A 72,089-nucleotide genomic window follows, 5' to 3' on the forward strand; every position below is an offset into this window, starting at 1 on the left:
CCAGCACTGGACTTTTTCTAGCGGGGGGCTGATGCCACAGCCAGGGGAGCCCTTTCACCGGGCCCCCCAGCCGCAGCATCAGCCCTGACCGCTAGTCAGCCCAGGCCGGGGATCCCTGGAGAGCTGGGGACCCCCCCCAATAAAGGGGTCACCCTCTCCAGGGCACCCCAGGCCCAGGCTGATAGCCCGGGGCTATCCCCGCCACCCCTGGTGGCGGTGGGTGGCGGGTTGATTGTGTGGTGTGGTGTAAATAAAGAATATCAAACATTGTCTTTACAAGTAGAACTGCAAGTCCCAGCAAGCCTGCCCCGCATGCTGGTACTTGGAGAACCACAAGTACCAGCATGCAGGGCATTAAGGGCCCACTAGTACCTGTAGTTCACCTGTAAAAAAATGTTTAAAAAAAACACAGGACACACACACCGTGACAGTATAAGTTTATTAAACATACATACACACACACACACACATGTACACATACTCACCTATGTAACCCTGTAGCATCGGTCCACTTGTCCGGTAAAGTATCCATAGGGGACCTGTGAAAAAAAACATACTCACCATCTCCTATGCGAGGTTCTGTCCTCTTCGTTCCAAAGTAGGCATCCCCGGACTTGGCAAAAAAAAAAAACGAAAACGCGATCCACGAACTTAGTACCGTTCTATAGAACAGTACTTCCCGAATGAGAGCTTAGCGGCGGGGTATCACCATGGAAACCCCGCTGCTAAGCGTTCATTGGCTGAGAGAGGTCATCTCCCGTCTCTCAGCCAATGAACGGCTCCCTCCATTGTAGTCAATGGTGGGAACCGCAGGGTAAACTTTAGTAACCTTGCGGCTCCCAGCATTGACTACAATGGAGGGAGCCGTTCATTGGCTGAGAGACGGGAGATGACCTCTCTCAGCCAATGAACGCTTAGCAGCGGGGTTTCCATGGTGATACCCCGCCGCTAAGCTCTCATTCGGGTACTAAGTTCGTGGATCGCGTTTTCGTTTTTTTTTTTTGCCAAGTCCGGGGATGCCTACTTTGGAACGAAGAGGACAGAACCTCGCATAGGAGATGGTGAGTATGTTTTTTTTCACAGGTCCCCTATGGATACTTTACCGGACAAGTGGACCGATGCTACAGGGTTACATAGGTGAGTATGTGTACATGTGTGTGTGTGTGTGTATGTATGTTTAATAAACTTATACTGTCACGGTGTGTGTGTCCTGTGTTTTTTTAAACATTTTTTTACAGGTGAACTACAGGTACTAGTGGGCCCTTAATGCCCTGCATGCTGGTACTTGTGGTTCTCCAAGTACCAGCATGCGGGGCAGGCTAGCTGGGACTTGCAGTTCTACTTGTAAAGACAATGTTTGATATTCTTTATTTACACCACACCACACAATCAACCCGCCACCCACCGCCACCAGGGGTGGCGGGGATAGCCCCGGGCTATCAGCCTGGGCCTGGGGTGCCCTGGAGAGGGTGACCCCTTTATTGGGGGGGTCCCCAGCTCTCCAGGGATCCCCGGCCTGGGCTGACTAGCGGTCAGGGTTGATGCTGCGGCTGGGGGGCCCGGTGAAAGGGCTCCCCTGGCTGTGGCATCAGCCCCCCGCTAGAAAAAGTCCAGTGCTGGTTCTGGAACATACAGGGGAACCCTACTCATTTTTTGTCCCCTATATTTCCAGAACCAGGACCGGATCAGAGCCCAGAGCTGGTTGCGCAGAATACAGGGGACCCCTACGTCGTTTGTCCCCCGTATTTTGGCAACCAGCGCTGGTTCTGACTAGCCCGGTGCTGGTTGTGCTTAAGTACAGGGGACCCCTACGTCGTTTGTCCCCTGTATTTAAGCACACCCAGCACTGGGTTACTAATGCCCGGGGCTGGTTGCTCTTTTTTGGGGGGGTGCACGCCATTTTTTTCTTTTTTTACACAGGTTTTTTTTTTTTTTTTTACCACAGCAGCACAGACGGGTCTCACGGACCTGTCATTGCTCTGTGCCAATCACACAGATGCATGTAGCACGGATCTCCCGGGTTCGTGCTACATGCAAATGGGCACCATAACGCTGATTGGCTTCCTGTCTGCCACTGCAGTGCCACTCCTAGATGGGCCACGTGTTTGTGCCGCCCCCTTGTGTCGCTTAGCATAGTCATCCAGCTTCCTCGGTACAACCTTTTGGCCTAAAAACAATATTGTGAGGTGTGAGGTGTTCAGAATAGAGTGGAAATGAGTGGAAATTAATGTTATTGGGGTTATTAATAGCGTAGGAACAAAAACAGGCCCATTTATGTGATTTTAGCGTTTTTTTTTTATTTTTTAAGAAAAAATCCAGATCCAAAACACAAAACCCAGAACCCAAAACACGGAAGGGTGGTTTTGGCAAAACCAATCCAGATCCAAAACACGAAGAAAGATCCAGATCCAAAACCAAAACACAAAACACGAAAAGTGTCCGGTGCACACCCCTACTGTATACATATAAATTTATAATATAGAATTTCAGAGGTAGTTTGCATATCAATGGCCACTTATACGGGCCTGCCCACCAGCGTCAAGGTCACCTCATTGAGCAGGTCCCTAACACTCTGGGGTTCACATCTGGGACGCAGAGCACCCCAAAAGTCAGCTCAGCCAAAGACATCCCCAGGGCATCACTCAAAAAAAAGGTGACAGTGAAGTCTTTGGTTGAGCTGACTTTTGGGGTGCTCTGCGTCCCAGATGTGAACCCCAGAGTGTTAGGGACCTGCTCAATGAGGTGACCTTGACGCTGGTGGGCAGGCCCGTATCAGTGGCCATTGATATGCAAACTACCTCTGAAATTCTATATTATAAATTTATATGTATACAGTAATGATCGCATAGTGCATCTGCAACTCTGTTTTTTGTATATGCCACTTTGAAATCTCATCATGATAGCACCTTTCATTACTATTAGGGTGTGCAGTCTAGAGCTCCTCTTTATCCCTGGTAAAGTAGTCTGGATAGTTGATCTGTTTCTGACATGGTCGCTCTTCTGTCAGATTGTGAGCCTGTCCTTTGGATCATCACCTCATATTGAACTGTGTAGCGTACCTTTATCTTTGTCCTGTCTCTGAATATACACTCACTGCCTAATTTTTGGTCCTGCTTGTATTAATTATTGGCTTATGGGGTGTACATGGGGACTGGGACTTGTGGGTGTCCCACTGTCATGTTCTTTACCTCACCCATTTAGATGCCATGCCTTAGGTGAAACAATGCCAATTCAAACAGTGACTTCACAGAAGTTCAACCTCAACCAAAGTGGGTCAGAATGGTGCAATGAAGGTGAATCCACTCCATCCAGCTAGCTTGGCCAGTTTATACTGTGTATCAGGCGCACACCTAAGGGGGATGCCGGTTGCCAAGAACATCCCTGTCACAACACTGTTTCATTCATACTGTACACCATTTTTTTGTTTGTGACAAATCTGGCTGCTGACTGGGTCCCTGCAATGCCATGTGCCTGTCCAACAGTCAAAAATGCTCGTAATGGAGGCGGGTTAATTATTCTTGAGCTCCCTGTGTAGCAAAAGAGCAGAATTTGCAGCAAATCCTCAGTAAAATGATGGGGAAAAAGGGAAGTGTAGATGCTGCTTTTGCTTTTGGTAATATCATTAAGAAATACAGTAGGATAGGGACAACAGCAGAAGATGACTTGTGCATGGGTGTTCAGGGGTTAGAGGGAGATGACTGGGATTGTGCCCTGAACAAGCCACTTCCTTATACAATGCCTCCCTTACATCTGCTCTTTACTCTGTTGCTCCGGCAATGACTACTCACCCTTCGCTGATCCACACCTCATCTCTGGGATTTCACATGTACCAGATAACTGCAAAAGTGTCCACATACCGCCCAAGTGACAGTGGAGGAAATCACGCCCTGAGGCAGACTTCCTCCATTTCAAAAGTATGCTCTCTTCCTATAATGCCTCCATTTCCCTCTCTAGGCAGTCGTTGTGGCCAGAGACACGTCCACATGGCCAAGATGGCGGCTGTGGCACTGCAGCACCATTTTCATATTAATTATTGGCACTAGGCGCCATGTACTGTAAATGTTTATGTAATAATGTGTTTTAACATGTTTTATTTATAACCATCCTGCCTTTAAGCTGACTGCATCTGTGTCCTGTAATCACCAGAATAGCGTAAAACACTCTTCCGTTCTCCGGCTGTTCTGGATTGAGCCCAGTGTCTCCAAGCTAAAGCCCTCTGCCTGCTACCCTGCAGAGACTGGTCCATGGTGAGGGACCAGTGGGAATTAGCCAGCACTTTCAAGGAAGTGTTGCAGCAGCGTGCCCACGGTAGTGTCTAGATGCCCTTCACCGAGCGGGCTCTGACGTCATCAGTTACTATCCACGTGGGCATAGAGAGGGCATAGCGAGCCCGCGAAAGGACAATTTGCTATTATTGGTGACCAGGTGCTCCAGAGAAGACAAGATAACAGCACAGTGAGGACATGGAACCGCACTTCCGCCCTCACTCTACGTCACGTCTGGGTCCTTAGGGACGTAGTGGGTGGAGTCAGAAACAGGCGGTTACTGGCGGTTATATTCCAAGATCAAGTAGGATCTAAAACAAACTGATCGCCTTTTCACATGTATAAGGGCAGTATTAAGTGGCGCTGATATAGCAATACAGAAAGCCGGAGATACCAGGGAGATACAGTATCTCCTGCTTTCTGAACGCCAGCTCTCTCATCAGGAAATGGTACTTAACAGGCTTTGTGGATCTTGCCTGAGTGGGCTAGCACTCATTGACTGCAATGGGGCAGCCCTGCCAGAGAGGGACAGTACAAAGGTGATCAGAAAAGGTTAACAGGGAAATTTCAGTAAAAATGTTGCAAAAATAAAGTCACCTTATTATATATATTTATTAACTTTCTCAGAGACTTTACTAATATTTTGCTGCAGTGTCTATTTACAGTATATAACTTCCCATTGTAAACGTATTCATGTCACAATAAGAAATAATGCAGTATAATAAAGTAATTGTATCAGAAAATCTATACCTATCTATATAAAGTCCTGTCTGTGAGCGCCCACTACTGGAGACTTGGAGGCAGTGCAGCCCTGCAGGACCAGCAGAGGGATGCACTCACTATTCCAGAATACTCTGCATGCAGATTGCTGGTACATTCCTCCCTGATGACTAAGGATCTCTCTATATAAACATCATCAGCACCTCGGGACTTGCTGCATAGACCTCTGTCTGCTGGAAGCTCGGCCTCTACACATTACACAGCCAGTCATCTCCCAGGTAAGAGCCTCCTTATAGTAATATCTGTATGAACCTCCAGATGAACAACCTGCTTTAATTCCATAGGGACCCAAATACAGCCAGGTTTCTGTCACTGTATAGTTATATAGTAATACAGGGCCATCTACCCAGCATTTAACAGTACAAGATAATGATTAGAGGAGACAGGTATTGGGCAGGGAAAGATTGGGGGAATTCGGTGGCCGAATAACAGATAATGATATAAAATATATATTTTTTAATTATTAAATTAAGGGCAGATGTACTAAGCTCTGGAAAGTGATACGTTGGAGAGTGATAAACTACCGGCCAATCAGCTCCTAACTGTCATTTTTCAAACACCGCCTGTGACATGACAGTTAGGAGCTGATTGGCTGGTAGTTTATCACTCTCCAATTTATCACTTCCATAAATTAGTACATCTCCCCCTCTTGTCATATATAAATCCCAACTGACCTGCCCCTGCCCAAGACCTAATTATTGTTTTTTTTAATATATATTATTCTGCAGAAAAACATATTTAGCTTTGGTAAACAGTATTTACTGTGGTAACTTACCTACCGCACGACATCATGTGAATCTACAGCTCAATACTGTACACGTCAATAAAGTAAACATATAAAACATGCGTATCTATAACACGTATAATTATATATCATCACTGTATCATCTTATTGTTATAGCCTTGGGTCTGTAAAATTACAGGATGCAATACTGTAACTAATAACCATTTACTGAGCAGTATCCGGCTATTGCCAGAGGAGCAGTTTTTAAAAGAAGAGGTAATTAAAAAGCCTATAACTATTGCTTAGCGGGACTTGAATTTTAACCATTTGCTCCCGGGAAAGAAATGTAAAAATAGTGGAAATGATCCAGTTAATAATAACCTAATTGCCCCAGATACAGAGAAAGGTCTATTGTAATCTCTGTGATTATACAGTTTGTTATACTTCAGCTAAACTGTAGGATCAGCGGAGATCATGGTGGTTAATTTGCAGATAAGAAACAAGTGCACTGTGATGAGAGGAAGTTGAACTTAAACACTTCTGATGTTGGGGGGACATTAATAATTACTAAAGACTATAATGACATATATAAGTGTCTGCTCTGACCTCCTGTGTGACCCAGCACGATTTATGTCCTGCGTACATGCAATGTTATATTAATGACTACAGTGTGATAATGTTCTGCTCCAGTTTTCCCACTCAGTATAGTGGTCTGGATTCATTAACTGGTGTTATGTATTATCCATCCATTATACAGTATTACTAGTCTTAAGATATTGAAAACTAAATAAGAGGCTCCAGGAACATGATGTGGAAATGGATAATGTTAGAAGACTTTTCTTTTGGAACAATTTCAAGTCTTTTGATATCATTTGTTGCAGCAACTGTTTGAATAAACTCGTGTTTATGTAATAGTGGTGAGAAGAGCAGGTACAGGAACAGAGGCGCGCGTGCCTGCTACGTAGCACCGTACACTGGGCCTGATTCAGACCCGGACGCTAAGAAGCGTACGCTCGTAGCTGCCGATGGTCTGCATTGTGCGCACGCGAATGCATCGCAGTGCGCATGCGCGAGCCAGTCACTGCGATCGGGAATCATGCGCTCATAGCACCAAGACTGAGCGCTGCTTTGAGTGACAGATAGCACCGTTTGTGGGTGGTAACAGGGGAAGGTGCTTGTGAACGGGGGGAGTGGTGCTGTGAACGCAGGCGTGTCTAGGCGTCAAAACTGAGTGTTATGGGTGCGCATAATTAGTGTACACGTCACTTGGTTGTATTTCCGCCTGCAGTGATCGCAGTGCTTGCGGTTAGGTAGGGGCTACCTCAAGAGCTGCGTGCAGCTCCGATGGCTCTCAATGTTACCGATTAATCATACACTTACTGGAGATAATGGGTCTCATTCAGACCCGGTCGCAAGCGGTGAGTGCTCGCAACCGGGTCGATGTGAAGACCCTGCGCACGCGCAGCGGCCGCACTGCACGTGCGCAAGTCCCGGAGCGAGAGAGAAATTCTCTCGCTCCGGAGCTCACTACAAAAGGGGCGGCTGTCGATGGTGATCGACAGCTTGCCCCGTTTTATAGGCGGGGCGGGGGGGTGGCTACACAAACGGAGGCGTTCCTGACGGAACGCCTGCCGTTTTGTGTGCGGCCGCACTGACATCAGCAGTGATGTCAGTGGGGAGTATCTTGCTCGATCAAAGCAGGAAGCTCCCTGGGGCTTGCGGTTGCCGAGACCCAACCTTAGGGTCTCGTCGCAAGCCCCGAAGGTCACGATGGTCTTGATCATCGCGACCATCAACCTGGTCGGTCGCTAAAGCTGTGGGCTGTAACCCACAGCTTAGCTAGCGACCAGGAGGCCGCACTTAAAAAATCAAGCGGCCGCCCAAATTCAGAGAGAGCGATCGCTTCTTGCGACCGCCCCTGAATGAGGGCCAATGTGTGTTACGAAAGGAAATTCGCTCACTGCCATCGCTCTATAAGACATAGAGGGCGTCCTTACGCCACACTGTGAGATCGCAGAATTTGCATTCCCGGCCCCTTTTGGACGTGAGCGATTGTGGCTTAGCGTCCGAGTCTGAATCAGGCCCACTGTACTGTATGTGTGAGGCTTAAATGGAGCGATTCATGGCACCATGTCCCCCACACTTCCCACATGGTCATATTCCTCCTCCGGAAACTCCTGAGCGACCTTGGAAAAGCTGCGGCAAGTATGGCCTAGACATCTCCTATCACGTCCACCTTCCAGCCCATGGAACTACCCCACAAAATTCTATACTCTAACGCTGTCATCTATTGTCCACCAGCGAATGCCGTCAAAGTTAAACTTATTCACACTTTTTAGTACTAACCCCTTTATCCGTTTTTTGCACGCAGGTTCAATAGTGGGCGGACTCATGCACCTAATCCACGCTCAGCAATGGCCGCCACCCCATTCTGCTAAACTCCTCCCACCAGACTGCAAATAATTGTGCCTGAAAATCTATGGCCCTGATTCAGACCCACTCGCAAGCGGCTGTCCGCTCGCAAGTGGGTCGATGGTCTGCACTGAGCATGCGCACGACAGAGGGAGCTCCGTCGTGCGCATGCGCCTGACGCGACGAGCGAAGGAAAGTCCTTCGCTCGTTGTGTCTGATCAAAGGGGGCGTGCTGTCGATGTTGATTGACAGCACGCCCCCTTTGGTGGCGTGCCGGGGGCGTTCCCAAGGGAACGCCTCCCTGACGGGGGCGTTCCCAAGGGAACGCCTCCCGTCAGAAGCCGGCCCACTGACATCACTAGTGATGTCAGTGGGAGTGATTTTGGCTCTGATAGAGCCAAAATCACTCCGGGCCTTGCGGTTGAAAACCTCAACCGCAGGCTCCGGCTCGCAGTTTCGATGGTCGAGATGGTCACGACCATCGCGGCCATCAAACTGCACGCTCGTATAGGCTGTGGGTGGTGACCCACAGCTATACGAGCGTCCAGGAGGACGCTCCATTTTTATGGAGGGCGGCCCTCATTCAGAGCGTGCGCTCTGCTCAGAGCGTACGGCTCTGAATGAGGGCCTATGCTCCTGCCATAAAACCACATACTATCCTTTAAGACTTTAGCAGAACAGTTTCCACGGCTGCTTTCCCGTAAATAACTTTAGCATAAAACATCTTTCAGACACAGGGATCTCACTTGTTTCACTGGACAGTGCTACAAAATATTGATGGTGTTACTAATATACATTTGAGTGTCATTAAATTAAGAAACGCCTCTTGTAATATTATAACATCCCATTTGTAAAATTAGAATATAATAATAATAATTAATGTTAATGATAATAATAATAGCAGTAATATAACTCTCTGTGTCACAGATCCAGCAAATATTTATCAGAGCGTTGACTGTCCTAGTAATAATTGAAGCTATGAGACAAGGTCGGCGTTGGCCTCAGGGAGAACAGATGAGGGCGGAATCAGGTCCCAGTTGGGGGGTTTATTATCTCAGTGGGAAGATTTCGCAATGGAGAATCTAAACGCTGTGGAAACAATTAAGAGCCCCCTCCTCATCCATGCATAATAACGTTGCTGCCAACCATTTACTTATTCTAAGCGATGGAGCTCCTTGTCTGCTAATGACTGAGTGTTACTAGACTTTTCCACTGGTTATTACAGTAAGGTTATTGCATAAGTTCTCTGCTTCTGGGAAGCTCTTACATAACATTTGTTTTCACAAACTGACATTTATTCAGCCGGGTGGGAGCGTAACTGTTATACAGGGTGGGAGCATATCTGTTATACAGGGTGGCAGTGTAACTGTTATACAGGGTGGGAGCGTTACTGTTATACAGGGTGGGATCGTAACTGTTATACAGGGTGGGAGTGTAACTGTTATACAGGGTGTGAGTGTAACTGCTATACAGGGTGTGAGTGTAACTGTTATATAGGGTGTGAGTGTAACTGTTATACAGGGTGTGAGTGTAACTGCTATACAGGGTGTGAGTGTAACTGTTATATAGGGTGTGAGTGTAACTGTTATACAGGGTGTGAGTGTAACTGTTATACAGGGTGTAAGTGTAACTGCTATACAGGGTGTGAGTGTAACTGTTATACAGGGTGTGAGTGTAACTGCTATACAGGGTGTGAGTGTAACTGATAAACAGGGTGTGAGTGTAACTGTTATACAGGGTGGGAGTGTAACTGATATACAGGGTGTGAGTGTAACTGTTATACAGGGTGTGAGTATAACTGTTATACAGGGTGTGAGTATAACTGTTATACAAGGTGTGAGTGTAACTGCTATACAGGGTGGGAGTGTAACTGATATACAGGGTGGGAGTGTAACTGATATACAGGGTGTGAGTGTAACTGTTATATAGTGTGTGAGTGTAACTGTTATACAGTGTGTGAGTGTAACTGCTATACAGGGTGGGAGTGTAACTGATATACAGGGTGTGAGTGTAACTGTTATACAGGGTGTAAGTGTAACTGCTATACAGGGTGTGAGTGTAACTGTTATACAGGGTGGGAGTATAACTGCTATACAGGGTGTGAGTGAAACTGATATACAGGGTGTGAGTGTAACTGTTATACAGGGTGTAAGTGTAACTGCTATACAGGGTGTGAGTGTAACTGTTATACAGGGTGGGAGTGTAACTACTATACAGGGTGGGAGTGTAACTGTTATACAGGGTGTAAGTGTAACTGCTATACAGGGTGTGAGTGTAACTGTTATACAGGGTGGGAGTGTAACTGCTATACAGGGTGGGAGTGTAACTGATATACAGGGTGGGAGTGTAACTGCTATACAGGGTGTGAGTGTAACTGTTATACAGGGTGGGAGTGTAACTGATATACAGGGTGTGAGTGTAACTGTTATACAGGGTGTGAGTGTAACTGATATACAGGGTGTGAGTGTAACTGTTATATAGTGTGTGAGTGTAACTGTTATACAGGGTGTGAGTGTAACTGCTATACAGGGTGTGAGTGTAACTGATATACAGGGTGGGAGTGTAACTGATATACAGGGTGTGAGTGTAACTGTTATACAGGGTGTGAGTGTAACTGTTATACAGGGTGTAAGTGTAACTGATATACAGGGTGTGAGTGTAACTGTTATACAGGGTGTGAGTGTAACTGTTATACAGGGTGGGAGTGTAACTGCTATACAGGGTGTGAGTGTAACTGTTATACAGTGTGTGAGTGTAACTGTTATACAGGGTGGGAGTGTAACTGTTATACAGGGTGTGAGTGTAACTGTTATACAGGGTGTGAGTGTAACTGTTATACAGGGTGTGAGTGTAACTGTTATATAGTGTGTGAGTGTAACTGCTATACAGGGTGTGAGTGTAACTGTTATATAGTGTGTGAGTGTAACTGCTATACAGGGTGTGAGTGTAACTGTTATACAGGGTGTGAGTGTAACTGTTATACAGGGTGTGAGTGTAACTGTTATATAGTGTGTGAGTGTAACTGCTATACAGGGTGTGAGTGTAACTGTTATACAGGGTGTAAGTGTAACTGCTATACAGGGTGTGAGTGTAACTGTTATACAGGGTGTGAGTGTAACTGTTATACAGGGTGTGAGTGTAACTGTTATATAGTGTGTGAGTGTAACTGCTATACAGGGTGTGAGTGTAACTGTTATATAGTGTGTGAGTGTAACTGTTATATAGGGTGTGAGTGTAACTGTTATACAGGGTGTGAGTGTAACTGTTATACAGGGTGTGAGTGTAACTGTTATACAGGGTGTGAGTGTAACTGTTATATAGTGTGTGAGTGTAACTGCTATACAGGGTGTGAGTGTAACTGTTATATAGTGTGTGAGGGTAACTGCTATACAGGGTGTGAGTGTAACTGCTATACAGGGTGTGAGTGTAACTGTTATATAGTGTGTGAGTGTAACTGCTATACAGGGTGTGAGTGTAACTGTTATATAGTGTGTGAGTGTAACTGTTATATAGTGTGTGAGTGTAACTGCTATACAGGGTGTGAGTGTAACTGTTATACAGGGTGTGAGTGTAACTGTTATATAGTGTGTGAGTGTAACTGCTATACAGGGTGTGAGTGTAACTGATATACAGGGTGGGAGTGTAACTGATATACAGGGTGTGAGTGTAACTGTTATACAGGGTGTGAGTGTAACTGTTATATAGTGTGTGAGTGTAACTGCTATACAGGGTGTGAGTGTAACTGTTATATAGTGTGTGAGTGTAACTGCTATACAGGGTGTGAGTGTAACTGTTATATAGTGTGTGAGTGTAACTGTTATATAGTGTGTGAGTGTAACTGCTATACAGGGTGTGAGTGTAACTGTTATACAGGGTGTGAGTGTAACTGTTATATAGTGTGTGAGTGTAACTGCTATACAGGGTGTGAGTGTAACTGATATACAGGGTGGGAGTGTAACTGATATACAGGGTGTGAGTGTAACTGTTATACAGGGTGTGAGTGTAACTGTTATATAGTGTGTGAGTGTAACTGCTATACAGGGTGTGAGTGTAAGTGTTATACAGGGTGTGAGTGTAGCTGGTATACAGGGTGTGAGTGTAACTGCTATACAGGGTGTGAGTGTAACTGTTATATAGTGTGTGAGTGTAACTGCTATACAGGGTGTGAGTGTAACTGTTATATAGTGTGTGAGTGTAACTGATATACAGGGTGTGAGTGTAACTGTTATACAGGGTGGGAGTGTAACTGCTATACAGGGTGGGAGTGTAACTGCTATACAGGGTGTGAGTGTAGCTGGTATACAGGGTGTGAGTGTAAGTGTTATACAGTACAAAACATTAAACCAGACTAGAAAAACAAGCATTTCCATTTCCAGTGGGTTATGTCTTTCTCTTGCTGTCATTTCAAAGCCTGTGTTAAGTAAATATTGATATTGTGAATGAGCAGCAGGAGGTACAGTCTCGTCTGCGTATCCAGGGATTAGTTCTCCTTCACTTGCTCTATATAATGATCACAATTGTAAGTCCGGATATTTTGAGAGATGCATCAAGACATGGAGGGGCCTATTTATCCAGCAGTGACAAGCGTGGAGAAGTGACCAGTGGAGACGTTGCCCATAGCAACCAATCACCTTTGTAGAATTTATCACGTACAGTTTATAAAATAATAGGTAGGAGTTGATTTTTTTGCTATGGGCAACGTCTCCACACTTTCCACTGCTTGATAAATAGACCCCCGAGAGATATAAAGTGGGGAAGTTGCCAATCCGCTTACAACTGTCACTTCAAAGACTGTGTTAGAAAAATGACAGCTAGATGCTGATTGGTTGCTTTGTGCAACTTCTCCACGATATCACTCTCCAAGGCTTGATGCATCTCCCCCTCATTGTTATGGATTCAAATCGAAATTGAACATAAGTCGGCTGCTGTTACACCCAGATTTCATGCATGATGCTAGATATGGGTATTCACCAGTGTGAACGTCCTAGTCCCATCCAGTTGCATGATGCTTGATATGGGTATTCACCAGTGTGAACGTCCTAGTCCCATCCAGTTGCATGATGCTAGATATGGGTATTCACCAGTGTGAACGTCCTAGTCCCATCCAGTTGCATGATGCTAGATATGGGTATTCACCAGTGTGAACGTCCTAGTCTCATCCAGTTGCATGATGCTTGATATGGGTACTCACCAGTGTGAACGTCCTAGTCCCATCCAGCTGCATGATGCTAGACATGAGTACTCACCAGTGTGAACGTCCTAGTCCCATCCAGCTGCATGATGCTAGATATGGGTACTCACCAGTGTGAACGTCCTAGTCCCATCCAGCTGCATGATGCTAGATATGGGTACTCACCAGTGTGAATGTCCTAGTCCCATCCAGCTGCATGATGCTTGATATGGGTATTCACCAGTGTGAACGTCCTAGTCCCATCCAGATGCATGATGCTTGATATGGGTATTCACCAGTGTGAACGTCCTAGTCCCATCCAGCTGCATGATGCTTGATATGGGTACTCACCAGTGTGAATGTCCTAGTCCCATCCAGCTGCATGATGCTTGATATGGGTACTCACCAGTGTGAATGTCCTAGTCCCATCCAGTTGCATGATGCTTGATATGGGTATTCACCAGTGTGAACGTCCTAGTCCCATCCAGCTGCATGATGCTTGATATGGGTACTCACCAGTGTGAATGTCCTAGTCCCATCCAGCTGCATGATGCTTGATATGGGTACTCACCAGTGTGAATGTCCTAGTCCCATCCAGTTGCATGATGCTAGATATGGGTACTCACCAGTGTGAACGTCCTAGTCCCATCCAGCTGCTTGATATGGGTATTCACCAGTGTGAACGTCCTAGTCCCATCCAGCTGCATGATGCTTGATATGGGTACTCACCAGTGTGAATGTCCTAGTCCCATCCAGTTGCATGATGCTTGATATGGGTATTCACCAGTGTGAACGTCCTAGTCCCATCCAGTTGCATGATGCTTGATATGGGTACTCACCAGTGTGAACGTCCTAGTCCCATCCAGTTGCATGATGCTAGATATGGGTACTCACCAGTGTGAACGTCCTAGTCCCATCCAGCTGCATGATGCTTGATATGGGTACTCACCAGTGTGAATGTCCTAGTCCCATCCAGCTGCATGATGCTTGATATGGGTATTCACCAGTGTGAACGTCCTAGTCCCATCCAGCTGCATGATGCTTGATATGGGTATTCACCAGTGTGAACGTCCTAGTCCCATCCAGCTGCATGATGCTTGATATGGGTACTCACCAGTGTGAATGTCCTAGTCCCATCCAGTTGCATGATGCTAGATATGGGTATTCACCAGTGTGAACGTCCTAGTCCCATCCAGCTGCATGATGCTTGATATGGGTATTCACCAGAGTGAACGTCCTAGTCCCATCCAGCTGCATGATGCTTGATATGGGTACTCACCAGTGTGAATGTCCTAGTCCCATCCAGTTGCATGATGCTTGATATGGGTATTCACCAGTGTGAACGTCCTAGTCCCATCCAGTTGCATGATGCTTGATATGGGTATTCACCAGTGTGAACGTCCTAGTCCTTTCCAGCTGCATGATGCTAGATATGGGTATTCACCAGTGTGAACGTCCTAGTCCCATCCAGTTGCATGATGCTAGATATGGGTACTCACCAGTGTGAACGTCCTAGTCCCATCCAGCTGCATGATGCTTGTTATGGGTATTCACCGGTGTGAACGTCCTAGTCCCATCCAGTTGCATGATGCTTGATATGGGTACTCACCAGTGTGAACGTCCTAGTCCCATCCAGTTGCATGATGCTTGATATGGGTACTCACCAGTGTGAACGTCCTAGTCCTTTCCAGCTGCATGATGCTTGATATGGGTATTCACCAGTGTGAACGTCCTAGTCCCATCCAGTTGCATGATGCTTGATATGGGTATTCACCAGTGTGAACGTCCTAGTCCCATCCAGTTGCATGATGCTTGATATGGGTATTCACCAGTGTGAACGTCCTAGTCCCATCCAGTTGCATGATGCTTGATATGGGTATTCACCAGTGTGAACGTCCTAGTCAGAGGCTGGCTGGCAACTTTTAGCCTGGGGGGCAAATGCATGCAGGTGGCCCTGGCAGAGGAGTAGCGTGTAGCCTGGGTGCCCAGAGCACGTGCGTGCTTAGGCGCCCCCCCCCCTCAAGTGTTCCAGGGAGGAGGCTGGTCCATATGGAATTGATGTAAAGTAAAAATAAAGATATGGGGCAGCCCCCTGTAGTGGTGCCCATATGCAGTGCTCCCTGTGCCCCAGGAGAGGACCCCCTTATACTAGTCCCATCCAGTTATGTTCCTTCATCTGGAAATGCACTGAGATGCGTACGGCTGTGAATTGCCGGTAGAAGTGCGCGCTCAGCTGCGGAGCACGTGCAGAGCTGAATATTGCAAGATTCACTCACAAGAGAGACTTGCATGCTATTCTGCATTAGTCCCTATAAGAGCAGATTACCACTCTTTAGGGGAGATTGCTCCAAGCTTGGAGAGAGATAAATTACCAACCAATCAGCTTCTAGCTGTCATTTTATAAACCGTGTTGGAAAAATGACAGGAGCTGGTTGGTTGGTACTTTATCTCTCTTCACGGTTTAATAAATCTCACCCTAAATTGTAAAGATGCCAGAAGGAAATCTGTGACTATATAAAGACAATGTATTGTGCTGTAATATCAGTATGTAACGATTGTTAAATATACTAAAGCTGGTGTGACCACATTGTGGAAGCAAACACCTGATCTTATTACATTTCTGATTGAACCCATGCTTATATCTAGTGTAGGACTGACCGTGGGAAGAAGACTGTATCACGCGTCGGTCACCTTGACATATTGTATATCACAATACGTGAAACTTATATTCCCTGTTTTTAATATAGAGTACTATAGAGATGTGCGATTCCGTTCTCCAGAAATCCGAATCCAACCGAATTTTGTAAATCTGGACAGATCCGGGTAGTGGTTCTGATCTCCTGAGGGTATCCGGATAGATCCAAGTCGCCGTTCTGATCTTCCTGAGGTTCTGAATTTGGATGTTAAATCCGAATTTGGGGTTTCGGATTGCAAAAATTACATGATTTTAGCTGTTTTTAAAAACTTAAAAAAACAAAAACCCAGATCCAAATCCAAAACCATACACAAACCATACAAACCATACACAAACCATACACAAACCATACACAAACCATACACAAAACCAAAACACAGGGGTGAGCGCACATCTCTAGAGTACTATTTGTAGCATACAGAAAACATATTTGAGGATTCTTAGTGAGTTATTAAACTAATATTCTGCAAATGAAGAAAACACACGGTAGAGGACTCAGTAAAGGTGCGTATCCACTAGGCAATTAAAATGAGCGATTGTACGATAATTACATCATTATCGTTCAATTGCTCACTACTCGTTTACAAATCGCTGGTCGTTTTCGAAATCAATCATCGCCTGAACATGCAGGTCAATCTGCCGATAACGATAGTTTGTGCATGTTCAGGGATGAGGGAGGGTACCAACATATTGCTCAGTGTAGGCACCTACAGGATGAGGAACGACTACGATTACAATGTTGTAATCTTACTGTTGTTCCTCTATCGCCTAGTGGATACGCACCTTAAGATCTTCATAGTGCAGCTATGCTACTAACTGCTACTTACTGTAATCTGTCATATTGCTCTTCTCAGCGCCAACGTGCCGAGTACAAGATGAAGACGAGTCCTGTCGCCCTCCTGCCGGTGCTTCTTCTTTTCGGCTTCAGTGAGGCTCTACTTTCTCCAGAAAGCCTGAAACGTGAGTCTATAGTATATGAGCCTCAGTCACCAAAATATCTCGCTATTTACTATTTACTACCAAAATTGTGGTCACTAAACAAATTTGCATTGATGCTGAGAGAAAGTAATAAAATTTTAAGAACAGGTCCATAATTATATGATAATAATATAGCACACAACTGTCCATCTGTCGGGTGATGCAGGTCCTGTGAGAACAAAACAGGGGCGTAATTAGGTATTTGAAGGCCCCATAGCAAAAGTTTTTATGGACCCATATGTACCACCCAATGGAGCACAATGTATATAACACATGTAACTCTGATAAGGAAGATGCCCCCCCTCAGCTCTGGGCCCCATGGCAACTGCACCCCTTGCAGCTATGGCAGGCTTGCCTACCCTCCCGATTTGGCCGGGAGCCTCCTGATTTTCGGGTGCTGCTCCCGGCCCCCCGGAAAGGCAGGCAAGCCTCCCGGAAGTCTCCGACCCTCCCCACCTCCCCCCTGAAAAAAACCGAAATACCCGCAGCGGGGGCCCGGTGACGCAATTCGCGCAGAATCGTGTCCCCGCCCCCTGCTTTACAATGCCGAAAATCACGGCATTGTGAAGAGGGGGCGGAGTCATGATGACGCGATCGCGCGGCCCCACCCCGGCTCCGCCCCCAGTGTGACACAAAATGGCCGCCCCACCCCCAATGGCCAGCCCCGCCCCCCGCTATTAGCCGACAATCAGCTCCCTCCCGGAAGGCTGGAGCTGATTGTCGGCAAGTATGAGCTATGGTAGTTACACCCCTGCTAGTCTCCTCCAGCCCAGGGTGTAGTGGGTAATTACTGTACATGAGCAGGTGACCCCCGAATATGTACAGTAGGTCTAGTAAAAACAAAAAAGAATAATCATTTTTTATTTCATATTTTCTCCCCAGCACATTTCTTGGTTGCACAAATCACAGTTGAAGCAGTAAAGTACTTTGCCTCCAGAGCTGACACTCTTGCCGTTTTGGATTGGTCCTCTGATTTTCATTATTCAGTATCTTTGCTACAAGGGTTATTTCACTTGCCCTGCTCTCATATCACTCTGACTCCCCGGTAAATCTGCCCATTAGCTCCCTTGTCCTGTCACACACCTGGCAGTCTCCACACATACACCTGCTGTTATGGCTACTATAATCCCAGCACTCATCTCTCGGCAAGACTGGCATCAACTGCACTCCTGTCAGCTATCACAGTGGTGTCACCGACTGCTCCACGACGCTCACTGGACTCCATATGACACAGAGAGTCAGTCTCTCTCTCTCTCTCTCTCTCTCCCCTCATGCAAAATCACAGCAAGTCTTCTTCCACGCAGTGAGTACACAAGCTGCTTATGCCGCCTCAGTGGCTAATTTATGCACGCCCTGGAAAACGGCATTCAAAACGGACAGTCACGCCTGCGGTTCTCCGGCCACTCCCCCGTCACCACCCCCAAACGTTCACAGCCTGTCACTCACTCTGCGATGGCTTTCAGTCTGCTTGAGTGATCACAAAGCGATCGCCATGCTAACTCATGCATGCGCACTGCGCTGCACGCACCATCGACTGATCCGCGTATGCTGTTGCAATAGCGATCCCTGCTAAGTCAGGCCCTGTGTCTTGTCCAGAGAGCAGATAAAAGTTATCAGAATAGACAAGGGACTGAAAGAACTCTGACACTATGAGGGGTATTCAATATGAAACGTTAACTTCACTGTCGAAGTTAACGTTTCATATCGGAGTTTTTACCTGCGTTAAAGTATCGGGCGCGCGCCCGCTTATCCCCGTATTCAATATAAAATTAATGAAAACGGGAGCCTCCGAAGTTGGATTTGCGTAAAGTTACGAATTTTTCCTTAAAAAAATTATAAGACCCCCCCCTAAAGTTGTAAAAACATGGGGGAACACTATGGGTACCCCCGTTTTAGCCTTTAAATGAAAGTCAGGAATTTAAATAGCAGCAGCAGGTGTTTTTTCCCGACATTGAAGAAGTGATGCAGAAGAGCACTTAGGTTATTTTTTTTAGTTTTTTTAAGTGGTCCCATCAAATTTGGGGTACATGAAAATGGGTACTAGCATATTTTGATGTCCCTAAAGTAAGTTTTTAAAAATTCTGCATTTGTGCACCTGCCGCTAATAATCTATTCTAGAATACACCTGCCGCTAATAATCTATTCTAGAATACACCGGCCGCTAATAATCTATTCTAGAATACACCTGCCGCTAATAATCTATTCTAGAATACACCTGCCGCTAATAATCTCTTCTAGAATACACCTGCCGCTAATAATCTATTCTAGAAAACACCTGCCGCTAATAATCTATTCTAGAATACACCAGCCGCTATAAATCTATTCTAGAATACACCTGCCACTATAATTCTATTCTAGAAAACACCTGCCACTATAATTCTATTCTAGAAAACACCTGCCGCTAATAATCTATTCTAGAAAACACCTGCCGCTAATAATCTATTCTAGAATACACCTGCCACTATAATTCTATTCTAGAAAACACCTGCCACTATAATTCTATTCTAGAAAACACCTGCCGCTAATAATCTATTCTAGAAAACACCTGCCGCTAATAATCTCTTCTAGAAAACACCTGCCACTAATAATCTATTCTAGAATACACCTGCCGCTAATAATCTATTCTATAATACACCTGCCGCTATAATTCTATTCTAGAATACACCTGCCACTAATAATCTATTCTAGAAAACACCTGCCACTATAATTCTATTCTAGAAAACACCTGCCGCTAATAATCTATTCTAGAAAACACCTGCCGCTAATAATCTCTTCTAGAAAACACCTGCCACTAATAATCTATTATAGAATACACCTGCCGCTAATAATCTATTCTAGAAAACACCTGCCGCTAATAATCTATTCTAGAAAACACCTGCCACTATAATTCTATTCTAGAAAACACCTGCCGCTATTAATCTATTCTAGAATACACCTGCCGCTAATAATCTATTCTAGAATACACCTGCCGCTATAATTCTATTCTAGAATACACCTGCCGCTAATAATCTCTTCTAGAAAACACCTGCCACTATAATTCTATTCTAGAAAACACCTGCCGCTATTAATCTATTCTAGAATACACCTGCCGCTAATAATCTCTTCTAGAATACACCTGCCGCTAATAATCTATTCTATAATACACCTGCCGCTAATAATCTCTTCTAGAAAACACCTGCCACTATAATTCTATTCTAGAAAACACCTGCCACTATAATTGTACTCTAGAAAACACCTGCCGCTAATAATCTATTCTAGAATACACCTGCCGCTAATAATCTATTCTAGAAAACACCTGCCGCTAATAATCTCTTCTAGAAAACACCTGCCGCTAATAATCTATTCTAGAAAACACCTGCCGCTAATAATCTCTTCTAGAAAACACCTGCCACTATAATTCTATTCTAGAAAACACCTGCCGCTATTAATCTATTCTAGAATACACCTGCCGCTAATAATCTATTCTAGAATACACCTGCCGCTATAATTCTATTCTAGAATACACCTGCCGCTAATAATCTCTTCTAGAAAACACCTGCCACTATAATTCTATTCTAGAAAACACCTGCCGCTAATAATCTCTTCTAGAATACACCTGCCGCTAATAATCTATTCTATAATACACCTGCCGCTAATAATCTATTCTATAATACACCTGCCGCTAATAATCTCTTCTAGAAAACACCTGCCACTATAATTCTATTCTAGAAAACACCTGCCACTATAATTGTACTCTAGAAAACACCTGCCGCTAATAATCTATTCTAGAATACACCTGCCGCTAATAATCTATTCTAGAAAACACCTGCCGCTAATAATCTCTTCTAGAAAACACCTGCCGCTAATAATCTATTCTAGAATACACCTGCCGCTAATAATCTCTTCTAGAAAACACCTGCCACTATAATTCTATTCTAGAAAACACCTGCCGCTATTAATCTATTCTAGAATACACCTGCCGCTAATAATCTATTCTAGAAAACACCTGCCGCTATAATTCTATTCTAGAATACACCTGCTGCTAATAATCTATTCTAGAATACACCTGCCGCTAATAATCTATTCTATAATACACCTGCCGCTAATAATCTATTCTAGAATACACCTGCTGCATACTTGCAGAATAGCCCTGAACCTATTTCCCTATTGTTAATCATTTTTTTCCCATTTTTTTTTTTCACCCCAATTTTTAAATAAATTTTTTGGGGTGTCCCTATTTTTTTTTAAACTTTTTTTGACACAGTTCTTTTTTAAATGTCATTCCCAGAGGTGCAGGCTATTTTTTTTAAGCCTGCACCCCTAAACCCCAATTCTGCACTTTTTTTCGACACCTATTCAATGGTGAAAAGTTATCACCGTTTTTTATCAAAGACTTTTCAAAACTGCGATAAGTCTTTGAAATTGAATACGGTGTAAAACTAAAACCTGTGATAATGACGTCATAAGTGCGATATTAACGCAAAAACGATGTTATCGCCCCCATATTGAATACCCCTGTATATATGTTAGCCTGAAATATTAATCACAAGCTTCAACTGCTACAACCCAGACAACAGTGTTGATACTTTACATAAACTATTGGCAAGCCTCAGATCTGGTTCCAGTTATTCCCACATCACTCAGGGAGGTCACTAAAGCACATCTATACAAGGATGGTTACACCCTCCCCCATTAGATTAATGGATTTTTGGGGGCATGGCTGGTTCAGTGGGACCATTCTGTTTGTTACTGTAGATGTTGGCCAGACAGACCTCGTCAACTAAATTGTCATCCATTTTCTTTATTGCCAGCCAGTGGACAGATTGACCTTGCAGCCATGGGAGGAGACTTTAGCTCTGTGCTCCTTCCCATTTTTTTTTAACGGCTAGCAGTAACAAGGTATAATTTTCTCTGAAGAAATTGTGGTGTAAGCAATGAAACGCGTTGGAATTCATGTCTGATCTTCTGCTGACAGTAGCCTTATATCACCTTGTCCTTGGGAGCTTATATCAATCAATCTTGCAGAGTCCAAACACAACTCCGAGGAGATCACTATTCTCATGACTGTAACCGCAATTGAATAGATCACCCTCTGGCTTCATACCTACAGGTCTGTATAGTTTATAAATAAAGGATCACGCATGCTTCTTAGGAAGAGTACTGATACCCACTGCTACAGCATCTAGGGGTCTATTTACTAAGCCTTGGATGGAGATAAAGTAAACGGAGATAAAGTACCAGCCAACCAGCTCCTAACTGTCATTTTTCAAACACAGCCTGTGACATGGGAGTTAGGAGCTGATCGGATGGGACTTTATCTCAAATCACTTTACCTCCCTCCAAGGCTTAGTAAATAGACCCCTATAGTCTTGAAGTTGCCACACTATTGAAGGGTATTAATGCGATCCAGCCGTAAATTTTCAGTCTCAGAGGGACTACTCTACCTGAATACCCACCACAAGGCAATTACCGGCCATGGATCTCCACGTGCCCTGTGGTATGTAGGAATCTGCTTGGTCACCATAAGGAAAGGTACTTGTGCTCCCTTGCTTAACGCTATACGCTACTGAGCTGCTATATATCATATTTCCATTTACACTCCTTAAGAGTGCATCAATTGCACTCATGAATGACTGCTGAGAAATGGGGCTGTATATTATAAACCATCTTCCATTTACGAGCTACACCTGTTGCTGCAATTTATGAGCCCAAAACTGTGACAAATCTCTGACAGCGGCCGTTATTAGAACCATCTTAATTCCTATGCTGCAATTTATAACGTTCTTTCCAGGACTGTGACCTTCCCGTGGAACATCTGGCAGCGGCCTTTAGTGAAGTATCTTTGTGGTGTACAGGATTTGGGCTCACTGTCAGCATTTGTCAGATATTATAACGTATGTGCATCTGTTGTAACACGGATGTACTCCACCAATATTCAGCTTCCACTATAATAGTATTCAGTTCTCATTTCACTTCATTTGGAATTGAGGTTCCTCATATTTTATTGTATGCTTTAACCTGTTTATGTTATTACTAAATGTTTTTTGTGCTTAAAACAGTTTTTATATCAAACTTTATTCACTTTAGTTTCACTATAACTGTCTGACCCCTTCTGTTTCCATCTTTACCTTAATCTTGACCTGAACTCTTTGGTGATCATGGGCTCGGCTCCTGATTAGAGACTATCCCGCCCTCCGGTGCAGCCACATCTGTGTGACTCTTTCCAGCAGGGTCCACCTTCTTCCCATCTTCTTCCCTGGGCTCTGTCTCCACATTGCCGACTATCAGAGTCTGATGATTTAGGCTGGTGCTCCTGGGAAGAGGGTACTACGTCAAACTTTCTCTGGGCACCCACCTTCACATCACTGGGGAGACATCACAGGAGGTCCAGATGTCTCTCCGCATACCTGTCATTGGTCTTGCAGTGACTTTCTCCTGTCTCACTGCACCACCTCATGTCGCCCTAATCAGCATTAAGGCGCCAATGCAAAGTTGGACGCAAGTCAGCCATAATTGCTGTTACATTGCTACCTCAGGGCATATATTCACCCGACGCAACTCTACGGCCAGGCCATCCCTATTACCTGGCTTCATGATCAGCACGTTCATGCACCAGCAACATCCAGTTCGGTGGACACGCCTGATCGAAACATATCACACGTGTGAATGCACCATTTCCAGAGTCATTGAGATATACCCAGGGCCCGGGTACTGAGGGGGCAAGGTCAAATCCAGCAGATGTGGCTTCGCCCCTTCAGAAAAAAATCAATATAAAATACATTTGTTCCCCTCAGCAGCAGAACCGGGACCCCTGCGGAACCCTCCAAATGGCTGTAACTTGTGTAATTAGTACCGGCTCCTACCCCGTTTTGGAGCCCCTGTCCAGTACCATTCAGTTATGTCCCTTTAGTCCACAGTTTCTCATACTTGGTCCTCAGGACCCCAAACAGTGCATGTGGAGGTCTCCTCACAGAATCAGAAGTGAAACAGCTGAAGATTTTTAAAAATGTGTCAGTGGGTAACAATATACCTACCAGGTAGGTACAGCTACCAGGAGACCTGGAAAATGTGAGCTGCGTGGAGTCCTGAGGGCCGAGTTTGAGAACCACTGCTTTAGGCACAGGTAGAGATGCGACAGAGTTGCACACAAGTCTGCACTGACCCTACCTGCGCACCTTCGGCTCCAGAACATACGATATGTATGAAAGCATGCAATACGGCCGAAGAAATAACTTTACTGCATCTTGGAAACTGGCCCATTGGTCTCTGAGTCCACTCTAGTCCACGCATTACAGGTTCTGGCCCTTCTTTGTCGATGGACAGTTTGTCCATCGACAACAGAGCTAGCATTACAAGTCCACAAACATAGTTATTTATTATTAAGCAGAAAGCCAGGATTAATATGATATCTAGCACTGACCTTCTACAGTGAAAGATTCCAGCTTCTCTCTGCTTCATTCAATGCTACATCTGGTGTTGGAGGCCTCTATAGCAGTCACTGTTATATAATGACGTACTGAGGGACTGATTGCTCTTGTCTCACATTTCTCTCCGCATTGCAGAGATCTCAGAGGACGGGAGTAAGTACATCACTGCGCAATTTGAGAACGCTCTGAACGGAGTCAGGCAGATGAAAATGATCATGGACAAAACAGGACAAGAGCATCAGGAGATAATACGGACGCTGGAGGAAACCAAGAGGAACAAGGAGGTCATTCTTTCACTTTACTATTTCATTTCATGTGTCAGTGAGGACAGGGCTGCATGTGACAGGGGCAGTGACATGATGTGAGGAGGATAATGGAGGCAGCAGGAAGCCACAGACTGAGAGTTATATAAAGAAAGGAGCAGGGTCCCCAGCAGCACAGAGTATATCAGGAGATGAGTGAGGTGTTAGTGAGGACAGGGCAGTGGCGGGCTGGGCCGGGGTGTAGGGTGCCATGTGCCCCCCGCGCCGCAGCGTCATGTGGGCCGCGGGCAGTCTGTGTCACTGTGACACAGATTGCACGCGTGTGTAGCGCTGACCGGACGGAGTTCGGTGAGCACTACACAAGTGACAAACACACAGTCGCCGGCTCCGGCAGCTGTGTGTTTGTTGTGATCAGCAGCCAATGAGAGTCTGACAGACTTTCATCGGCTGCTGCTCCCACTGCCAGAGCCGGACATCTTCCGGCTCCCGCAGTGAGTAATGGGAGTGACGCGTCACTCCCATGACGCGTCACTCCCATAATGCAAAGCGGCGGACGGAGGAGCTGATCTCGGCGGCGGGACCAGGAGCAGGAGCGGGTGTCAGGTAAGTGTTTTTTTTTTATATTATGTGTGTCTACTGCGGGGGGTCTGGCACTATAAGGAGGAGACCACTACTGGGGGCACTACAAAGGGGGGGACTACTACTACTGGGGGCGCTACAAGGGGGGGGACTACTACTACTGGGGGCACTACAAGGGGTGGGACTACTACTACTGGGGGCACTGCAAGGGGGGGACTACTACTACTGGGGGCACTACAAGGGGGGGGACTACTACTACTGGGGGCACTACAATGGGGGACTACTACTACTGGGGGCACTACAAGGGGGGGACTACTACTGGGGGCACTACAAGGGGGGTACTACTACTGGGGGGGACTACTAATAGGGGCACTACAAGGGGACTACTACTAGGGGCATTGCATAGGGGGGAGGGGACTACTACTAGGGGCACTACATAGGGGGGAGGAGATTACCACTGGGGGCACTGCATCGAGGGACCACTGCTGGGGGCTCTATAGAAAGGGTAATAGTGGGGGTACTGCATAGGGGGAAGACTACAACTGGGGCCACTATTTAAGGGGCACTGCATAAGGGTTACCACTACTGGGGGCACTATATAAGGGGCTTACTACTGGGGGCACAAGGGGCACTGCATAGGGGGGATCACTACTGGGGGCACTACTCGAGGCCTGCATAAGGGTGTCTCTCCTGAGGGGGGGGGAGCGCCGTAGCATGCACGTTCTTTCGGGCACCCTGGCTACACGCTACTCCTCTGCCAGGGCCGCCTGCATGCATTTGCCCCCCAGGCTAAAAGTTGCCAGCCAGCCCCTGGGACAGGGCTGCATGTGACAGGGGCAGTGACATGATGTGAGGAGGGGAATGGAGGCAGCAGGAAGCCACAGACTGAGGGTTATATAGTGTAAGAAGCACGGTCTTCCTACAGAAGAAAATAGTGAGCCTCTTATATTTGTACAGGAAGACTGCAAGTTTACATAAAAAGTAATAAAATACATGTACATGATTTACTCAAATTGTTAGTGATTTTATTGTTTTTCATTTATCCTGATACTACTTTAAAGTTAAGTACATGGCTGTCGTCACAGCCAGTTTTCATTGTCTGACCTATTTTATATTACAACTACTTATTTATCATTCTTTGTTCCTAGGATGCCCTGAAACAAGCATTAGAATCTGAGCAGCATCTGGCAGGTACTCAGGAAGTCTGCAATGAAACAGTTCTTGCGCTGTGGGAGGAGTGTAAACCCTGCCTAAAGCAGACTTGTGTCAGGTTTTACTCTAAGACCTGCAGAAGCGGCTCCGGGCTAGTCGGGCGCCAGGTGATTTGTTTTCCATTATACAGTAAATTGTTTAATTACATTTACAATAACTTGCAACATCAATCTCCCTTTCCGAAAAGCAACATAATATCCTGTACTATCTAAAAATATTTTTTATTTTCTTGATTGCAGTAATCTTATGCGCCCATACATCAGCGCCGAGATTCCCCGTTGTGCCGATCCTCGATCTGACCCGCATGTAAAAAATCCCAGACTTGACGATTCTGACCATTTACGGGTCAGTGTCGGGGAATCGAGATTTTTCAACATGTTGAATATCCCTGATTCCCTGACCCCGCTGTTTGCAGAGAGGGGAATTGGCGTGATAGCAGCAAGGTGTATGGGCCCCTTAAGTTTTCAGTTGTGCGCATTTTTGTTCAGTAGGGAGATATTTATGTTCTCTCATCACTGTACCTGGGAATAGAGTTGTATGAAGCCCCAGAAATTCTGTTCACCGCCATTCAGACAGATTTCCTCTCAACATTTCTGAATCACTGTACATTTTGCTTCATAGATGAATTACTGACCTGACATGTTGTTTAGTGCGATAAACTCTCAGCCAACTATCCCAGTGGCCCCTCTATAAGACCCCAGTGCATAATACCAAAACAGTAAAAATAATAATAATTTATTTAAAATAAACTTTTATTGAATAATAGATAATACTAATTATATTATTATTATTATTATTATTATCATTATTATTATTACTATTAAAAATAATACTGCATAAAATATTTCCACGACCCATTAATAATAATAATTGTATTATTATTATTATTATTATTATTATTATTAAAAATAATACTGAAAAAAATATTTATCCAACCCATTGATAATAATAATTGTAGTATTATTATTATTATTATTATTATTATTATTATTATTATTGTTAATAATAATTAGAATAATAATAATAGAAACTGATACCTGGAAGAAGATGTCTTTGCAAAGGATAGAGCTTGAAGCAAAGATCATTGATCATAATGATGGATTTGGGAATCTATATATACAGACTTTAAAGGACATGACAGAAACTACATTGAAAAAAGTGCTCCCCACATCCATGTTCCTTCATCTATTTCAGCTGATCCCATTGTGTACCAACACTATATTTAGCATAGAGACCTAGGCCCGTATTCAATTTGAAGCGTTAAGTCCGGATCCGCGTTAAGTTACCACTGATGACGTCATTATCGCCTGTTTTGGTTTTACCCCGTATACAATTTGAAGGACTTTCCTCCTAGGCGGAAAGTCAATGCAATGTAATAGGCGGCAAAGTATCGCCAAAGAATAGCAGGTGGAAAAAAGTGCAGAATTGGAGTTTTGGGGTGCAACTTTTCAGGAACCCCAGCGCAGCTTTCAGACAGTGCCCCAAAGGTAATCTGTGTAAAAAAAAAAAAACTTAAGGACACCCCAAAAATTGACTTAGGAAAAGGGGGCGAAAAAAAAAATGATGGGGTACAAAGTTAAAAAGTAGCGAACTTGACTATGGGGGGGTCCCCCAGTATGCCTCAGGTGTTTTTTTGATTGCAGGTGTTTGCGGCAGGTGGATTTTTCACGATTTTTTCAAGTTCACTTTTTCAACTTTAAATATGCTGACCCCCATTTTCAAGTACCCCAAATTTGCTGGGATAACTTATACTATTCTGCATCAGGTATAGAAAAACGCTATTTAGCAGCTATTCAGCCCATTTAAAAACACCAAATACCTTCAGCGAGCCAAATGGGGGGTACCATAGTGAACCCCGAGGTCAGAGCATCAATAGGGGGGTGACAGGCTAATTTCCCAAAAATGTCCGGGCCGCGTTCACTTAACGTGGCTCGGCTCAAATTGAATGCGGCTCCTAGATCCTCTTGAGTCTACAGAGCTGTCAAAATGCAGGATTTCCACCTGTGCCATTTAAAATTATTACGTAAGTCTCTAGGATATGGGAAAATACAACAAACACGTCCGTTCTTCTGTTCACAGTTTGAAGACTTTCTAAACCGCTCTTCCCCATTCTCCGTTTGGGTCAATGGAGAAAAAATAGACACACTGACCAAGCAGGACGAGCAGCAGCACATGATGTTGGAAGATCTAGAGGACGGTTACAGCATTGTGGAGGATAGCGTGGACGAACTCTTCCAAGACAGCATAAAGGCCTTTGGCCATATGAAACCACTCTTCAGCAACCCATTTCAGAGCAGGTTTAATGCACCCCAATGGAATCCATTCCCCTTCCAGAGACTCAGCTTCCCAGCCTACTCCTCCCGCAAGGAAAGGTCCCCTCTCTTTGACCCATTTTTCACTGGAAACTTTGAATCTCTCTTTGAAGCAGCACAAAAAATCATGGAGAGACATCACCAGTTACTACAACACGGACCACAGTTTGATGGAAGAGGTATAACGGAGGAATGCAAAACTATGATGGTCTTTTTACTTTTTACTCAGATTTACATTAATCGAGATGACTATATCTCAGATGTTATTATATTTGGGTTCTTCTTTGGAAAATTGAAGCGTTAATTACTAAAAAATATACTATGATTTAGCAAGCCGCATGGATGTGTAAATCACACTGATGAGATTCTCTTACAGTAAACATGTTAAGTTGAACATTTTGATCAATTTGTGCCACTGACCTAATTTTTACAAAGTTTTTAATTTTTCCTAAACTTTTTCAGGAACAAGTAATTCCACAGACGACAAAGTCCTCTGCCGGGAACTCAGGCGCAATTCTGCCGGTTGCTTAAAGATGAGAGATAACTGTGAGAAGTGCAAGGAAATTCTGGCAATTGGTAAGTTCCAAGATCTCACTTCAGCTCCACCAGTTGTCACTAGTGAAAATGTCCCCCTGTGAGGTGTGATAGGCATGCACTGCCACGCTGATTCGCCATGCTTTATGGGATTCTGCTGGTTGGTATCAACTTTTCATCACTATCATCATGCAAAAGTATTAGACTCTCTATTCTTTAACATTTTGGAAATACAGATGTGTCCACATACATCTATCCTCAAATAGACCTAGCCACGCCATGCACCATGCCAGAGACTTTTCACAAAATAGACATCTTCCTCGCATCACTAATTCCCCTTTCACACAAAAAAGCAAATTCCCGGGTAAAGCATTTGGACCCGGTAATTTGCAGATCAAGCCAAGTATATCTTCTGTGTGAAAGGGTCAATGCAGGTCGAAATTCCCGGGACTTCGACCCTGGTAAAAAACAGATGATCGGAGATGGTCAGTCTTATGGGAGAATCAGTCCTTGCACATGAAGATACATGGATATACAGATATGTCCACATACTGTACATCCATCCGCTATGTGCTACAAATCGTGTTACACATAACGCATGAGTGCCATGCGACCTGGTAGCGCCAAGCGTCTTTTCATGTTACTTAGTTTTACCTTCAAATGCATCTTACAGTATATGTATCTGCATGCAAAATACTATGTTACAGTGTCAGCGACTGTGACACTATAACGTAGTAGTTCGCGACTAGAAGTGCTGTTAACGCGCAAGGACGCTAGATGTTTGTGGACACAACTGTACACCAGGCAAAGTCTTGTAGCGATGTTTGCATGAAGACGCAGAAGCAATATGTAAAGACGCACACATTACAACAGTGCTAAATCTCAAGGGCATCACTCATAGTACATGAAGCATTCTGGAAAATGTTAGTGTGAGCTGACATACTGTTCAAGCTGTGGTGATAACTGCTATAACTGAATGTACCACAGATGCAAAATCTGCACCTGTATGTAGAGTACAAGTCTGAAGTACACTCAACTGTGATCGTCATGATGATGGTGGAAAGGATGACATTGAGGAGAATGACAGTTGGGAAGATGATGGTGGGGTGGATGATGATACTGACAGTTGGGAGGATGATGGTGGGGAGCACGATGGTGGGGAGGATGATGGTGGGGAGCACGATGGTGGGGAGGATGACTGTGGGAAGGATGACAATGGGAAGAATGACGGAGGGGGATGATGGAAAGATAACAGTTGGGAAGATGACAGTGGGGATGATGGTGGGAAGATGACAGTGGGGATGATGATGGTGAGAAGCATGACAGTGGGGAGGATGATGGTGGGAAGCACGACGGTGGGGAGCATGATGTTGGGGAGCATGATGTTGGGGAGCATGACGGTGGGGTGGATGACGGTGATGCTAACAGTGGGGATGATGATGGTGGGGAGGATTATGGTGATGCTGACAGTGGGAGCATGATGGTGAGAAGCATGACAGTGGGGAAGATGATGCTGATGGTGGGGAGGATGATTGTGGGGAGGATGACAGTGATGGTGTTGGTCATGACGGTGGTGATGTAGGTGCTGATGATAAATTTGATGGTGACCAGGATATAAATGATGAGGATGGCACTGAAAATTAGCATGGTATTGATGGTGAAGGTGGTGAGGGGAATACTGATAGTGATGGAGAAAATAATGGTTATGGCTGTAGTAAAAATGATGGCAATGGTGGTGATAAGTAAATGGATGATAGTGATGGTGACGATGATAACAATGATACTGATGATGAAAAAGATTATGGGGGTGATGATGATGATAATAATGGTGATGATGATGACAAAAATAAAGGTAATGAGAATGGTGAAGTGGTGAGGATAGTAATGATGTTGGTACTGGTGATGGTGGAGGTGAGGTTGATGATAATACTAAAGATGGTGATGGTAGTGATGATGCCGACAATAAAAAAATGGCCATTATAGTGAGGATGATTTTGATGGTAATGATGATGATATTGTTAGTGATGGTGGTGATGTTGGTGATGATGATGATGATTATTATGGTGGTTTCAATGATGATGATATTGTTAGTGATGGTGGTGTGGATAGTGATGTTGAATATGATTATGGTGGTGTTATGATGGTAATATTGTTGTGGATGGTGAGGATGATTGTGGTGGTGGTAATGATGGTAATATTGTTAGTGATGGTGAGGATGATTGTGGTGGTGGTAATGATGGTAATATTGTTAGTGGTGGTGATGGTGAGGATGATAATGGTGGTGGTAATGATGGTAATATTGCTAGTGATGGTGAGGATGATTGTGGTGGTGGTAATTATGGTAATATTGCTAGTGGTGGTGATGGTGAGGATGATAATGGAGGTGGTAATGGTAATATTGTTAGTGATGGTGATGTGGATGGTAATGGGGAGGATGATTATGGTGGTGGTAATATTGTTAGTGATGGTGATCTGGATGGTGATGGTGAGGATGATTATGGTGGTGGTAATGGTAATATTGTTAGTGATGGTGATCTGGATGGTGATGGTGAGGATGATTATGGTGGTGGTAATTATGGTAATATTGTTAGTGATGGTGAGGATGATTGTGGTGGTGGTAATGATGGTAATATTGTTAGTGGTGGTGATGGTGAGGATGATAATGGAGGTGGTAATGGTAATGTTGTTAGTGATGGTGATGTGGATGGTAATGGGGAGGATGATTATGGTGGTGGTAATATTGTTAGTGATGGTGATCTGGATGGTGATGGTGAGGATGATTATGGTGGTGGTAATTATAGTAATATTGTTAGTGATGGTGATGTGAATGGTGATGGTGAGGATGACTATGGTGGTGGTATGATGACAATATTGTTAAGGATTGTGATCTGGATAGTGATTGCGAGGATGATAGCGTTGGTGGTAATGATAATAATATTGTTAATGATAGTGATCTGGATGGTGAAGATGAGGCTGATACTGGTGGTAAAAATGATAATATTGTTAGTGATGGTTATGTGGATGATGGTGAGGATGATTATGGTGGTGGTAATGATGGTAATATTGCTAGTGATGGTGAGGATGATTATGGTGGTGGTAATGACGGTAATATTGTTAGTGATGGTGATGGTGAGGATGATAATGGAGGTGGTAATGGTAATATTGTTAGTGATGGTGATGTGGATGGTAATGGGGAGGATGATTATGGTGGTGGTAATATTGTTAGTGATGGTGATCTGGATGGTGATGGTGAGGATGATTATGGTGGTGGTAATGGTAATATTGTTAGTGATGGTGATCTGGATGGTGATGGTGAGGATGATTATGGTGGTGGTAATTATGGTAATATTGTTAGTGATGGTGATGTGAATGGTGATGGTGAGGATGACTATGGTGGTGGTATGATGACAATATTGTTAAGGATTGTGATCTGGATAGTGATGGCGAGGATGATAGCGTTGGTGGTAATGATAATAATATTGTTAATGATAGTGATCTGGATGGTGAAGATGAGGCTGATACTGGTGGTAAAGATGATAATATTGTTAGTGATGGTTATGTGGATGATGGTGAGGATGATTATGGTGGTGGTAATGATGGTAATATTGCTAGTGATGGTGAGGATGATTATGGTGGTGGTAATGATGGTAATATTGTTAGTGGTGGTGATGGTGAGGATGATAATGGAGGTGGTAATGGTAATGTTGTTAGTGATGGTGATGTGGATGGTAATGGGGAGGATGATTATGGTGGTAGTAATATTGTTAGTGATGGTGATCTGGATGGTGATGGTGAGGATGATTATGGTGGTGGTAATTATGGTAATATTGTTAGTGATGGTGAGGATGATTGTGGTGGGGGTAATGATGGTAATATTGTTAGTGGTGGTGATGGTGAGGATGATAATGGTGGTGGTAATGATGGTAATATTGCTACTGATGGTGAGGATGATTGTGGTGGTGGTAATGATGGTAATATTGTTAGTGGTGGTGATGGTGAGGATGATAATGGAGGTGGTAATGGTAATATTGTTAGTGATGGTGATGTGGATGGTAATGGGGAGGATGATTATGGTGGTGGTAATATTGTTAGTGATGGTGATCTGGATGGTGATGGTGAGGATGATTATGGTGGTGGTAATGGTAATATTGTTAGTGATGGTGATCTGGATGGTGATGGTGAGGATGATTATGGTGGTGGTAATTATGGTAATATTGTTAGTGATGGTGAGGATGATTGTGGTGGTGGTAATGATGGTAATATTGTTAGTGGTGGTGATGGTGAGGATGATAATGGAGGTGGTAATGGTAATGTTGTTAGTGATGGTGATGTGGATGGTAATGGGGAGGATGATTATGGTGGTGGTAATATTGTTAGTGATGGTGATCTGGATGGTGATGGTGAGGATGATTATGGTGGTGGTAATTATGGTAATATTGTTAGTGATGGTGATGTGAATGGTGATGGTGAGGATGACTATGGTGGTGGTATGATGACAATATTGTTAAGGATTGTGATCTGGATAGTGATTGCGAGGATGATAGCGTTGGTGGTAATGATAATAATATTGTTAATGATAGTGATCTGGATGGTGAAGATGAGGCTGATACTGGTGGTAAAGATGATAATATTGTTAGTGATGGTTATGTGGATGGTGGTGAGGATGATAATGGTGGTGGTAATGATGGTAATATTGCTAGTGATGGTGAGGATGATTATGGTGGTGGTAATGATGGTAATATTGTTAGTGATGGTGATGGTGAGGCTGATAATGGAGGTGGTAATGGTAATATTGTTAGTGATGGTGATGTGGATGGTAATGGGGAGGATGATTATGATGGTGGTAATATTGTTAGTGATGGTGATCTGGATGGTGATGGTGAGGATGATTATGGTGGTGGTAATTATGGTAATATTGTTAGTGATGGTGATGTGAATGGTAATGGTGAGGATGACTATGGTGGTGGTATGATGACAATATTGTTAAGGATTGTGATCTGGATAGTGATTGCGAGGATGATAGCGTTGGTGGTAATGATAATAATATTGTTAATGATAGTGATCTGGATGGTGAAGATGAGGCTGATACTGGTGGTAAAGATGATAATATTGTTAGTGATGGTTATGTGGATGATGGTGAGGATGATTATGGTGGTGGTAATGATGGTAATATTGCTAGTGATGGTGAGGATGATTATGGTGGTGGTAATGACGGTAATATTGTTAGTGATGGTGATATTGATGGTGATGGTGAGGATGATTATGGTGGTGGTAATGATGATAATATTGTTAGTGATAGTGATATGGATGGTGATGGTGCGGATGATTATGATGGTGGTAATGATGATAATATTGTTAGTGATGGTGATATTGATGGTGATGGTGCGGATGATTATGGTGGTGTTAATGATAATAATATTGTTTGTGATGGTGATATGGATGGTGATGGTGAATATGATTATGGTGGTGGTAATGACGGTAATATTGTTAGTGATGGTGGTGAGGATAATTATGGTGATGGTAATGATGATAATATTGTTAGTGATAGTGATATGGATGGTGATGGTGCGGATGATTATGATGGTGGTAATGATAATATTGTTAGTGTTGATGATGTGGATGATGATGATGAAGATGGTATAGATAATGATGGTATAAATAGTAGAAATAAGTATTATGATGGGTATAATGTTTGTGGTAAGAACGACAGTGATAGTAATAGCTGTGTGGATGATAATGATGGTGATTGCAGTGATAGTGGTGATGGTGGTGAGGAATGTAATAATTTTATGTGGGGATAATGATGACGAAAAGGTTAATATAGTGCACAGTGAAAATGATGACAGTGATTGTTAGGATGTCAATACAGATATGTCCTCATACACCATAAGCCTTATTGCACAAGATGACTGGTGTGAGTGATCCATGCGAATCGTCTTGTGCCATGTGTTTTTTGCACCTGAAAAGGTGTATTTGTTGCAATAGGATGCAACAAACCGCTTCCCGAGATTGCACTGATTAAATTGACATGTGACACCAGTGTGTGTGCGTCTGTATACGAAGCACAACGGAACTTGACATGAAAAAAAACTGCGGCGGCTGTAATCGTATCGCTTTACACACAGGTTCAGACTAAGTCGCATACAGATGTACAAGTGTCACATATCACATTAATCAGTGCAGTCCAATGAAGCGGTTTATTTCATCCGATTGTGAATAAGATGCATTTTCAGATGAAAAAAAAGGCAAAAAGACGCTTGGCCATATGGACCTGACGCACCAAGCATAGCTGTAAGGTGGGACTGCAGCAATAGTGTATGAGGGCACATCTTTGATGGTGATAAAGATGATAATAGTTGCGTTGATGATGATAATAATGATGATAATAATAATAGTGAACATGAAGTTAGTGAACCGGTGATGATGGATAATGGTAATAATGACAGGGGAACATCTCTGCCTTGTTTAGACTGTTCGGGGAAAAACCTGATGCAGGAAAAATTACAGGAGAACTTTGAGGACTCCGTGCGCCTGGCTGACAAGTTCACCAGACAGTACGATGACTTACTGCAGAAACTCCGCCAGAAGATGCTGAACACAACCAGCCTTTTAGAAGATCTAAGCAAGAACTTTGGATGGGTGTCCAAGCTGGCCAACATCACTCAGAATGATGACAATGGAATGTTCCAAGTTTCTACAGTGAGTAGAAGAGGGTTTACCAAACTCGATCCTCAGCAGTCCAGGTTTTAAGGATATCCATGCATGTGCACAAATGGTATAATCAAACTGACTGAGGTACTAATTAAATCACCTGTGCTTAAGCCTGGATATCCTTAAAACCTGGAGAGAGCTAGGGTGCCTTGAGGACCAAGTTTGGGAACCACTGGAGTAGAACATTTTATTTAATTACAGTTGGGGAACAAGGGTGCACTGAAAACATGATAAATAAAAAAACTTGAATAAACCAAAGAATAAAGGCCCTGATTCAGAGCCGGACGCTCTGACCAGAGTGCTCGCTCTGAATCAGGGCCCACCTCCATTAATATGGAGCGTCCTCCTGGACGCTCGTATAGCTGTGGGTCACCACCCACAGCATATACGAGCGTGCAAAAAGATGGTCGCGATGGTCTTGACCATCGCGACCATCGGAACTGCGAGTGAAAGCCTGCGGTTGGGTTTCTCAACCGCAAGGCCAGGAGTGATTTTGGCTCTGTCAGAGCCAAAATCACTCCCACTGACATCACTAGTTATCGTCTGAAGCCTGCCGGCTTCAGACGGTAGGCGTTCCCTTGGGAACGCCTCCGTCTGGCAGCAGGGCCATCTCTACCTATAGGCTAAATGGGCAGTTGCCCAAGGGCCCCAGGATTCCAAGGGCCCGTGGCCGATAGCACCCTTACCCTCCATCGCATAGCTGCCACCGCTGATACTCCTGCATGGGGAGGAGGCAAAGGCAGGTACCGGCTCAGGGGGGAAACTAGCAGTGGTGTATTGCACCGGGGCCTGCTGTGCTGCAGGGGCCCATAGCCTCTGCTGCACCCCCGCTAGTGTCCCCCAGGCCCCAAGTGTAGGGCAGACCGCAGTGAGAGAGCTACATTGTTCATAAACACATAGCCGCAGCTGTATGTTTGTTATAGCAGCCAATGAGAGTCAGACAGACTCATTGGCTGCTGCGTCGTCCACGGAAGGAGTCGGCTGGAGTTCACTTATGAGCTTCGCTTTTCGGTTTCCCCCGCAGCGGGTGATGGGAGAGACGTCATGACGTCTCTCCCATCCCATAGTGCAGAGCGAGAGCGGACCCAGAGGAGTGGACAGCAGCGGTCGTCGGCAGGAGCAAGGATCAGGTAAGTAACTTTTTTTTTGTGTGTGCGTGTGTGTGTAAAGGGGCTCTGGGACTCGCAGAGCATAGGGGGAGGGCGCTACTGGGGGCACTGTATAGGGGGGGCTGCTACTGGGGGCACTGTATAGGGGGAACTACTACTGGTGGCAATGCATAGGGGGGATTACTACTGGGGGCACTGTAAAGGGGGGATTACTACTAGGGGCACTGCATAGGGGGGATTACTACTAGGGGCACTGCATAGGGGGAATTACTACTGGGGGCACTGCATAGGGGGAATTACTACTGGGGGCAACACATAGGGGGAATTACTACTGGGGGCAACGCATAGGGGGCACTGCATAGGGGGGACTACTACTGGGGGCACTGCATAGGGGGGACTACTACTGGGGACACTGTATAAGGGGCACTACATGTATCAGACTGTGACTTGTGTTTTTTTCCTCTAAATGACTTGTTTTTCTTCCGATAGCCAACACCCCCTACTCCCCCGACACATCCTCCTCCGATAGCATCCTATCCCCGGCATAGGATTGTTTAATAGGGGCCCCAGTGCATTGCTTTGCCCAGGGGCCTGCACTGCTGTTAAGACAGTCCTGTCTGGCAGGCACGCCCCCGGCACGCCCACCAAAGGGGGCGTGCTGTCAGTCACCATCGACAGCACGCCCCCTTTGATGAGACACTCCGAGCGAAGGAAAGTCCTTCGCTCGCCGGGTCTCGCGCATGCGCACGACGGAGCTCCCTCCGTCGTGCGCATGCGCAGTGGGGAACATCGACCCACTTGCGAGCGTACTGCCGCTCGCGAGTGGGTCTGAATGACCCCCAAGGACACAAATCTTATGTTGAGTATGAAAAAAAAAAGTACTGTGCTGCCATTTGGGAACAGACATGGTGTATCCTTTGCCAAATGGGACTTGATAACACTACCTCTGATGTAGAGGGCTTTATCGGCAGTTGTTAAATTCCAGCAATCATTAGTGTCCTCTACCTATTAGAACTTGTCTCACAGGGGAACATTTATCAAATCTTGGAGAGAAATGAAGTGGCGAGAGATAACGTACCATCCAGTTAGCTTCTAACTGCCATTTTACAGGCTGTGGAAGAAAGCGGATTAGATGGTACTTTATAGGTCGTTCACTTTATCGTCCATTTTTTCACCTAAACGATAACGACCAATGATGCGCGTTCCCGCAGGTCGTTCGTCTTTTTCGTTCATATGGCAAACATGCAGGCCAACCTGCATGTTGGGGAATGGGGGAGAGAGCCCGCCGCTGAACGATATCGTTAATGCTATCGTTCAGCGGGTATGCTCAATGTCTTGAACGACATCAAGCACACCCTGCCAGGGACACACTAGACGATATCGCTCAGGGAGCATTTTGTCTAGTGTGTATGCTCCTTAACTTTCTCCACATTATATCGCTCCAGGATTTGATAAATCTCCCCCACAGGTTTAAGATCCAATTACACACATAAGTTATAACCAAGCTCTTACGTGTATCTTGGATTCTGTTACTTAGTGGTGTCCTCTGCATTATTTATACATTACGTACATTTACAAAATGTCTGCTCTCTTTTTGGATAAATTTTACTGTCTTTAACTGGCGATGTTTCAGTATAGTGTCCCTTTTACAGGCATATTCTAGCAGTGGGGCGACTCCATCTGAGACCACTGTGACTGTCAAACTTTTTGACTCTGAGCCATTCACCTTCAGCCTGCCCGGCAATATCCGCTTGGATGACCCCAATTTCGGAGATCTTGTGGCCGAAGAGGCTTTAAAGAGGTTTAAAACGGAAGTCATGTAAGTTATTTGTTCTGTGACTTAGAGCCTGATTCAGACTGAGTGCTCGCAAGCGGGTTGATTTTGGCCCAGTGCGCATGTGCACGACGGAGGCGGCTCCGTCATGCGCGAGACCCAGATAGCGACGGGCAAATCGTTGCTCTGGGTCTCGCTAGAAAGGGGGCGTGCTGTCGATGTTGAGTGACAGCACGCCCCTTTTGGTGGGCGTACCAGGGGCGTGGCTGGCCAGACGGAGGCGTTCCCATGGGAACGCCTACCGTCTGGGGCCGGCCCCACTGACATCACAAGTGCACTCCAGGGCTTGTGGCAACGAGACCCTACCAAAAGGGTCTCGTCGCAAGCCCGATGGTCGTGATGGTCTTGACCATCGCGTCCATCTTCCTGGCCGCTCACTATAGCTGTGGGTGGTTACCCACAGCTATACGAGCGGCCAGGAGGCCGCTCTAAAAATACAATAGGCGGGCACTGATTCAGAGCGAGCGCTCTGAAAGAGCGTCCGGCTCTGAATCAGGCCCTTAGATCATTGGGGTGAAATTGCATAATGCACTCACCCTGTGACAATGTTGTGTAAGCACTGGACAATTATGCACCATTGCCCGCCGGGGACTGTAGACACAAGAAATTATTTTGGAACTGAAGGACCACAGCTGTACAATATTTCTTTGGTGCGAAACGCGTCTTTCAGTGAAGCTCACTGGGCTAGATAATTATCACTGTAGCTGTAAGATACAACCTCCAGCACTGTATGAACTATGTCATTAACTAATTATTTTACAATGTAGTGACAGTAGACTCCCAATTTATTTCCCATTTCTAATTAAAATCTGGGCTTCGCCCAATTTGGAGGCCTTTACATACTGCTTGTAAGAGAGATGTGTCTAAAAATATAACTGTACCAGAATTATGACTTATTACTTTCCTTCTGCAGTGATGCCGCCTGATCGGACACAACTGAAATTCTTAAACAGCGCCTTTTTGAAAACGCAATAGACCCATCCACACTGCTGCGTTCCAGTTACCTGGCGGGAGCTAGACTAGCGTCTTTATCACTTTCCACGTCCACAGAACCTAACTACTGCTCTGCTACTACTGTTACTAATGTTTTCTGCTTTTTGTAGAGACCCAAAATGTAAAAGATAATAAAGGCCATTTAATGTCAGCAGCGGGGAGACTGAGGTGTCCTTCCATCATGGTAACGGTTAAACTTTCATCGCTGGCACAGACAATATCACATAGGTTGGGGACAGTGGTGTTACCCTGCCAGGATGAATTACTAAACCAAGATCTAGATACACACGTAGGTTATAAAGTCCTGGTTTTTGTTAGTTGTATATGAACAAAGGCTTACTTACTGTACTGCCAATTCTCTCCCTCTGTATGCTGGGGTGTGTAACATTACTATATTCACAATACTCGTTATAAGTTAACATTATTAAGATTACAAACTTTTTTGACATTCTGATTTTCATACCAGCCTCGTACTTTGGGCCTGATTCAGAGCCGCTCGTGATGTCAGTAGTGGACTTCCTGTTCTATTAGAGCAGGAAGTCCACTCGGCCTTGCGGTAGCCGAGACCCTACCACAGGGTCTCGTCGCAAGGCTGATGGTCGCGATTATCTCGACGGCCTCCTGGCCGCTCGCACAAGCTGTGGGAGGTCTCCCACAGCTTTGCGAGCGGATAAAGTAAAAAAAACAAAACACGCCCACAGACCCTGCGAGCGGCGAGCGGGTCTGAATCAGGGCCTCTGTCCAAAAGAGCTATTAGCAGTTGTTCTTTTTTTCATGATAAATACCATTACTGTTTCATTGAGGTAAATTTACAAAGAGGGGGCTTGCAAAAGCTATCGCTTGTCGGAGTGTTTAAGCTGGAGAGATTTATAGTTGGGAGGGGCTACATGCCAAAGCAGCCAACATTTCCCCTGCATGCAAAAATAAATGTATTGCAGTGCCGAATCAGGGCTTCCGTGCGCCCTGGGCCGGCTCCGCCCCCTAAGCACATGACGTGCATCACTGCCCTGAGGCTCTTCAGAGAGGCTGTACTTACCGTCGGCCCTGCGCTTGTGAGTACAGCCGCTGTGAGGATGCTCTGGGCTCTGCACTCTGTGTGGCGTGACGAGCTGCACACCACTAATTATGGCCCTGGTACACTGTTTGTTCCAGATACAAAGGGCCTGATTCAGCAGTGTATGTAAGTGCACTGTTGATCGCAGAGTCCTGATTATCGGGAATCGGCGCATGCACAGGACCCATTTTGGGAGTGTGCAGAATAGGTCCTGCGTAGTCGCACGCAAACCCTTTAATGCCTCTGCCTGATTGACAGGCAGAGGCATTTAAGGGGCTGTGCTGGGCGGGGCAAACGTTCCCAGAAAGGGGGGCGTGTCTGCCTTGTTTCCAGGGAGTGGCTAGCCTAGGATTTGTGTTGATCAATACAGTGTCCTGGGCTCGCAAGCTAGCCAGCCTGAGTAATCTGAGGCTTACTAAACTGGCCGGAGGCCCTGCGCAGTCCTCCATCGAGACCACTGATGGTCGCGATGGTGATTCCAGCCTGCGACCTCCATTGCAGTGCAGCAGGGGGTGTCATACACATCCTGCTGCATTTGCATAATAGCAAGGATCGCAATTGCGTGCAGCTTTGCAATTGCGATCCTTGCTGAATGAGCCCAAAGTTACTTGATTTTTTTTGCTTTGCTCCAAACTCCAGAGCGTTTTCTTCAACACTATATAGCCAGAGACAGCTACTGCAGCTACACACATTATAGCCAGAGATAGCTACTGCAGCTACACACATTATAACCAGAGATAGCTACTGCAGCTACACACATTATAGCCAGAGATAGCTACTGCAGCTACACATATTACAGTCAGAGATAGCTACTGCAGCTGCACACATTATAGCCAGAGATAGCTACTGCAGCTGCACACATTATAGCCAGAGATAGCTACTGCAGCTGCACACATTATACCCAGAGATAGCTACTGCAGCTGCACACATTAAAGCCAGAGATAGCTACTGCAGCTGCACACATTATAGCCAGAGATAGCTACTGCAGCTACACACATTATAGCCAGAGATAGCTACTGCAGCTACACACATTATACACAGAGCTAGCTACTGCAGCTACACTCATTATACCCAGAGATAGCTACTGCAGCTACACACATTATACCCAGAGATAGCTACTGCAACTACACACCTTATACCCAGAGATAGCTACTGCAGCTACACACCTTATACCCAGAGATAGCTACTGCAGCTACACACCTTATAGCCAGAGATAGCTACTGCAGCTACACACATTATACCCAGAGATAGCTACTGCAGCTACACACATTATACCCAGAGATAGCTACTGCAGCTACACACATTATAGCCAGAGATAGCTACTGCAGCTACACACATTATAGCCAGAGATAGCTACTGCAGCTACACACATTATAGCCAGAGATAGCTACTGCAGCTACACACATTATAGCCAGAGATAGCTACTGCAGCTGCACACATTATAGCCAGAGATAGCTACTGCAGCTACACACATTATAGCCAGAGATAGCTACTGCAGCTACACACATTATAGCCAGAGATAGCTACTGCAGCTACACACATTATACCCAGAGATAGCTACTGCAGCTACACATATTATACCCAGAGCTAGCTACTGCAGCTACACTCATTATACCCAGAGATAGCTACTGCAGCTTCACACATTATACCCAGAGATAGCTACTGCAGCTACACACATTATACCCAGAGATAGCTACTGCAGCTACACACCTTATACCCAGAGATAGCTACTGCAGCTACACACCTTATACCCAGAGATAGCTACTGCAGCTACACTCATTATAGCCAGAGATAGCTACTACTGCTACACACATTATAGCCAGAGATAGCTACTGCAGCTACACACATTATAGCCAGAGATAGCTACTGCAGCAACACACATTATAGCCAGAGATAGCTACTGCAGCTACACACATTATACCCAGAGATAGCTGCTGCAGCTACACACATTACAGTCAGAGATAGCTACTGCAGCTACGCACATTATAGCCAGAGATAGCTACTGCAGCTACACACCTTATACCCAGAGATAGCTACTGCAGCTACACTCATTATAGCCAGAGATAGCTACTACTGCTACACACATTATAGCCAGAGATAGCTACTGCAGCTAAACACATTACAGCCAGAGATAGCTACTGCAGCTACACACATTATAGCCAGAGATAGCTACTGCAGCTACACATACCCAGAGATAGCTACTGCAGCTACACACATTATACCCAGAGATAGCTGCTGCAGCTACACACATAGCCAGAGATAGCTACTGCAGCTACACACATTATAGCCAGAGATAGCTACTGCAGCTGCACACATTATAGCCAGAGATAGCTACTGCAGCTGCACACGTTATACCCAGAGATAGCTACTGCAGCTGCACACGTTATAGCCAGAGATAGCTACTGCAGCTACACACATTAAACCAAGAGATAGCTACTGCAGCTGCACACATTATAGCCAGAGATAGCTACTGCAGCTGCACACATTATAGCCAGAGATAGCTACTGCAGCTACACACATTATACCCAGAGCTAGCTACTGCAGCTACACTCATTATACCCAGAGATAGCTACTGCAGCTACACACCTTATACCCAGAGATAGCTACTGCAGCTACACTCATTATAGCCAGAGATAGCTACTACTGCTACACACATTATAGCCAGAGATAGCTACTGCAGCTACACACATTATAGCCAGAGATAGCTACTGCAGCAACACACATTATAGCCAGAGATAGCTACTGCAGCTACACACATTATAGCCAGAGATAGTTACTGCAGCTGCACACGTTATAGCCAGAGATAGCTACTGCAGCTACACACGTTATAGCCAGAGATAGCTACTGCAGCTGCACACGTTATAGCCAGAGATAGCTACTGCAGCTGCACACGTTATAGCCAGAGATAGCTACTGCAGCTGCACACGTTATAGCCAGAGATAGCTACTGCAGCTACACACATTATACCCAGAGATAGCTACTGCAGCTGCACACATAGCCAGAGATAGCTACTGCAGCTGCACACATTATAGCCAGAGATAGCTACTGCAGCTACACACATTATACCAAGAGCTAGCTACTGCAGCTACACTCATTATACCCAGAGATAGCTACTGCAGCTACACACCTTATACCCAGAGATAGCTACTGCAGCTACACTCATTATAGCCAGAGATAGCTACTACTGCTACACACATTATAGCCAGAGATAGCTACTGCAGCTAAACACATTACAGCCAGAGATAGCTACTGCAGCTACACACATTATAGCCAGAGATAGCTACTGCAGCTACACATACCCAGAGATAGCTACTGCAGCTACACACATTATACCCAGAGATAGCTGCTGCAGCTACACACATAGCCAGAGATAGCTACTGCAGCTACACACATTATAGCCAGAGATAGCTACTGCAGCTGCACACATTATAGCCAGAGATAGCTACTGCAGCTGCACACGTTATACCTAGAGATAGCTACTGCAGCTGCACACGTTATAGCCAGAGATAGCTACTGCAGCTACACACATTATACCAAGAGATAGCTACTGCAGCTGCACACATTATAGCCAGAGATAGCTACTGCAGCTGCACACATTATAGCCAGAGATAGCTACTGCAGCTACACACATTATACCCAGAGCTAGCTACTGCAGCTACACTCATTATACCCAGAGATAGCTACTGCAGCTACACACCTTATACCCAGAGATAGCTACTGCAGCTACACTCATTATAGCCAGAGATAGCTACTACTGCTACACACATTATAGCCAGAGATAGCTACTGCAGCTACACACATTATAGCCAGAGATAGCTACTGCAGCAACACACATTATAGCCAGAGATAGCTACTGCAGCTACACACATTATAGCCAGAGATAGTTACTGCAGCTGCACACGTTATAGCCAGAGATAGCTACTGCAGCTACACACGTTATAGCCAGAGATAGCTACTGCAGCTGCACACGTTATAGCCAGAGATAGCTACTGCAGCTGCACACGTTATAGCCAGAGATAGCTACTGCAGCTGCACACGTTATAGCCAGAGATAGCTACTGCAGCTACACACATTATACCCAGAAATAGCTACTGCAGCTGCACACATTATAGCCAGAGATAGCTACTGCAGCTGCACACATTATAGCCAGAGATAGCTACTGCAGCTACACACATTATACCCAGAGCTAGCTACTGCAGCTACACTCATTATACCCAGAGATAGCTACTGCAGCTACACACCTTATACCCAGAGATAGCTACTGCAGCTACACTCATTATAGCCAGAGAGAGCTACTACTGCTACACACATTATAGCCAGAGATAGCTACTGCAGCTACACACATTATAGCCAGAGATAGCTACTGCAGCAACACACATTATAGCCAGAGATAGCTACTGCAGCTACACACATTATACCCAGAGATAGCTGCTGCAGCTACACACATTACAGTCAGAGATAGCTACTGCAGCTACGCACATTATAGCCAGAGATAGCTACTGCAGCTAAACACATTATAGCCAGAGATAGCTACTGCAGCTACACACATTATAGCCAGAGATAGCTACTGCAGCTACACTCATTATACCCAGAGATAGCTACTGCAGCTACACACATTATACCCAGAGATAGCTACTGCAGCTACACACATTATACCCAGAGAGAGCTACTGCAGCTACACACATTATAGCCAGAGATAGCTACTGCAGCTACACACATTATAGCCAGAGATAGCTACTGCAGCTACACACCTTATAGCCAGAGATAGCTACTGCAGCTACACACCTTATACCCAGAGATAGCTACTGCAGCTACACACATTAGAGCCAGAGATAGATACTACAGTTACACACCTTATACCCAGAGATAGCTACTGCAGCTACACACCTTATACCTAGAGATAGCTACTGCAGCTACACACATTATACCCAGAGATAGCTACTGCAGCTACACACCTTATACCCAGAGATAGCTACTGCAGCTACACTCATTATAGCCAGAGATAGCTACTACTGCTACACACATTATAGCCAGAGATAGCTACTGCAGCTACACACATTATAGCCAGAGATAGCTACTGCAGCAACACACATTATAGCCAGAGATAGCTACTGCAGCTACACACATTATACCCAGAGATAGCTGCTGCAGCTACACACATTACAGTCAGAGATAGCTACTGCAGCTACGCACATTATAGCCAGAGATAGCTACTGCAGCTAAACACATTACAGCCAGAGATAGCTACTGCAGCTACACACATTATAGCCAGAGATAGCTACTGCAGCTACACTCATTATACCCAGAGATAGCTACTGCAGCTACACACATTATACCCAGAGATAGCTACTGCAGCTACACACATTATACCCAGAGAGAGCTACTGCAGCTACACACATTATAGCCAGAGATAGCTACTGCAGCTACACACATTATAGCCAGAGATAGCTACTGCAGCTACACACCTTATTGCCAGAGATAGCTACTGCAGCTACACACCTTATACCCAGAGATAGCTACTGCAGCTACACACATTAGAGCCAGAGATAGATACTACAGCTACACACCTTATACCCAGAGATAGCTACTGCAGCTACACACCTTATACCTAGAGATAGCTACTGCAGCTACACACATTATACCCAGAGATAGCTACTGCAGCTACACATATTATACCCAGAGATAGCTACTGCAGCTACACTCATTATAGCCAGAGATAGCTACTGCAGCTACACACATTATAGCCAGAGATAGCTACTGCAGCTACACACACTATAGCCAGAGCTGCACACATTATAGCCAGAGATAGCTACTGCAGCTGCACACATTATAGCCAGAGATAGCTACTGCAGCTGCACACATTATAGCCAGAGATAGCTACTGCAGCTGCACACATTATACCCAGAGCTAGCTACTGCAGCTACACTCATTATACCCAGAGATAGCTGCTGCAGCTACACACATTATACCCAGAGATAGCTGCTGCAGCTACACACCTTATACCAAGAGATAGCTACTGCAGCTACACACCTTATACCCAGAGATAGCTACTGCAGCTACACACATTATAGCCAGAGATAGCTACTGCAGCTACACACATTATACCCAGAGATAGCTACTGCAGCTACACACATTATACCCAGAGATAGCTACTGCAGCTACACACATTATAGCCAGAGATAGCTACTGCAGCTACACACATTATAGCCAGAGATAGCTACTGCAGCCACACACATTATAGCCAGAGATAGCTACTGCAGCCACACACATTATAGCCAGAGATAGCTACTGCAGCCGCACACATTATAGCCAGAGATAGCTACTGCAGCTGCACACATTATAGCCAGAGATAGCTACTGCAGCTGCACACATTATAGCCAGAGATAGCTACTGCAGCTACACATATTATACCCAGAGCTAGCTACTGCAGCTACACTCATTATACCCAGAGATAGCTACTGCAGCTACACACATTATACCCAGAGATAGCTACTGCAGCTACACACATTATACCCAGAGATAGCTACTGCAGCTACACACCTTATACCCAGAGATAGCTACTGCAGCTACACACCTTATACCCAGAGATAGCTACTGCAGCTACACTCATTATAGCCAGAGATAGCTACTTCTGCTACACACATTATAGCCAGAGATAGCTACTGCAGCTACACACATTATAGCCAGAGATAGCTACTGCAGCAACACACATTATAGCCAGAGATAGCTACTGCAGCTACACACATTATACCCAGAGATAGCTGCTGCAGCTACACACATTACAGTCAGAGATAGCTACTGCAGCTACGCACATTATAGCCAGAGATAGCTACTGCAGCTAAACACATTACAGCCAGAGATAGCTACTGCAGCTACACACATTATAGCCAGAGCTAGCTACTGCAGCTACACTCATTATACCCAGAGATAGCTACTGCAGCTACACACATTATACCCAGAGATAGCTACTGCAGCTACACACATTATACCCAGAGAGAGCTACTGCAGCTACACACATTATAGCCAGAGAGAGCTACTGCAGCTACACACATTATAGCCAGAGATAGCTACTGCAGCTACACACCTTATAGCCAGAGATAGCTACTGCAGCTACACACCTTATACCCAGAGATAGCTACTGCAGCTACACACATTAGAGCCAGAGATAGATACTACAGCTACACACCTTATACCCAGAGATAGCTACTGCAGCTACACACCTTATACCTAGAGATAGCTACTGCAGCTACACACATTATACCCAGAGATAGCTACTGCAGCTACACATATTATACCCAGAGATAGCTACTGCAGCTACACTCATTATAGCCAGAGATAGCTACTGCAGCTACACACATTATAGCCAGAGATAGCTACTGCAGCTACACACACTATAGCCAGAGCTGCACACATTATAGCCAGAGATAGCTACTGCAGCTGCACACATTATAGCCAGAGATAGCTACTGCAGCTGCACACATTATAGCCAGAGATAGCTACTGCAGCTGCACACATTATACCCAGAGCTAGCTACTGCAGCTACACTCATTATACCCAGAGATAGCTGCTGCAGCTACACACATTATACCCAGAGATAGCTACTGCAGCTACACACCTTATACCAAGAGATAGCTACTGCAGCTACACACCTTATACCCAGAGATAGCTACTGCAGCTACACACATTATAGCCAGAGATAGCTACTGCAGCTACACACATTATACCCAGAGATAGCTACTGCAGCTACACACATTATACCCAGAGATAGCTACTGCAGCTACACACATTATAGCCAGAGATAGCTACTGCAGCTACACACATTATAGCCAGAGATAGCTACTGCAGCCACACACATTATAGCCAGAGATAGCTACTGCAGCCACACACATTATAGCCAGAGATAGCTACTGCAGCCGCACACATTATAGCCAGAGATAGCTACTGCAGCTGCACACATTATAGCCAGAGATAGCTACTGCAGCTGCACACATTATAGCCAGAGATAGCTACTGCAGCTACACATATTATACCCAGAGCTAGCTACTGCAGCTACACTCATTATACCCAGAGATAGCTACTGCAGCTACACACATTATACCCAGAGATAGCTACTGCAGCTACACACATTATACCCAGAGATAGCTACTGCAGCTACACACCTTATACCCAGAGATAGCTACTGCAGCTACACACCTTATACCCAGAGATAGCTACTGCAGCTACACTCATTATAGCCAGAGATAGCTACTTCTGCTACACACATTATAGCCAGAGATAGCTACTGCAGCTACACACATTATAGCCAGAGATAGCTACTGCAGCAACACACATTATAGCCAGAGATAGCTACTGCAGCTACACACATTATACCCAGAGATAGCTGCTGCAGCTACACACATTACAGTCAGAGATAGCTACTGCAGCTACGCACATTATAGCCAGAGATAGCTACTGCAGCTAAACACATTACAGCCAGAGATAGCTACTGCAGCTACACACATTATAGCCAGAGATAGCTACTGCAGCTACACATACCCAGAGATAGCTACTGCAGCTACACACATTATACGCAGAGATAGCTGCTGCAGCTACACACATAGCCAGAGATAGCTACTGCAGCTACACACATTATAGCCAGAGATAGCTACTGCAGCTGCACACATTATAGCCAGAGATAGCTACTGCAGCTGCACACATTATAGCCAGAGATAGCTACTGCAGCTTCACACATTATACCCAGAGATAGCTACTGCAGCTACACACATTATACCCAGAGATAGCTACTGCAGCTACACACCTTATACCCAGAGATAGCTACTGCAGCTACACACCTTATACCCAGAGATAGCTACTGCAGCTACACTCATTATAGCCAGAGATAGCTACTGCAGCTACACACATTATAGCCAGAGATAGCTACTGCAGCAACACACATTATAGCCAGAGATAGCTACTGCAGCTACACACATTATACCCAGAGATAGCTGCTGCAGCTACACACATTACAGTCAGAGATAGCTACTGCAGCTACGCACATTATAGCCAGAGATAGCTACTGCAGCTACACACCTTATACCCAGAGAAAGCTACTGCAGCTACACTCATTATAGCCAGAGATAGCTACTACTGCTACACACATTATAGCCAGAGATAGCTACTGCAGCTAAATACATTACAGCCAGAGATAGCTACTGCAGCTACACACATTATAGCCAGAGATAGCTACTGCAGCTACACATACCCAGAGATAGCTACTGCAGCTACACACATTATACCCAGAGATAGCTGCTGCAGCTACACACATAGCCAGAGATAGCTACTGCAGCTACACACATTATAGCCAGAGATAGCTACTGCAGCTGCACACATTATAGCCAGAGATAGCTACTGCAGCTGCACACGTTATACCCAGAGATAGCTACTGCAGCTGCACACGTTATAGCCAGACATAGCTACTGCAGCTACACACATTATACCAAGAGATAGCTACTGCAGCTGCACACATTATAGCCAAAGATAGCTACTGCAGCTGCACACATTATAGCCAGAGATAGCTACTGCAGCTACACACATTATACCCAGAGCTAGCTACTGCAGCTACACTCATTATACCCAGAGATAGCTACTGCAGCTACACACCTTATACCCAGAGATAGCTACTGCAGCTACACTCATTATAGCCAGAGATAGCTACTACTGCTACACACATTATAGCCAGAGATAGCTACTGCAGCTACACACATTATAGCCAGAGATAGCTACTGCAGCAACACACATTATAGCCAGAGATAGCTACTGCAGCTACACACATTATAGCCAGAGATAGTTACTGCAGCTGCACACGTTATAGCCAGAGATAGCTACTGCAGCTACACACGTTATAGCCAGAGATAGCTACTGCAGCTGCACACGTTATAGCCAGAGATAGCTACTGCAGCTGCACACGTTATACCCAGAGATAGCTACTGCAGCTGCACACGTTATAGCCAGAGATAGCTACTGCAGCTACACACGTTATACCAAGAGATAGCTACTGCAGCTGCACACATTATAGCCAGAGATAGCTACTGCAGCTGCACACATTATAGCCAGAGATAGCTACTGCAGCTACACACATTATACCCAGAGCTAGCTACTGCAGCTACACTCATTATACCCAGAGATAGCTACTGCAGCTACACACCTTATACCCAGAGATAGCTACTGCAGCTACACTCATTATAGCCAGAGATAGCTACTACTGCTACACACATTATAGCCAGAGATAGCTACTGCAGCTACACACATTATAGCCAGAGATAGCTACTGCAGCAACTCACATTATAGCCAGAGATAGCTACTGCAGCTACACACATTATACCCAGAGATAGCTGCTGCAGCTACACACATTACAGTCAGAGATAGCTACTGCAGCTACGCACATTATAGCCAGAGATAGCTACTGCAGCTAAACACATTACAGCCAGAGATAGCTACTGCAGCTACACACATTATAGCCAGAGATAGCTACTGCAGCTACACTCATTATACCCAGAGATAGCTACTGCAGCTACACACATTATACCCAGAGATAGCTACTGCAGCTACACACATTATACCCAGAGAGAGCTACTGCAGCTACACACATTATAGCCAGAGATAGCTACTGCAGCTACACACATTATAGCCAGAGATAGCTACTGCAGCTACACACCTTATAGCCAGAGATAGCTACTGCAGCTACACACCTTATACCCAGAGATAGCTACTGCAGCTACACACCTTAGAGCCAGAGATAGATACTACAGCTACACACCTTATACCCAGAGATAGCTACTGCAGCTACACACCTTATACCCAGAGATAGCTACTGCAGCTACACACATTATACCCAGAGATAGCTACTGCAGCTACACATATTATACCCAGAGATAGCTACTGCAGCTACACTCATTATAGCCAGAGATAGCTACTGCAGCTACACTCATTATACCCAGAGATAGCTACTGCAGCTACACACATTATAGCCAGAGATAGCTACTGCAGCTACACACATTATAGCCAGAGATAGCTACTGCAGCTACACACACTATAGCCAGAGCTGCACACATTATAGCCAGAGATAGCTACTGCAGCTGCACACATTATAGCCAGAGATAGCTACTGCAGCTGCACACATTATAGCCAGAGATAACTACTGCAGCTGCACACATTATACCCAGAGCTAGCTACTGCAGCTACACTCATTATACCCAGAGATAGCAGCTGCAGCTACACACCTTATACCCAGAGATAGCTACTGCAGCTACACACCTTATACCAAGAGATAGCTACTGCAGCTACACACCTTATACCCAGAGATAGCTACTGCAGCTACACACATTATAGCCAGAGATAGCTACTGCAGCTACACACATTATACCCAGAGATAGCTACTGCAGCTACACACATTATACCCAGAGATAGCTACTGCAGCTACACACATTATAGCCAGAGATAGCTACTGCAGCTACACACATTATAGCCAGAGATAGCTACTGCAGCTACACACCTTATAGCCAGAGATAGCTACTGCAGCTACACACCTTATACCCAGAGATAGCTACTGCAGCTACACACCTTAGAGCCAGAGATAGATACTACAGCTACACACCTTATACCCAGAGATAGCTACTGCAGCTACACACCTTATACCCAGAGATAGCTACTGCAGCTACACACATTATACCCAGAGATAGCTACTGCAGCTACACATATTATACCCAGAGATAGCTACTGCAGCTACACTCATTATAGCCAGAGATAGCTACTGCAGCTACACTCATTATACCCAGAGATAGCTACTGCAGCTACACACATTATAGCCAGAGATAGCTACTGCAGCTACACACATTATAGCCAGAGATAGCTACTGCAGCTACACACACTATAGCCAGAGCTGCACACATTATAGCCAGAGATAGCTACTGCAGCTGCACACATTATAGCCAGAGATAGCTACTGCAGCTGCACACATTATAGCCAGAGATAACTACTGCAGCTGCACACATTATACCCAGAGCTAGCTACTGCAGCTACACTCATTATACCCAGAGATAGCTGCTGCAGCTACACACATTATACCCAGAGATAGCTACTGCAGCTACACACCTTATACCAAGAGATAGCTACTGCAGCTACACACCTTATACCCAGAGATAGCTACTGCAGCTACACACATTATAGCCAGAGATAGCTACTGCAGCTACACACATTATACCCAGAGATAGCTACTGCAGCTACACACATTATACCCAGAGATAGCTACTGCAGCTACACACATTATAGCCAGAGATAGCTACTGCAGCTACACACATTATAGCCAGAGATAGCTACTGCAGCCACACACATTATAGCCAGAGATAGCTACTGCAGCCGCACACATTATAGCCAGAGATAGCTACTGCAGCCGCACACATTATAGCCAGAGATAGCTACTGCAGCTGCACACATTATAGCCAGAGATAGCTACTGCAGCTGCACACATTATAGCCAGAGATAGCTACTGCAGCTAAACACATATTATACCCAGAGCTAGCTACTGCAGCTACACTCATTATACCCAGAGATAGCTACTGCAGCTACACACATTATACCCAGAGATAGCTACTGCAGCTACACACCTTATACCCAGAGATAGCTACTGCAGCTAAACACATTACAGCCAGAGATAGCTACTGCAGCTACGCACATTATAGCCAGAGATAGCTACTGCAGCTAAACACATTACAGCCAGAGATAGCTACTGCAGCTACACACATTATAGCCAGAGATAGCTACTGCAGCTACACATACCCAGAGATAGCTACTGCAGCTACACACATTATACGCAGAGATAGCTGCTGCAGCTACACACATAGCCAGAGATAGCTACTGCAGCTACACACATTATAGCCAGAGATAGCTACTGCAGCTGCACACATTATAGCCAGAGATAGCTACTGCAGCTGCACACATTATAGCCAGAGATAGCTACTGCAGCTGCACACATTATAGCCAGAGATAGCTACTGCAGCTGCACACGTTATAGCCAGAGATAGCTACTGCAGCTGCACACGTTATAGCCAGAGATAGCTACTGCAGCTGCACACGTTATACCCAGAGATAGCTACTGCAGCTGCACTCATTAATGCCAGAGATAGCTACTGCAGCTACACTCATTATACCCAGAGATAGCTACTGCAGCTACACACATTATAGCCAGAGATAGCTACTGCAGCTACACACATTATAGCCAGAGATAGCTACTGCAGCTACACACATTATAGCCAGAGATAGCTACTGCAGCTACACACACTATAGCCAGAGCTGCACACATTATAGCCAGAGATAGCTACTGCAGCTGCACACATTATAGCCAGAGATAGCTACTGCAGCTGCACACATTATAGCCAGAGATAGCTACTGCAGCTACACACATTATACCCAGAGCTAGCTACTGCAGCTACACATATTATACCCAGAGCTAGCTACTGCAGCTACACTCATTATACCCAGAGATAGCTACTGCAGCTACACACATTATACCCAGAGATAGCTACTGCAGCTACACACCTTATACCCAGAGATAGCTACTGCAGCTACACACCTTATACCCAGAGATAGCTACTGCAGCTACACACCTTATACCCAGAGATAGCTACTGCAGCTACACTCATTATAGCCAGAGATAGCTACTTCTGCTACACACATTATAGCCAGAGATAGCTACTGCAGCTACACACATTATAGCCAGAGATAGCTACTGCAGCAACACACATTATAGCCAGAGATAGCTACTGCAGCTACACACATTATACCCAGAGATAGCTGCTGCAGCTACACACATTACAGTCAGAGATAGCTACTGCAGCTACGCACATTATAGCCAGAGATAGCGACTGCAGCTAAACACATTACAGCCAGAGATAGCTACTGCAGCTACACACATTATAGCCAGAGATAGCTACTGCAGCTACACATACCCAGAGATAGCTACTGCAGCTACACACATTATACCCAGAGATAGCTACTGCAGCTGCACACGTTATACCCAGAGATAGCTACTGCAGCTACACACATTATAGCCAGAGATAGCTACTGCAGCTGCACACATTATACCCAGAGATAGCTACTGCAGCTGCACACATTATAGCCAGAGATAGCTACTGCAGCTGCACACATTATAGCCAGAGATAGCTACTGCAGCTACACACATTATACCCAGAGCTAGCTACTGCAGCTACACTCATTATACCCAGAGATAGCTACTGCAGCTACACACATTATACCCAGAGATAGCTACTGCAGCTACACACATTATAGCCAAAGATAGATACTACAGCTACACACATTATAGACAGTAATAGCTACTGCAGCTACACACATTATAGCCAGAGATAGCTACTGCAGCTAAACATATTACAGCCAGAGAGAGCTACTGCAGCTACACACATTATAGCCAGAGAGAGCTACTGCAGCTACACACATTATAGCCAGAGAGAGCTACTGCAGCTACACACCTTATAGCCAGAGATAGCTACTGCAGCTACACACCTTATACCCAGAGATAGCTACTGCAGCCACACATTAGAGCCAGAGATAGATACTACAGCTTCACACCTTATACCCAGAGATAGCTACTGCAGCTACACACCTTATACCCAGAGATAGCTACTGCAGCTACACACATTATACCCAGAGATAGCTACTGCAGCTACACATATTATACCCAGAGATAGCTACTGCAGCTACACTCATTAATGCCAGAGATAGCTACTGCAGCTACACTCATTATACCCAGAGATAGCTACTGCAGCTACACACATTATAGCCAGAGATAGCTACTGCAGCTACACACATTATAGCCAGAGATAGCTACTGCAGCTACACACACTATAGCCAGAGCTGCACACATTATAGCCAGAGATAGCTACTGCAGCTGCACACATTATAGCCAGAGATAGCTACTGCAGCTGCACACATTATAGCCAGAGATAGCTACTGCAGCTACACACATTATTCCCAGAGCTAGCTACTGCAGCTACACTCATTATACCCAGAGATAGCTGCTGCAGCTACACACCTTATACCCAGAGATAGCTACTGCAGCTACACACCTTATACCCAGAGATAGCTACTGCAGCTACACACCTTATACCCAGAGATAGCTACTGCAGCTACACACATTATAGCCAGAGATAGCTACTGCAGCTACACACATTATACCCAGAGATAGCTACTGCAGCTACACACATTATACCCAGAGATAGCTACTGCAGCTACACACATTATAGCCAGAGATAGCTACTGCAGCTACACACATTATAGCCAGAGATAGCTACTGCAGCCACACACATTATAGCCAGAGATAGCTACTGCAGCCGTACACATTATAGCCAGAGATAGCTACTGCAGCTGCACACATTATAGCCAGAGATAGCTACTGCAGCTACACACATTATAGCCAGAGATAGCTACTGCAGCTACATACATTATACCCAGAGATAGCTACTGCAGCTACACATATTATACCCAGAGCTACCTACTGCAGCTACACTCATTATACCCAGAGATAGCTACTGCAGCTACACACATTATACCCAGAGATAGCTACTGCAGCTACACACATTATACCCAGAGATAGCTACTGCAGCTACACACCTTATACCCAGAGATAGCTACTGCATCTACACACCTTATACCCAGAGATAGCTACTGCAGCTACACACATTATAGCCAGAGATAGCTACTTCTGCTACACACATTATAGCCAGAGATAGCTACTGCAGCTACACACATTATAGCCAGAGATAGCTACTGCAGCAACACACATTATAGCCAGAGATAGCTACTGCAGCTACACACATTATACCCAGAGATAGCTGCTGCAGCTACACACATTACAGTCAGAGATAGCTACTGCAGCTACGCACATTATAGCCAGAGATAGCTACTGCAGCTAAACACATTACAGCCAGAGATAGCTACTGCAGCAACACACATTATAGCCAGAGATAGCTACTGCAGCTACACACATAGCCAGAGATAGCTACTGCAGCTACACACATTATAGCCAGAGATAGCTACTGCAGCTGCACACATTATAGCCAGAGATAGCTACTGCAGCTGCACACATTATAGCCAGAGATAGCTACTGCAGCTGCACACGTTATAGCCAGAGATAGCTACTGCAGCTACACACGTTATAGCCAGAGATAGCTACTGCAGCTGCACACGTTATAGCCAGAGATAACTACTGCAGCTGCACACGTTATACCCAGAGATAGCTACTGCAGCTGCACACATTATAGCCAGAGATAGCTACTGCAGCTGCACACATTATAGCCAGAGACAGCTACTGCAGCTACACACATTATAACCAGAGCTAGCTACTGCAGCTACACTCATTATACCCAGAGATAGCTACTGCAGCTACACACATTATACCCAGAGATAGCTACTGCAGCTACACACATTATAGCCAAAGATAGATACTACAGCTACACACATTATAGACAGTAATAGCTACTGCAGCTACACACATTATAGCCAGAGATAGCTACTGCAGCTAAACACATTACAGCCAGAGATAGCTACTGCAGCTACACACATTATAGCCAGAGATAGCTACTGCAGCTACACATACCCAGAGATAGCTACTGCAGCTACACACATTATACGCAGAGATAGCTGCTGCAGCTACACACATAGCCAGAGATAGCTACTGCAGCTACACACATTATAGCCAGAGATAGCTACTGCAGCTGCACACATTATAGCCAGAGATAGCTACTGCAGCTGCACACATTATAGCCAGAGATAGCTACTGCAGCTGCACACATTATAGCCAGAGATAGCTACTGCAGCTGCACACGTTATAGCCAGAGATAGCTACTGCAGCTGCACACGTTATAGCCAGAGATAGCTACTGCAGCTGCACACGTTATACCCAGAGATAGCTACTGCAGCTGCACACGTTATAGCCAGAGATAGCTACTGCAGCTGCACACATTATACCCAGAGATAGCTACTGCAGCTGCACACATTATAGCCAGAGATAGCTACTGCAGCTGCACACATTATAGCCAGAGATAGCTACTGCAGCTACACACATTATACCCAGAGCTAGCTACTGCAGCTACACTCATTATACCCAGAGATAGCTACTGCAGCTACACACATTATACCCAGAGATAGCTATTGCAGCTACACACATTATAGCCAAAGATAGATACTACAGCTACACACATTATAGACAGTAATAGCTACTGCAGCTACACACATTATAGCCAGAGATAGCTACTGCAGCTAAACACATTACAGCCAGAGATAGCTACTGCAGCTACACACATTATAGCCAGAGATAGCTACTGCAGCTACACACATTATACCCAGAGATAGCGAATGTAGCTACACACATTATAGCCAGAGATAGCTACAGCAGCTAAACACCTTATACCCAGAGATAGCTACTGCAGCTACACACATTATACCCAGAGATAGCTACAGCAGCTACACACCTTATACCCAAAGATAGCTACTGCAGCTACCCACATTATACCCAGAGATAGCTACTGCAGCTACACACATTATAGCCAAAGATAGATACTACAACTACACACATTATAGACAGAAATAGCTACTGCAGCTGCACACGTTATAGCCAGAGATAGCTACTGCAGCTGCACACATTATACCAAGAGATAGCTACTGCAGCTGCACACATTATAGCCAGAGATAGCTACTGCAGCTGCACACATTATAGCCAGAGATAGCTACTGCAGCTACACACATTATACCCAGAGCTAGCTACTGCAGCTACACACCGTATACCCAGAGATAGCTACTGCAGCTACACACATTATAGCCAGAGATAGCTACTGCAGCTACACACATTATACCCAGAGATAGCTGCTGCAGCTACACACATTACAGTCAGAGATAGCTACTGCAGCTACGCACATTACAGCCAGAGATAGCTACTGCAGCTACACACATTATAGCCAGAGATAGCTACTGCAGCTATACTCATTATACCCAGAGATAGCTACTGCAGCTACACACATTATACCCAGAGATAGCTACTGCAGCTACACACATTATACCCAGAGAGAGCTACTGCAGCTACACACATTATAGCCAGAGATAGCTACTGCAGCTACACACATTATAGCCAGAGATAGCTACTGCAGCTACACACCTTATAGCCAGAGATAGCTACTGCAGCTACACACCTTATACCCAGAGATAGCTACTGCAGCTACACACATTAGAGCCAGAGCTAGCTACTGCAGCTACACACATTATACCCAGAGATAGCTACTGCAGCTACACATATTATACCCAGAGATAGCTACTGCAGCTACACTCATTAATGCCAGAGATAGCTACTGCAGCTACACTCATTATACCCAGAGATAGCTACTGCAGCTACACACATTATAGCCAGAGATAGCTACTGCAGCTACACACATTATAGCCAGAGATAGCTACTGCAGCTACACACACTATAGCCAGAGCTGCACACATTATAGCCAGAGATAGCTACTGCAGCTGCACACATTATAGCCAGAGATAGCTACTGCAGCTGCACACATTATAGCCAGAGATAGCTACTGCAGCTACACACATTATACCCAGAGCTAGCTACTGCAGCTACACATATTATACCCAGAGCTAGCTACTGCAGCTACACTCATTATACCCAGAGATAGCTACTGCAGCTACACACATTATACCCAGAGATAGCTACTGCAGCTACACACCTTATACCCAGAGATAGCTACTGCAGCTACACACCTTATACCCAGAGATAGCTACTGCAGCTACACACCTTATACCCAGAGATAGCTACTGCAGCTACACTCATTATAGCCAGAGATAGCTACTTCTGCTACACACATTATAGCCAGAGATAGCTACTGCAGCTACACACATTATAGCCAGAGATAGCTACTGCAGCAACACACATTATAGCCAGAGATAGCTACTGCAGCTACACACATTATACCCAGAGATAGCTGCTGCAGCTACACACATTACAGTCAGAGATAGCTACTGCAGCTACGCACATTATAGCCAGAGATAGCGACTGCAGCTAAACACATTACAGCCAGAGATAGCTACTGCAGCTACACACATTATAGCCAGAGATAGCTACTGCAGCTACACATACCCAGAGATAGCTACTGCAGCTACACACATTATACCCAGAGATAGCTGCTGCAGCTACACACATAGCCAGAGATAGCTACTGCAGCTACACACATTATAGCCAGAGATAGCTACTGCAGCTGCACACATTATAGCCAGAGATAGCTACTGCAGCTGCACACATTATAGCCAGAGATAGCTACTGCAGCTGCACACATTATAGCCAGAGATAGCTACTGCAGCTGCACACGTTATAGCCAGAGATAGCTACTGCAGCTACACACGTTATAGCCAGAGATAGCTACTGCAGCTGCACACGTTATAGCCAGAGATAGCTACTGCAGCTGCACACGTTATACCCAGAGATAGCTACTGCAGCTGCACACGTTATAGCCAGAGATAGCTACTGCAGCTGCACACATTATACCCAGAGATAGCTACTGCAGCTGCACACATTATAGCCAGAGATAGCTACTGCAGCTGCACACATTATAGCCAGAGATAGCTACTGCAGCTGCACACATTATACCCAGAGCTAGCTACTGCAGCTACACTCATTATACCCAGAGATAGCTACTGCAGCTACACACATTATACCCAGAGATAGCTACTGCAGCTACACACATTATAGCCAAAGATAGATACTACAGCTACACACATTATAGACAGTAATAGCTACTGCAGCTACACACATTATAGCCAGAGATAGCTACTGCAGCTAAACATATTACAGCCAGAGAGAGCTACTGCAGCTACACACATTATAGCCAGAGAGAGCTACTGCAGCTACACACATTATAGCCAGAGATAGCTACTGCAGCTACACACCTTATAGCCAGAGATAGCTACTGCAGCTACACACCTTATACCCAGAGATAGCTACTGCAGCTACACACATTAGAGCCAGAGATAGATACTACAGCTACACACCTTATACCCAGAGATAGCTACTGCAGCTACACACCTTATACCCAGAGATAGCTACTGCAGCTACACACATTATACCCAGAGATAGCTACTGCAGCTACACATATTATACCCAGAGATAGCTACTGCAGCTACACTCATTAATGCCAGAGATAGCTACTGCAGCTACACTCATTATACCCAGAGATAGCTACTGCAGCTACACACATTATAGCCAGAGATAGCTACTGCAGCTACACACATTATAGCCAGAGATAGCTACTGCAGCTACACACACTATAGCCAGAGCTGCACACATTATAGCCAGAGATAGCTACTGCAGCTGCACACATTATAGCCAGAGATAGCTACTGCAGCTGCACACATTATAGCCAGAGATAGCTACTGCAGCTACACACATTATACCCAGAGCTAGCTACTGCAGCTACACTCATTATACCCAGAGATAGCTGCTGCAGCTACACACCTTATACCCAGAGATAGCTACTGCAGCTACACACCTTATACCCAGAGATAGCTACTGCAGCTACACACCTTATACCCAGAGATAGCTACTGCAGCTACACACATTATAGCCAGAGATAGCTACTGCAGCTACACACATTATACCCAGAGATAGCTACTGCAGCTACACACATTATACCCAGAGATAGCTACTGCAGCTACACACATTATAGCCAGAGATAGCTACTGCAGCTACACACATTATAGCCAGAGATAGCTACTGCAGCCACACACATTATAGCCAGAGATAGCTACTGCAGCCGTACACATTATAGCCAGAGATAGCTACTGCAGCTGCACACATTATAGCCAGAGATAGCTACTGCAGCTACACACATTATAGCCAGAGATAGCTACTGCAGCTACATACATTATACCCAGAGATAGCTACTGCAGCTACACATATTATACCCAGAGCTAGCTACTGCAGCTACACTCATTATACCCAGAGATAGCTACTGCAGCTACACACATTATACCCAGAGATAGCTACTGCAGCTTCACACATTATACCCAGAGATAGCTACTGCAGCTACACACCTTATACCCAGAGATAGCTACTGCATCTACACACCTTATACCCAGAGATAGCTACTGCAGCTACACACATTATAGCCAGAGATAGCTACTTCTGCTACACACATTATAGCCAGAGATAGCTACTGCAGCTACACACATTATAGCCAGAGATAGCTACTGCAGCAACACACATTATAGCCAGAGATAGCTACTGCAGCTACACACATTATACCCAGAGATAGCTGCTGCAGCTACACACATTACAGTCAGAGATAGCTACTGCAGCTACGCACATTATAGCCAGAGATAGCTACTGCAGCTAAACACATTACAGCCAGAGATAGCTACTGCAGCAACACACATTATAGCCAGAGATAGCTACTGCAGCTACACACATAGCCAGAGATAGCTACTGCAGCTACACACATTATAGCCAGAGATAGCTACTGCAGCTGCACACATTATAGCCAGAGATAGCTACTGCAGCTGCACACATTATAGCCAGAGATAGCTACTGCAGCTGCACACGTTATAGCCAGAGATAGCTACTGCAGCTACACATGTTATAGCCAGAGATAGCTACTGCAGCTGCACACGTTATAGCCAGAGATAACTACTGCAGCTGCACACGTTATACCCAGAGATAGCTACTGCAGCTGCACACATTATAGCCAGAGATAGCTACTGCAGCTGCACACATTATAGCCAGAGACAGCTACTGCAGCTACACACATTATACCCAGAGCTAGCTACTGCAGCTGCACTCATTATACCCAGAGATAGCTACTGCAGCTACACACATTATACCCAGAGATAGCTACTGCAGCTACACACATTATAGCCAAAGATAGATACTACAGCTACACACATTATAGACAGTAATAGCTACTGCAGCTACACACATTATAGCCAGAGATAGCTACTGCAGCTAAACACATTACAGCCAGAGATAGCTACTGCAGCTACACACATTATAGCCAGAGATAGCTACTGCAGCTACACACATTATACCCAGAGATAGCGAATGTAGCTACACACATTATAGCCAGAGATAGCTACAGCAGCTAAACACCTTATACCCAGAGATAGCTACTGCAGCTACACACATTATACCCAGAGATAGCTACAGCAGCTACACACCTTATACCCAGAGATAGCTACTGCAGCTACCCACATTATACCCAGAGATAGCTACTGCAGCTACACACATTATAGCCAAAGATAGATACTACAGCTACACACATTATAGACAGAAATAGCTACTGCAGCTACACACATTATAGCCAGAGATAGCTACTGCAGCAACACACATTATAGCCAGAGATAGCTACTGCAGCTACACACATTATACCCAGAGATAGCTGCTGCAGCTACACACATTACAGTCAGAGATAGCTACTGCAGCTACGCACATTATAGCCAGAGATAGCTACTGCAGCTAAACACATTACAGCCAGAGATAGCTACTGCAGCTACACACATTATAGCCAGAGATAGCTACTGCAGCTACACATACCCAGAGATAGCTACTGCAGCTACACACATTATACGCAGAGATAGCTGCTGCAGCTACACACATAGCCAGAGATAGCTACTGCAGCTACACACATTATAGCCAGAGATAGCTACTGCAGCTGCACACATTATAGCCAGAGATAGCTACTGCAGCTGCACACATTACAGCCAGAGATAGCTACTGCAGCTTCACACATTATACCCAGAGATAGCTACTGCAGCTACACACCTTATACCCAGAGATAGCTACTGCAGCTACACACCTTATACCCAGAGATAGCTACTGCAGCTACACACCTTATACCCAGAGATAGCTACTGCAGCTACACTCATTATAGCCAGAGATAGCTACTACTGCTACACACATTATAGCCAGAGATAGCTACTGCAGCTACACACATTATAGCCAGAGATAGCTACTGCAGCAACACACATTATAGCCAGAGATAGCTACTGCAGCTACACACATTATACCCAGAGATAGCTGCTGCAGCTACACACATTACAGTCAGAGATAGCTACTGCAGCTACGCACATTATAGCCAGAGATAGCTACTGCAGCTACACACCTTATACCCAGAGATAGCTACTGCAGCTACACTCATTATAGCCAGAGATAGCTACTACTGCTACACACATTATAGCCAGAGATAGCTACTGCAGCTAAACACATTACAGCCAGAGATAGCTACTGCAGCTACACACATTATAGCCAGAGATAGCTACTGCAGCTACACATACCCAGAGATAGCTACTGCAGCTACACACATTATACCCAGAGATAGCTGCTGCAGCTACACACATAGCCAGAGATAGCTACTGCAGCTACACACATTATAGCCAGAGATAGCTACTGCAGCTGCACACATTATAGCCAGAGATAGCTACTGCAGCTGCACACGTTATACCCAGAGATAGCTACTGCAGCTGCACACGTTATAGCCAGAGATAGCTACTGCAGCTACACACATTATACCAAGAGATAGCTACTGCAGCTGCACACATTATAGCCAAAGATAGCTACTGCAGCTGCACACATTATAGCCAGAGATAGCTACTGCAGCTACACACATTATACCCAGAGCTAGCTACTGCAGCTACACTCATTATACCCAGAGATAGCTACTGCAGCTACACACCTTATACCCAGAGATAGCTACTGCAGCTACACTCATTATAGCCAGAGATAGCTACTACTGCTACACACATTATAGCCAGAGATAGCTACTGCAGCTACACACATTATAGCCAGAGATAGCTACTGCAGCAACACACATTATAGCCAGAGATAGCTACTGCAGCTACACACATTATAGCCAGAGATAGTTACTGCAGCTGCACACGATATAGCCAGAGATAGCTACTGCAGCTACACACGTTATAGCCAGAGATAGCTACTGCAGCTGCACACGTTATAGCCAGAGATAGCTACTGCAGCTGCACACGTTATACCCAGAGATAGCTACTGCAGCTGCACACGTTATAGCCAGAGATAGCTACTGCAGCTACACACGTTATACCAAGAGATAGCTACTGCAGCTGCACACATTATAGCCAGAGATAGCTACTGCAGCTGCACACATTATAGCCAGAGATAGCTACTGCAGCTACACACATTATACCCAGAGCTAGCTACTGCAGCTACACTCATTATACCCAGAGATAGCTACTGCAGCTACACACCTTATACCCAGAGATAGCTACTGCAGCTACACTCATTATAGCCAGAGATAGCTACTACTGCTACACACATTATAGCCAGAGATAGCTACTGCAGCTACACACATTATAGCCAGAGATAGCTACTGCAGCAACACACATTATAGCCAGAGATAGCTACTGCAGCTACACACATTATACCCAGAGATAGCTGCTGCAGCTACACACATTACAGTCAGAGATAGCTACTGCAGCTACGCACATTATAGCCAGAGATAGCTACTGCAGCTACGCACATTATAGCCAGAGATAGCTACTGCAGCTAAACACATTACAGCCAGAGATAGCTACTGCAGCTACACACATTATAGCCAGAGATAGCTACTGCAGCTACACTCATTATACCCAGAGATAGCTACTGCAGCTACACACATTATACCCAGAGATAGCTACTGCAGCTACACACATTATACCCAGAGAGAGCTACTGCAGCTACACACATTATAGCCAGAGATAGCTACTGCAGCTACACACATTATAGCCAGAGATAGCTACTGCAGCTACACACCTTATAGCCAGAGATAGCTACTGCAGCTACACACCTTATACCCAGAGATAGCTACTGCAGCTACACACATTAGAGCCAGAGATAGATACTACAGCTACACACCTTATACCCAGAGATAGCTACTGCAGCTACACACCTTATACCCAGAGATAGCTACTGCAGCTACACACATTATACCCAGAGATAGCTACTGCAGCTACACATATTATACCCAGAGATAGCTACTGCAGCTAGACTCATTATAGCCAGAGATAGCTACTGCAGCTACACTCATTATACCCAGAGATAGCTACTGCAGCTACACACATTATAGCCAGAGATAGCTACTGCAGCTACACACATTATAGCCAGAGATAGCTACTGCAGCTACACACACTATAGCCAGAGCTGCACACATTATAGCCAGAGATAGCTACTGCAGCTGCACACATTATAGCCAGAGATAGCTACTGCAGCTGCACACATTATAGCCAGAGATAACTACTGCAGCTGCACACATTATACCCAGAGCTAGCTACTGCAGCTACACTCATTATACCCAGAGATAGCTGCTGCAGCTACACACATTATACCCAGAGATAGCTACTGCAGCTACACACCTTATACCAAGAGATAGCTACTGCAGCTACACACCTTATACCCAGAGATAGCTACTGCAGCTACACACATTATAGCCAGAGATAGCTACTGCAGCTACACACATTATACCCAGAGATAGCTACTGCAGCTACACACATTATACCCAGAGATAGCTACTGCAGCTACACACATTATAGCCAGAGATAGCTACTGCAGCTACACACATTATAGCCAGAGATAGCTACTGCAGCCACACACATTATAGCCAGAGAAAGCTACTGCAGCCGCACACATTATAGCCAGAGATAGCTACTGCAGCCGCACACATTATAGCCAGAGATAGCTACTGCAGCTGCACACATTATAGCCAGAGATAGCTACTGCAGCTGCACACATTATAGCCAGAGATAGCTACTGCAGCTAAACACATATTATACCCAGAGCTAGCTACTGCAGCTACACTCATTATACCCAGAGATAGCTACTGCAGCTACACACATTATACCCAGAGATAGCTACTGCAGCTACACACATTATACCCAGAGATAGCTACTGCAGCTACACACCTTATACCCAGAGATAGCTACTGCAGCTACACACCTTATACCCAGAGATAGCTACTGCAGCTACACTCATTATAGCCAGAGATAGCTACTTCTGCTACACACATTATAGCCAGAGATAGCTACTGCAGCTACACACATTATAGCCAGAGATAGCTACTGCAGCAACACACATTATAGCCAGAGATAGCTACTGCAGCTACACACATTATACACAGAGATAGCTGCTGCAGCTACACACATTACAGTCAGAGATAGCTACTGCAGCTACGCACATTATAGCCAGAGATAGCTACTGCAGCTAAACACATTACAGCCAGAGATAGCTACTGCAGCTACACACATTATAGCCAGAGATAGCTACTGCAGCTACACATACACAGAGATAGCTACTGCAGCTACACACATTATACGCAGAGATAGCTGCTGCAGCTACACACATAGCCAGAGATAGCTACTGCAGCTACACACATTATAGCCAGAGATAGCTACTGCAGCTGCACACATTATATCCAGAGATAGCTACTGCAGCTGCACACATTATAGCCAGAGATAGCTACTGCAGCTGCACACATTATAGCCAGAGATAGCTACTGCAGCTGCACACGTTATAGCCAGAGATAGCTACTGCAGCTGCACACGTTATAGCCAGAGATAGCTACTGCAGCTGCACACGTTATACCCAGAGATAGCTACTGCAGCTGCACACATTATAGCCAGAGATAGCTACTGCAGCTGCACACATTATACCCAGAGATAGCTACTGCAGCTGCACACATTATAGCCAGAGATAGCTACTGCAGCTGCACACATTATAGCCAGAGATAGCTACTGCAGCTACACACATTATACCCAGAGCTAGCTACTGCAGCTACACTCATTATACCCAGAGATAGCTACTGCAGCTACACACATTATACCCAGAGATAGCTATTGCAGCTACACACATTATAGCCAAAGATAGATACTACAGCTACACACATTATAGACAGTAATAGCTACTGCAGCTACACACATTATAGCCAGAGATAGCTACTGCAGCTAAACACATTACAGCCAGAGATAGCTACTGCAGCTACACACATTATAGCCAGAGATAGCTACTGCAGCTACACACATTATACCCAGAGATAGCGAATGTAGCTACACACATTATAGCCAGAGATAGCTACAGCAGCTAAACACCTTATACCCAGAGATAGCTACTGCAGCTACACACATTATACCCAGAGATAGCTACAGCAGCTACACACCTTATACCCAGAGATAGCTACTGCAGCTACCCACATTATACCCAGAGATAGCTACTGCAGCTACACACATTATAGCCAAAGATAGATACTACAACTACACACATTATAGACAGAAATAGCTACTGCAGCTGCACACGTTATAGCCAGAGATAGCTACTGCAGCTGCACACATTATACCAAGAGATAGCTACTGCAGCTGCACACATTATAGCCAGAGATAGCTACTGCAGCTGCACACATTATAGCCAGAGATAGCTACTGCAGCTACACACATTATACCCAGAGCTAGCTACTGCAGCTACACACCGTATACCCAGAGATAGCTACTGCAGCTACACACATTATAGCCAGAGATAGCTACTGCAGCTACACACATTATACCCAGAGATAGCTGCTGCAGCTACACACATTACAGTCAGAGATAGCTACTGCAGCTACGCACATTACAGCCAGAGATAGCTACTGCAGCTACACACATTATAGCCAGAGATAGCTACTGCAGCTACACTCATTATACCCAGAGATAGCTACTGCAGCTACACACATTATACCCAGAGATAGCTACTGCAGCTACACACATTATACCCAGAGAGAGCTACTGCAGCTACACACATTATAGCCAGAGATAGCTACTGCAGCTACACACATTATAGCCAGAGATAGCTACTGCAGCTACACACCTTATAGCCAGAGATAGCTACTGCAGCTACACACCTTATACCCAGAGATAGCTACTGCAGCTACACACATTAGAGCCAGAGCTAGCTACTGCAGCTACACACATTATACCCAGAGATAGCTACTGCAGCTACACATATTATACCCAGAGATAGCTACTGCAGCTACACTCATTAATGCCAGAGATAGCTACTGCAGCTACACTCATTATACCCAGAGATAGCTACTGCAGCTACACACATTATAGCCAGAGATAGCTACTGCAGCTACACACATTATAGCCATTGATAGCTACTGCAGCTACACACACTATAGCCAGAGCTGCACACATTATAGCCAGAGATAGCTACTGCAGCTGCACACATTATAGCCAGAGATAGCTACTGCAGCTGCACACATTATAGCCAGAGATAGCTACTGCAGCTACACACATTATACCCAGAGCTAGCTACTGCAGCTACACATATTATACCCAGAGCTAGCTACTGCAGCTACACTCATTATACCCAGAGATAGCTACTGCAGCTACACACATTATACCCAGAGATAGCTACTGCAGCTACACACCTTATACCCAGAGATAGCTACTGCAGCTACACACCTTATACCCAGAGATAGCTACTGCAGCTACACACCTTATACCCAGAGATAGCTACTGCAGCTACACTCATTATAGCCAGAGATAGCTACTTCTGCTACACACATTATAGCCAGAGATAGCTACTGCAGCTACACACATTATAGCCAGAGATAGCTACTGCAGCAACACACATTATAGCCAGAGATAGCTACTGCAGCTACACACATTATACCCAGAGATAGCTGCTGCAGCTACACACATTACAGTCAGAGATAGCTACTGCAGCTACGCACATTATAGCCAGAGATAGCGACTGCAGCTAAACACATTACAGCCAGAGATAGCTACTGCAGCTACACACATTATAGCCAGAGATAGCTACTGCAGCTACACATACCCAGAGATAGCTACTGCAGCTACACACATTATACCCAGAGATAGCTGCTGCAGCTACACACATAGCCAGAGATAGCTACTGCAGCTACACACATTATAGCCAGAGATAGCTACTGCAGCTGCACACATTATAGCCAGAGATAGCTACTGCAGCTGCACACATTATAGCCAGAGATAGCTACTGCAGCTGCACACATTATAGCCAGAGATAGCTACTGCAGCTGCACACGTTATAGCCAGAGATAGCTACTGCAGCTACACACGTTATAGCCAGAGATAGATACTGCAGCTGCACACCTTATAGCCAGAGATAGCTACTGCAGCTGCACACGTTATACCCAGAGATAGCTACTGCAGCTGCACACGTTATAGCCAGAGATAGCTACTGCAGCTGCACACATTATACCCAGAGATAGCTACTGCAGCTGCACACATTATAGCCAGAGATAGCTACTGCAGCTGCACACATTATAGCCAGAGATAGCTACTGCAGCTACACACATTATACCCAGAGCTAGCTACTGCAGCTACACTCATTATACCCAGAGATAGCTACTGCAGCTACACACATTATACCCAGAGATAGCTACTGCAGCTACACACATTATAGCCAAAGATAGATACTACAGCTACACACATTATAGACAGTAATAGCTACTGCAGCTACACACATTATAGCCAGAGATAGCTACTGCAGCTAAACATATTACAGCCAGAGAGAGCTACTGCAGCTACACACATTATAGCCAGAGAGAGCTACTGCAGCTACACATATTATAGCCAGAGATAGCTACTGCAGCTACACACCTTATAGCCAGAGATAGCTACTGCAGCTACACACCTTATACCCAGAGATAGCTACTGCAGCTACACACATTAGAGCCAGAGATAGATACTACAGCTACACACCTTATACCCAGAGATAGCTACTGCAGCTACACACCTTATACCCAGAGATAGCTACTGCAGCTACACATATTATACCCAGAGATAGCTACTGCAGCTACACTCATTAATGCCAGAGATAGCTACTGCAGCTACACTCATTATACCCAGAGATAGCTACTGCAGCTACACACATTATAGCCAGAGATAGCTACTGCAGCTACACACATTATAGCCAGAGATAGCTACTGCAGCTACACACACTATAGCCAGAGCTGCACACATTATAGCCAGAGATAGCTACTGCAGCTGCACACATTATAGCCAGAGATAGCTACTGCAGCTGCACACATTATAGCCAGAGATAGCTACTGCAGCTACACACATTATACCCAGGGCTAGCTACTGCAGCTACACTCATTATACCCAGAGATAGCTGCTGCAGCTACACACCTTATACCCAGAGATAGCTACTGCAGCTACACACCTTATACCCAGAGATAGCTACTGCAGCTACACACATTATAGCCAGAGATAGCTACTGCAGCTACACACATTATACCCAGAGATAGCTACTGCAGCTACACACATTATACCCAGAGATAGCTACTGCAGCTACACACATTATAGCCAGAGATAGCTACTGCAGCTACACACATTATAGCCAGAGATAGCTACTGCAGCCACACACATTATAGCCAGAGATAGCTACTGCAGCCGCACACATTATAGCCAGAGATAGCTACTGCAGCTGCACACATTATAGCCAGAGATAGCTACTGCAGCTACACACATTATAGCCAGAGATAGCTACTGCAGCTACATACATTATACCCAGAGATAGCTACTGCAGCTACACATATTATACCCAGAGCTAGCTACTGCAGCTACACTCATTATACCCAGAGATAGCTACTGCAGCTACACACATTATACCCAGAGATAGCTACTGCAGCTACACACATTATACCCAGAGATAGCTACTGCAGCTACACACCTTATACCCAGAGATAGCTACTGCATCTACACACCTTATACCCAGAGATAGCTACTGCAGCTACACTCATTATAGCCAGAGATAGCTACTTCTGCTACACACATTATAGCCAGAGATAGCTACTGCAGCTACACACATTATAGCCAGAGATAGCTACTGCAGCAACACACATTATAGCCAGAGATAGCTACTGCAGCTACACACATTATACCCAGAGATAGCTGCTGCAGCTACACACATTACAGTCAGAGATAGCTACTGCAGCTAACACATTATAGCCAGA

General features: G+C 45.2%; 1 protein-coding gene across 1 annotated transcript; it reads left to right on the plus strand.

The window, feature by feature from the left end:
* Positions 1–5,154: 5,154 nt before the first annotated feature.
* On the plus strand, positions 5,155–40,128 carry CLU (clusterin). Its single transcript, XM_088465707.1, has 9 exons — positions 5,155–5,263; positions 16,901–17,006; positions 24,566–24,714; positions 26,421–26,591; positions 28,564–28,975; positions 29,259–29,372; positions 35,800–36,029; positions 38,803–38,969; positions 39,898–40,128. Exons 2-9 carry the CDS (start codon positions 16,922–16,924, stop codon positions 39,908–39,910), a joined length of 1,341 nt encoding a protein of 446 aa, XP_088321833.1. The 5' UTR covers positions 5,155–5,263; positions 16,901–16,921; the 3' UTR covers positions 39,911–40,128.
* Positions 40,129–72,089: the final 31,961 nt, after the last annotated feature.

Source organism: Taudactylus pleione, unplaced genomic scaffold, assembly GCF_031769625.1.
Source record: "Taudactylus pleione unplaced genomic scaffold, aTauple2 ptg000063l, whole genome shotgun sequence".
Classification (NCBI taxonomy): domain Eukaryota; kingdom Metazoa; phylum Chordata; class Amphibia; order Anura; family Myobatrachidae; genus Taudactylus; species Taudactylus pleione.

Bases quoted from the DNA above. Each gene is read 5' to 3' on its own strand.
- CLU (XM_088465707.1), top strand. From the start codon at position 16,922: ATGAAGACGAGTCCTGTCGCCCTCCTGCCGGTGCTTCTTCTTTTCGGC. The intron at 24,715-26,420 runs GTCATTCTTTCA...CTTTGTTCCTAG, and splicing joins AAACCAAGAGGAACAAGGAG to GATGCCCTGAAACAAGCATT. The intron at 28,976-29,258 runs GTATAACGGAGG...AAACTTTTTCAG, and splicing joins ACCACAGTTTGATGGAAGAG to GAACAAGTAATTCCACAGAC.